Genomic DNA, 72,089 nt, shown 5'->3' with positions numbered 1-72,089 from the left:
AGCATTTTTACACCAGTACACATCCCGAGGACATGAAACACACTGGCTCCAAAGGAATGTCCATTTGGACATGTATCCAGGGCCAAGTGTGTAATGTCTGGGAGCCTTGTAATGTCTTCCATCAAGTACTGCTCGTTCGTAATATCCTGTTGTAGATTCACGTGCAGACACAAAAATGGAGCATTTCTGATGGTTAGTACTTTCTAGGTGTAGATACATGCGAAGTCACAAAAAAGGATAACTTCTAACATATGGAAAGAAAATGAGGATCTTGTTTAGAAAGTAAATAACACATAATAAATGATTCTTTTATGCTAGCAAGTCCAAGCTCATGTGCTCCCTTGAATAATGAATATACTAGCACAGTCAGTGTAGTAGTTTGTAACATCATCCTAAGTTGATAACTACTCAAAGGCAGAAAAACTGAAAAAGGCACAGCCATCTCATAGGATAAAAAGCTACTATGAAAGGCAAATGAATGGGTGAATTACTGCTTCAGGGACTTTAGCTAAGAAAACAAAGTGAGAATTCCGTTGTCTGCATATGGCACATTCCTTAATTTGAACTCCAAGTTTACACAATAATGGCATAACTGACATAGAAATGAACTCACCGGCACATAGAAGAGCATGAATCTGAGACATCGGATGAGCTCGAAGCGCCGTATTAGCCTCAAACAAAAGCTATTTCGTGATCTATGGACATCTTTTCCATATACAGAAAAAGGGTATGTTGCCACACACTTCAGATTTTCCATGTTGCAAAACTGGGTGGAGCTATCATCATAGGCATCACTCCATGTGAGGATCTTCAGGTGAGGGGCGCAGATGTTTGCAACCGGTTGAATCACGCCATTAGCAAAGCAATGGATCACATTTAACATTTGGAGGGCCGGCGCAAAAACAGTGAGCTCTTGGATGCCCTGCAGATTCCTCAACTCAATTTGCAAGAGAGATGCGGAGTGAATGGTGAATTTGCCCAGACCAAGGGCGCCGTCTGCCTGCAGATGTTTTAGATCAATTTCTAGGAGAGAATCCGAGTGGATTGCAAAGTTGGCTAGACGACCCCTGGCATGGTGGACGGTGAGTTTCCGTAAGGCCGGGCAGCGTAGCGACGAGGCAGCATCACCGAGCATGCACGGACCACGCAGATCGACGCCAGCCAGGAAGAGATCGGTGAGCCCGGCGAATACGCCGAGAGGTGGCATGGCGAGGGCAAGATACCCTAGGTCGAGGCGGATCGTGGTGGCGTTCTCGAAGCAGGGAAGCTCGAGGGCGCCATTTTCCGCTTCCGCTTCCGCGGCCTCGTCCTCCGTCTGCTTCTGCCCCACCTCGTTGATGAGTTGTAGATCGCCCGAGAGGCGGGGCGCGGCGACGAGAAGCAAGGCCGTCAGGGACTCGGGGGTGGCGTCGATGACCTCGACGGCGAGGCGGCGGGTGATGAGCGCTTCATGGGACTCGAGGGCGGCGCGGATGCCTTGAGGACCAGTGGCCGGGTGGAAGCAGAGCTCCGGGAGCAGCGCCCAGAGGCGGCGCCAGTGGCGGGAGAGGACGCTGGTCTTGGCGGCGGCGGCGGCGTCGCGGAGCTTGATAAGGATTTGGATAAGAACGTCGTCGGGAAGCGCGCTGAGGCGGTCCTCGCCGGGCGGAAGCCGGGGCGGCGCGGCGATCTCCCCGTCGATGTGCTCCATGTCCATGGGGGGTTCGATTTGGGCCGTCTTACATTTCAGTTCACGCCGGCGAAATGGTAATGGTATGGTCGGAGTCTGGACTCTGGAGTCGCAGTCGATTCGCACATAGTCACAGATGCTGAGGAGCAGATGGGCCGAGATTGCTGAGTTGGCCCGTTTAGCACCAGATAACAGGATCTATTTCACCCACTGGGCCTGTAGATTGGGTTAACACCGGCGACTTGTGTTCTATTTTTTTTAAATTTTCAAAATATATAAATAAACCATCAAGCCGCCTCATTAAAAACGTCTCAGTCCCCTCAGGTGCCCTAGTGAGAAAAAAAGTGCGTCTGGAACTTGCTGGCCCCCAGTTAAATTACCCTGACATCGTTCAGAAGGGAAGGCAGAAGAAAACTAGGGAGCTCATCGACCCAATTACAAGGGAATTTACTAGAAAACCAAAACTAGCTATCTCGTGAGCAACCCTATTCGCATCCCTGGGACAGTATCTAAAGGAAACCTGCCCAATCAAAGTGGCTATATCAACACAGTCAACAAAAACAGCAGCTGATTCATCAAACCACGTTGATTCCCCAGTACAAGCTTCAATGATCTCCATCGAATCAGATTCTGCCACAATGTGGGAACATCCCATACGATTAGCCAAGTCCAGCCCTTCCTTCATTGCCCTTGCTTCAGCATCCTTAGCCGAGGGAATATGGGGAAGAAAAAGGGAGTAAGCCGCGATGAACTTTCCATAATTGTCACGCAGAACAGCTCCCACCAAACCAGTCAGAGAATCATAGTGAAATGACCCATCAACATTAACTTTAATTTGCCGTACATCAGGTTTGGACCACTTCTCTCCTCCTGAGATTTTCTTTTGCACTTTAGCCGAATTTGCCGCAATCGCAAGCATAGACATTTTGCAGTGAGACATGGATGGCACCACGTCCTCATGAGTTTTACGGCGGCGAATCCACCCGATGTACCAGCATGTGATAACAATCGTCTCCTTAAGGCCAAAATCAAAACCAGAATAAGGAACACTTTCCATCTTGAGTAAATGCTCTAGGACAGCAGACCTAGCGCGATCGATCACCAAAGCTTCCTCAATAATATCAGATAGTCCCAAATCAAACCACATGGCGCAAGCCGGCTGGCACTTAAAGAGGAGATGCATAATGTCTTCTGGGGATTGGGAGCAGATCGTACATTTCCCACTAGTACCGACATGTCTATTAACCTGGATGGATTTGAGGGGCATAATCCATGCAATGCCCGCCATGCAAAGATCTTGTTGCTTGGAATTTGAGATTCCATAGAATCTTCCAAACAGGGTTATGAATAGATGAACCAGGGAGAGCAAGTTTCCCTTGACGAGGACCAAACAAATGACGCCAATGCGGATGGTATGCAGACCTAACACAGAATCGGCCACTTTTATTAAAATTCCAGGCAACGAAGTCATCGAACCCATGAACATTGATAGGGATTTGGAGGTTCACATCAATGGATAAGAAGTGAGTCCGTAAAAGGTCCTCATTCCAAAATCCCATCATTGGATCAATTATTTCAACAACCTTAGAGAAAGGTATCTGACCTCTCGGAGAAATAATTCTTCTATCAGGGCTCGAAGGGAATCCGAGGATCAAGGAAAATATCAACCTTCTCGCCTGTTCCAATTCTCCAAATATATCCTCGTTTGAAAGTGGTAAGACCAGCAATAATATTTTGCCAAGTAAAGGATGAGCCCGCCTTAGGCCCTGCCTTGAGGATATCCCCACGGGGATAGTATTTTGCCTGGAGCACTCCTACGCATAAGTGAAGGAGATATGCCCTAGAGGCAATAATAAAGTGGTTATTATTTATATCTTTATGTTTATGATAAATGTTTATATATCATGCTAGAATTGTATTAACCGAAACATTAGTACATGTGTGATATGTAGACAAACAAGAAGTCCCTAGTATGCCTCTTAAACTAGCTTGTTGATTAATGGATGATTAGTTTCATAATCATGAACATTGGATGTTATTAATAACAAGGTTATGTCATTGTGTGAATGATATAATGGACACACCCAATTAAGCGTAGCATAAGATCTCGTCATTAAGTTATTTGCTATAAGCTTTCGATACATAGTTACCTAGTCCTTATGACCATGAGATCATGTAAATCACTTATACCGGAAAGGTACTTTGATTACACCAAACACCACTGCGTAAATGGGTGGCTATAAAGGTGGGATTAAGTATCCGGAAAGTATGAGTTGAGGCATATGGATCAACAGTGGGATTTGTCCATCCCGATGACGGATAGATATACTCTGGGCCCTCTCGGTGGAATGTCGTCTAATGTCTTGCAAGCATATGAATGAGTTCATAAGAGACCATGTAACATCCCAAGTTTCAACAAAATGAACAAGAGAGAGATTTCAAGAATCCAAAAATTGGGGCAAACAAAAACTTTTTCTCATCATATAGGTCTATGCATATAGATCACCTTGTGAATTATTTTGAGTGTGCAATTGCCATGATGTTTGCTCATGTGTTCTCTCTCACTCTAAAACCCTAGCAATGATCACTTGATCACCCAAAGTCAAATAAAAAGAAAATAGAAAAGAAATAATAAAACCAACTTTACACACACATAAGGCCTATGCCATTTTTGCAAATACCTAACCTAGACCACTTTGGCTTGCACCATTGGTTGAAGATGGTTACTAAACACTTTTAAATACTTTTGGAAGTGAAGAAACTCAACTCAAACCAAAATCAAACTCAAATTCCAATTCACATGCAATATGGTCACTTGTGCCATTTTTAACCTGATGGCCACTTTGAGCCCCTGGTTCTCCTCTTTCCACTTCTAAACTTTGTCAAACCTTTTCACCTCATCCAAGACAACATCAAGCACTACAACTTTTCCCAAAACCACCCCCTCAAATTCATCACCAATTTCAAATGGGAAGCAAGCAAAGTTGGAACTTTCTCACAAAAACAAGATCTTATGCAAAATGTGATTTTGCATATCAACTCCATTTTGACCACCACCACCACCAAAATGCTCCACTTGATATTTGTTTACAACCCACCAAAAAGAATTTCAAATTTCGAAAATATTTTTCTTGCGGGCATTCTGTCGAGCACTTGGCAGGCAGGGTATCAATTTGAGCCCATACCTCAATTTTTACCATGGACTTGGTCCAACCTTGCTTCTCTGCACCCTGGAGTCTCCCTCTCACTTCACCACACCATCAACACCACTTGCATTTGGACATAGTTTGTTTAAATCACCTCAAACATGCCATGCCGTGGCATGGCATGGCCTCACCATGCCATCTCCCTCACCCTTCACTTCTGGACTGCACCACCATGCCCACTGGATCCCTCTCACCTCCCTGGACGCGCTCGTGCCTTCCCTTGACCGAGACCAGGCTCACACGCGTCAGAACGAGAGCGCCCAGACGCGCCCCGGACTTGCCCATGCCGCGCCATAGCGCGCATGGCACTCCCTCTGGACGCGCCAGAGCGTGACGAGCCCCGCGTCATCGCATCGCCTCAGCCCTCACGCTCACCACCCGTCGACGCCTCACCTCACCGTGACACGCCGGACACGCTCGCTGCCCGCGGGAACGCCGCAGACGACGTGAGCTTCCACGCCTTCCGCCATGACCCGCAAGCTCCCATCACGATCACCGCCGCCGTAGTGCCTCGTTTTCCCCACAATCAAGCGCGTCGGCCACCGCATGGACGTCGCCAACACTCGGCGCCCACGCCTTGGCTCTTCGCGCCCCGGGACCGACGGCGACCATGGCGAACCTAGCCGGCGCCCCAGCCTCCCTCGCCGCTATAAAAGGAGGACTCCTCCGTCCAAACCGAGCACACCAATCGACTCCACACCTCCTCGTAACTCCCCTGCCACCTCAATTTCATAGTTACGCCGCCGGTGACCGCCAATCGCAAGATCGAAGCCGCCGCCCGTACACGGAGACCGCCGAGCAGAGGCCGCCATTGGAGACGCCGCCGCTTCCCTCTCGCTTCACCGTCGACGACAACGTTGCTGTGCACCTCGCCCTCGACCGCCGGAGCTCCGACGAGCTCGCCGACCCCCTGCCACCGTCGCGGTGAGTTCCGTCTCGCCGTCGACGACGACGCTCCCCAACCGTCCGATCCTCGCCTAATCCTACGGCGCCAGCCCGCGCGTACCGCTTCGGGATTTAAGTCCCACCGACGCGTGGCCCCCACACGGTCAGACGGCTCGCTGCGCTAGATGCGATCGGGCCGGCCCAAGTTCGTTTCCCGCGCAAGCCCACCTATTTGAATTCAAAATTGGAAATTAGATAAAATACACAATCTGTTGCAAACTTTGAAATTTAATTGTGATAAATCTACTGGGCCAAATTTTGCAAACTTTATATTTCTGGAAACCTTATGAAATGGTCTACACTTTGCCACTGACTAGAACCCTAGATCTTTTGTAGAAATGAAATGACAAAATAAACAAGGCAGGGACTTTTCTGCCTTATAATAATTCTTAAAAATCAACCATAAATGCTTTTCAGTAAATTCCACCTCCAATAATTCACTTTTCACTTATACTAATTGTTTCTACAAGAAAATGCTATGCTTACTTTGAATGATCAAGGTTTAGTTGTTTTAAATGCCTTTATGGCTATTTTTCTAGTCAAAAATATTGTCCAAAACTATTACTAAATCTTATGTGGGATTTTCCCTCATTTAAATCTTGTCACCACAATTTCCAAATGAAGTGGAGACTCTGGTTATTTAAGTCCCATAGGAATTGTGGTGATATTAAATCTTTGTTATGCTAGAATTAAATAGTATGAGGTGCTCACCTCATTTAAATCTTTTTCTCCAAATGCTAAGTGTGAAGAGGTTGACTTGGGTCAACCTAGGTCACACATTATGCATAAGAGAAATTAAATCTTAATAAGATAAGGAGAGGAAATTATTTCTCTAATTAATTCAAAGTAACATTTAAGTTAGTATGAGAGGAAATTATTTTTCTTAAATAATAAGAAAAACACATCCACCAACTTAATAGTAAATAGTGATGCTAGTTTAAATGTGTGAACCATGCTTGTGCATTAGTTTAGTAGATTAGTTTGGTGTGATGATTGTGTACCCCGTACTCGTATTTTAGACGCTAGTACCGAGGAGTACCAGGAGGAGGAGGAGGTCTACTTCCAGGAAGAAGAAGACCACTTTGACCAGTTTTCCAACCAAGGCAAGATAATACTCTTGCAAAGTGCAAAGCTCACCTTGAGCAAGGCATTGCCCCATTTATTTCATGCTTATGATCCCATTTCCCAGTTTTTACTTTACAAGCTTTAATTACTTTTGTTTTATCAAAGTACTTTGTGATTTATATTCTACTAGATTAGTATGGAGTTAGTACAAGAGTATCAAACTTAGCCTAGAAGCAAATACTTAGCACCCCTCACACATAGTGGCTAGTGCTAATTTTAAAATGACTACTCTAGATGGGAACATGTGTTGATGAAATGATGATGGTGAAAACCTTGGAATGATTAGTCATTTCCATTGAAAGTTTTTGAAGGTGAATATGACACTGAAGTTTGACTTGGTGACTTTGGTTAAAAACTGATGATTGAGTTGGATGCGATACCTTCCCAATATTAAGTACCCCCACAATACCTGATTATGGGTAGGGCTTAACTGGAAGTTTATGTGTCTTAGTATGGGTTCCCTCTAAACAAGCGTCATCGGGGTTATGCCGAAAGCTGCCTCTACAACAAAAGAGATGATATGATATGACGTGAATATGAGGTGAATGTCCGGCCCAAGCCCTGTGCAGTTCCCGGGTTAACAGTTGGTTTTCACCGGGAGGCCAAGCTCATGGGGAGAGGTGCCTATACTAGGGTGTGTAAGTGAAAGGTTAATGGTTGATGATCCGCGTACTGAGTTACGATTATTCAGGGTTTTACCCCTGACGGATGTAATCAAATGTTGTGGCACAAGTGTGCGACCTCTGCAGAGTGTAGAACTATTCGAATAGCCGCGTCCGCGGATATGGACAACTGGAAAGGCCATTCTGTTTCCATCATCAGAATTTATATCTTTGTGACTGGTGTTTTTGAACTTGAACTGGAAAGGTGACTTTGACTTTGAATCACAACTGAGTTGTGGGAATGACACTAATGTTCCCACTTGAGTTAGTTAGCACCTGAGGAGTTGTTTACAAAAGTGTTTAGGAAATAAAATTGGCTTTATGCAAATAAACTTAGAGCTTAGAACCCCTTTATGTCAATGCTAGTACTTACTTTAGTATTAGTTTGCGAGTACTTAAAGTACTCACGGCTTTGTCCCTGGCTATTCAAATGGCCAGAATATGAAGCCGAGCAGCAGTACGAGGAGGACGATCAGCAGGACGTCTACCACAACTAGGAGCTTCTAACGTCAAGCGTTGGCCTGTGGACTAGAGAGTCCTTGTATCTTACGCTTCCGCTATGAACTTGTGTTTGTTCGTTGATCAATAGATCAACTATTTGTGTAATATGGATCATGTGATTCCAAGTTGTAAGACATTATGGTTTGTAATGAATGATGACTGTGATACTTAACTATTATGCCTCGCAACAACAATTTCCTGGGATTGCGATGTATGACATAATAGGCATCCGGACTTAAAAATCCGGGTGTTGACAAGTTGGTATCAGAGCCATTGTTTGACCTTAGGAGACCCTAGTTAGAAATGGACGTTCTGAAAAATTAAGTTTCAAAAAGGAATGAAGTATTTCTGAAAAATGTAAGTCCTTGTCTTCTCCTTGAGCTCTTTGGAAAAACAAAAAAATTCATGCTCTTCCTTAGAAAGATAACTAAAATTTTGCCACACTTGTTCACTTCTCTAACTTAATCCTTTACTTCACTTTCAGATGGAGCCCGTGAACACGAAGTTTTACCAGCTTGGGAACGGGGGTAGCTTGATCTTCGAGCACGACCTCAACGCCCTGTCCGACCACCTTGGTCGCCCGCACCCCGAGTTCCACGGTTCGCAGATCGCGAACCAGCCAGGAGGCGAGCTGCAGTGGATCATCACCGCTGACTTGAGGGGCAAGATGGAGCCTCCCACTTCTGAGAGGATCCTCTTCTCCTTCATGGAGAGCAACTGGCTGGACGGTCTGGCCCGCGGCCTTCAGGAGGGACTCGCACGCCTGTGCGGGATGAGCGGGGAGGCACTCCAGCACCCTCGCTTTTCCCACCTCGCGAGGCGTAACTCTGCTGGAGAACCCATGGACATGTCATCGCACCCGCAGCTGAAGCACCACGTGGAGCATCTCGACTTCATGCTGTACCACACACAGCAGGATCTCGACCACTCCCGTGAGTACGCCAACCAGACTCACGCCCGCATCATCGAGCAAGGCGACTGCATCAAGATGCTCGCCAAGGACCGCAGGACTCTCCGCCAGCAGCGCGCAAAGAAGGATGCCACTATCGACCGCCTCCGCGCGAAGATCGCAGCACTTGAGGCCACTGTCAAGGCCCAAGAAGAGCAGATGAAGAAGATGGAGGAAGATGGAGAAGACATTCAGGGAGGAAGCAACTACCTGAGTGACGACGACGACTTCGAGGAGGATGAGAACACCGAGGGGGAAGACTACGACTTCCTGGACGACGAGGATGATGACCACACCCCCATCGATGTTGATGAGGAGGAGGAGTAGTTCACTTATGCACTATCGTAGGTGTGAGTTGTATCCCGCCCCATGTATCGTAGTTTGGAGAAGAAGGGTTCTTAAAACCCTTAGTGTGTTAGCTTGTAATGTGTATTGTTTGCTATGAATGAATGTATGTTTGTGTCATCATGAAAAGACTTCAAGTTTTAAACTTGTGAACTCAACCACAAAACAAGCCATAGAAATTTCCCTCTTTTCTCATGATCAATCTCAATACTCAGATGGCCCCTCCAAATCGCAACACGAACCAAGACGCTATGATGCAGATGTTGCAAGTTATGCTGGAAGATAGAGAAGCAGAAAGAGCTGAAAGGCAAGCCAACATTGCAGCACTTCAACAGCTTGTCAACAACAATCAAGGCCACCATGATCATCCAGGATCTAAGCTCAAGAACTTCCGAATACCAACCCGCCAGTTTTCAGCAAGACCGAGGAACCACTTGATGCAGATGATTGGCTCCAAACTATGGAGAACAATCTAGAAGTAGCTGGAGTGGAAGAGAATGAGAAAGTGCTGTTTGCCACGCACTACTTAGCAGGACCCGCAAGAGCTTGGTGGACAAGCACCCGTGCCATGAACGCGGGACAGTTCATGACTTGGACTGATTTCAAGCTCAAGTTCAGCAAGTACCATGTACCCCCGGGTCTGATAAAGAAGATGAGAGATGAATTCCGTGAACTGAAGCAAGGCCGGATGTCCGTGGTAGAATACCGCGACAAGTTTCTCACACTGTCAAGGTACGCCCCGGATGAGACCGACACTACTGAGAAGAGGAAGGAAAGGTTCCTGAACGGACTGCATGATGAGATGCGGTTGTGTTGATCAACATCCCCTTTACCGACCTCGAAGCCCTCGTTGACTCCGCCATCCAGATGGAAGGCAAACTGCACCAAGCCAGCGAGAACCGCAAGCGCCGCATGATGAATCAGAGTGGGCCCAGCAATGCCCCAAGGTACCGCCCCAACTCAGGCGGAGGTTTCAGAACCAACAAGCCCAATGCACAGATGTCACGTCCGGTTTATCAGAACCGGAGTGGAGGAAACCCCAGGCCAGGAGGCCATCACAACAACAGCAACTACAACACCAACAACAACTTCAACCGCGCTCCGCCGAGAGCCCCCAACAACAACAATAGCAACAACAACTCCAACACCGCACCAAGGACCGGGAGCAATGCAATCCCCGTCGCGAACAAGCAGGACAAGACCACCATCACTTGTTATGAGTGTGGTGTAGTGGGGCACTACTCCAATGAGTGTCCCAAGAGGCTCGCCAAGCTCGCAGGCAACCCCGCACCACCAGCTCAGCAGCAACGCCGTGTCTCCACCGGCAAGAAGTTCGCCCCCAACAACCCGAACAACCGCGGAGGTCGCCTCTACCACATGAATGCTGAGGAAGCCCAGGAAGCACCTGACGTGGTGCTGGGTATGTTCTCTGTTAACTCAATACCAGCAAGAGTGTTGTTTGATTCTGGAGCATCGCATTCGTTAGATTCTGAGAAGATTTTGTATGCACTAGTAAGATTCAACCAGTCAGCTTGAAACATGTCATGGTAGTTCAAATACCTGGATCAACAACTAAAGCTAGAAAATTTTGCAAAGATGTACCCATCAGAATCCATGAAATAGACTTTTATGCAAACTTGATTGTTCTGGGAACAAAAGGATTGGAAGTAGTCCTGGGTATGGACTGGATGGCGAAACATCATGGATTGATAGACTGCGCCAAGAAGGCCATCACCATGACAAGTAGCACCGGAATAATAATAGAACACTTATCTGAAAAACTACCCAGAAAATTCACCTGCAATCAAAGTGTAGCAAAGCCAACTCTGGATCAAATCAGGGTCGTTTGTCGATACCCTGATGTGTTTCCGGATGATCTACCCGGTATGCCCCCGGACCGGGATATCGAGTTTATCATCGAGTTAATCCCTGGAACAGGACCCATAGCCCAGAGAGCCTACAGCATGAACCCCGCAGAACTGATAGAACTGAAGAAGCAACTGGATGATATGCTGTACAAAGGTCTGATTCGACCAAGTGCGTCGCCTTGGAGATCACCAGTTTTGTTTGTGGATAAAAAGGACGGTGCCACTCGTTTGGTTACGGATTATCGTAAGCTTAACGATGTCACCATCAAGAACAAATATCCCTTGCCAAAGATAGAAGATCTGTTTGACCAGCTAACCGGTGCCCAAGTTTTCTCAAAGATTGATCTGAGGACAGGTTACCATCAACTAAAGATTCGAGCAACAGATATTCCAAAGACCGCCTTTACCACCGAGATATGGACTGTATGAGTACAATGTCATGTCCTTTGGGTGACCAATGCCCCCGCTTACTTCATGAATCTCATGAATAAGATCTTTATGGAATTCCTGGATAAGTTTGTCGTTGTCTTCATCGACGACATCCTTATCTACTCCAAATCAGAAGAAGAACATGAGCAACATTTGGAAGTGGTTCTAGAAACCCTTAGGCAACATCAGTTGTACGCCAAGTTTAGCAAATGTGAGTTTTGGTTAAGAGAAGTGGGATTCCTGGGACACATCTTGTCCGCAGGAGGAATTGCTGTAGATCCCGCAAAAATCAAAACTGTTGAGGAATGGAAGGCCCCAACCACCCAGACGGAAGTCCGAGCATTTCTAGGATTGGCGGGATATTACCGCCGATTCGTTGAAGGATTTTCAAGCATCGCAAGGCCAATGACTCAACTGCTGAAGAAGGACCGGAAATTTGATTGGAATGACAAATGTGAAGAAAGCTTTCAGCTACTCAAGCTCAGATTAACCACAGCCCCAATTTTGATCATGCCCGATGTCACCAAGCCATTTGATGTCTATTGTGATGCATCCAAGACTGGACTTGGATGTGTGTTGATGCAAGAAGGCAAAGTGATATCTTACCTATCAAGGCAACTGAAGCAACATGAACAGAACTATCCAACCCATGACTTGGAGTTAGCAGCCGTAGTGTTAGCCCTGAAGGTTTGGCGTCATTACCTTATGGGTAATCGATGCGAGATATATTCAGATCACAAGAGCCTGAAGTACATTTTCACCCAGAAAGAGCTGAACATGAGACAGCGCAGATGGATAGAACTAATCAAGGATTACGACATGGAAATTCACTACCACCCGGCAAGGCCAATGTGGTAGCGGATGCCTTGAGCAGATCGGCCGTGTCGATTAAACTCCATGATCGCAATAGAGCAACCAAGCCTGTACCAAGAGTTTGAACATTTCAGACTAGAGCTAGTGAGCGAAGGATTCCTCGCCAGCATTGAACTCCAACCCACTTTGATGAGCCAGATAAAGGAAGCCCAGAAGGGAAATGCCAGCATTGACGGAATAAAGAGTCAAATAGCTGCAGGAAAGGCACCAGGATTCACCATAGACGAAGCCGGAGTTCTTTGGTACAAAGAACGTCTCTGCGTACCATCGGACTCTGACTTGAAGCAAGTCATTCTGCAAGAAGCCCATGACACCCTTTACTCAATCCACCCTGGAGGTACCAAGATGTACCAAGACCTGAAGGAACAATTCTGGTGGCACGGAATGAAGCGAGAGATAGGAAGCTACATCGCCAAGTGTGATATCTGTCAGCGAGTCAAAGCAGAACATCAACGACCCGCAGGACTGTTGCAACCTTTACAGATTCCTGAGTGGAAATGGGATTCTGTCGGTATGGACTTTATCACAGGATTGCCCAAATCTAGCCGAGGAAATGACTCCATTTGGGTAGTCATTGATAGGTTGACCAAGGTTGCACATTTCATCCCTGTCAAGACCACATACCAAGGCCCAAAGCTAGCTGAGTTATACATATCCAGAATAGTCAGCCTGCACGGAACCCCGAAGTCAATTGTGTCAGATAGAGGATCACAATTCACCTCAAGATTCTCGCGTAAAGTACATGAAGGACTAGGAACCCGACTGAATTTCAGCACAGCATACCACCCACAGACTGACGGACAGACTGAGAGAGTCAACCAGATCCTAGAAGATATGTTGAGAGCCTGTGTGCTAGAGTATGGATCCAAATGGGAAGACTGCCTACCATATGCAGAATTCTCCTACAACAATAGCTATCAAGCCAGCTTACAGATGGCCCCCTTTGAAGCCCTGTACGGAAGGAAATGCCGTACCCCTCTGAACTGGTCGGAAGTCGGAGATAGTCAAGTCTTCGGCCCCGATGTTCTCCGCGAAGCCGAAGAGAAGGTGCACAAGATCCGTGAGTACCTCAAGACCGCCCAATCCAGACAGAAGAGCTACGCCGACAAGAGACGCCGAGAGATGACCTTCGAGATCGGAGATTTTGTGTATCTCAAAGTCTCACCCCTCAAAGGAATGCAGAGATTCCAACTCAAAGGAAAACTCGCCCCCAGATATGTCGGACCATTCAAGATTCTGGATCGCCGAGGAGAAGTCTCATATCAGTTGGAACTGCCAGAAGAGATGTCCGCCGTACACAATGTGTTTCACATCTCACTGCTTCGGAAGTGTCTAGAAGTACCTGAGAAGACCGAAGTATTCAAGAACATCGACCACAGAGCCATTGATATCAACAAGGACCTAACCTATCGCGAAGTGCCTATTCGCATCCTTGAAGAAGCATTCAGGACCACCCGCACTAGAAGTATCAAGTTCCTGAAAATACAATGGAGTAATCACACCGAAGAAGAAGCAACCTGGGAACGCGAGGAAGATATGAAGAAGGAATACCCAAATCTCTTTAGTACCTAGTTTTCTCTAGATCTCGGGACGAGATCTTTTGTAAGGGGGAAGGGTTTGTAACATCCCAAGTTTCAACAAAATGAACAAGAGAGAGATTTCAAGAATCCAAAAATTGGGGCAAACAAAAACTTTTTCTCATCATATAGGTCTATGCATATAGATCACCTTGTGAATTATTTTGAGTGTGCAATTGCCATGATGTTTGCTCATGTGTTCTCTCTCACTCTAAAACCCTAGCAATGATCACTTGATCACCCAAAGTCAAATAAAAAGAAAATAGAAAAGAAATAATAAAACCAACTTTACACACACATAAGGCCTATGCCATTTTTGCAAATACCTAACCTAGACCACTTTGGCTTGCACCATTGGTTGAAGATGGTTACTAAACACTTTTAAATACTTTTGGAAGTGAAGAAACTCAACTCAAACCAAAATCAAACTCAAATTCCAATTCACATGCAATATGGTCACTTGTGCCATTTTTAACCTGATGGCCACTTTGAGCCCCTGGTTCTCCTCTTTCCACTTCTAAACTTTGTCAAACCTTTTCACCTCATCCAAGACAACATCAAGCACTACAACTTTTCCCAAAACCACCCCCTCAAATTCATCACCAATTTCAAATGGGAAGCAAGCAAAGTTGGAACTTTCTCACAAAAACAAGATCTTATGCAAAATGTGATTTTGCATATCAACTCCATTTTGACCACCACCACCACCAAAATGCTCCACTTGATATTTGTTTACAACCCACCAAAAAGAATTTCAAATTTCGAAAATATTTTTCTTGCGGGCATTCTGTCGAGCACTTGGCAGGCAGGGTATCAATTTGAGCCCATACCTCAATTTTTACCATGGACTTGGTCCAACCTTGCGTCTCTCTGCACCACAGGTCTCCCTCTCACTTCACCACTCCATCAACACCACTTGCATTTGGACATAGTTTGTTTAAATCACCGCAAACATGCCATGCCGTGGCATGGCATGGCCTCACCATGCCATCTCCCTCACCCTTCACTTCTGGACTGCACCACCATGCCCACTGGATCCCTCTCACCTCCCTGGACGCGCTCGTGCCTTCCCTTGACCGAGACCAGGCTCACACGCGTCAGAACGCGAGCGCCCAGACGCGCCCAGGACTTGCCCATGCCGCGCCAGAGCGCGCATGGCACTCCCTCTGGACGCGCCAGAGCGTGACGAGCCCCGCGTCATCGCATCGCCTCAGCCCTCACGCTCACCACCAGTCGACGCCTCACCTCACCGTGACACGCCTGGACACGCTCGCTGGCCCGCGGGAACGCCGCAGACGACGTGAGCTTCCACGCCCTTCCGCCATGACCCGCAAGCTCCCATCACGATCACCGCCGCTGTAGTGCCTCGTTTTCCCCACAATCAAGCGCGTCAGCACCGCATGGACGTCGCCAACACTCAGCGCCCACGCCTTGGCTCTTCGCGCCCCTGGACCGACGGCGACCATGGCGAACCTAGCCGGCGCCCCGACCTCCCTCGCCGCTATAAAAGGAGGACTCCTCCGTCCAAACCGAGCACACCAATCGACTCCACACCTCCTCAGAACTCCCCCTGCCACCTCAATTTCATAGTTACGCCGCCGGTGACCGCCAATCGCAAGATCGAAGCCGCCGCCCGTACACGGAGACCGCCGGAGCAGGAGGCCGCCATTGGAGACGCCGCTGCTTCCCTCTGCTTCACCGTCGACGACAACGTTGCTGTGCACCTCGCCCTCGACCGCCGGAGCTCCGACGAGCTCGCCGACCCCCTGCCACCGTCGCGGTGAGTTCCCGTCTCGCCGTCGACGACGACGCTCCCCAACCGTCCGATCCTCGCCTAATCCTACGGCGCCAGCCCGCGCGTACCGCTTCGGGATTTAAGTCCCACTGACGCGTGGCCCCCACACGGTCAGACGGCCCGCTGCGCTAGATGCGATCTTCGGGCCGGCCCAAGTTCGTTTCAGCAAGCCCACCTATTTGAATTCAAAATTGGAAATTAGATAAAATACACAATCTGTTGCAAACTTTGAAATTTAATTGTGATAAATCTACTGGGCCAAATTTTGCAAACTTTATATTTCTGGAAACCTTATGAAATGGTCTACACTTTGCCACTGACTAGAACCCTAGATCTTTTGTAGAAATGAAATGACAAAATAAACAAGGCAGGGACTTTTCTGCCTTATAATAATTCTTAAAAATCAACCATAAATGCTTTTCAGTAAATTCCACCTCCAATAATTCACTTTTCACTTATACTAATTGTTTCTACAAGAAAATGCTATGCTTACTTTGAATGATCAAGGTTTAGTTGTTTTAAATGCCTTTATGGCTATTTTTCTAGTCAAAAATATTGTCCAAAACTATTACTAAATCTTATGTGGGATTTTCCCTCATTTAAATCTTGTCACCACAATTTCCAAATGAAGTGGAGACTCTGGTTATTTAAGTCCCATAGGAATTGTGGTGATATTAAATCTTTGTTATGCTAGAATTAAATAGTATGAGGTGCTCACCTCATTTAAATCTTTGTCTCCAAATGCTAAGTGTGAAGAGGTTGACTTGGGTCAACCTAGGTCACACATTATGCATAAGAGAAATTAAATCTTAATAAGATAAGGAGAGGAAATTATTTCTCTAATTAATTCAAAGTAACATTTAAGTTAGTATGAGAGGAAATTATTTTTCTTAAATAATAAGAAAAACACATCCACCAACTTAATAGTAAATAGTGATGCTAGTTTAAATGTGTGAACCATGCTTGTGCATTAGTTTAGTAGATTAGTTTGGTGTGATGATTGTGTACCCCGTACTCGTATTTTAGACGCTAGTACCGAGGAGTACCAGGAGGAGGAGGTCTACTTCCAGGAAGAAGAAGACCACTTTGACCAGTTTTCCAACCAAGGCAAGATAATACTCTTGCAAAGTGCAAAGCTCACCTTGAGCAAGGCATTGCCCCATTTATTTCATGCTTATGATCCCATTTCCCAGTTTTTACTTTACAAGCTTTAATTACTTTTGTTTTATCAAAGTACTTTGTGATTTATATTCTACTAGATTAGTATGGAGTTAGTACAAGAGTATCAAACTTAGCCTAGAAGCAAATACTTAGCACCCCTCACACATAGTGGCTAGTGCTAATTTTAAAATGACTACTCTAGATGGGAACATGTGTTGATGAAATGATGATGGTGAAAACCTTGGAATGATTAGTCATTTCCATTGAAAGTTTTTGAAGGTGAATATGACACTGAAGTTTGACTTGGTGACTTTGGTTAAAAACTGATGATTGAGTTGGATGCGATACCTTCCCAATATTAAGTACCCCCACAATACCTGATTATGGGTAGGGCTTAACTGGAAGTTTATGTGTCTTAGTATGGGTTCCCTCTAAACAAGCGTCATCGGGGTTATGCCGAAAGCTGCCTCTACAACAAAAGAGATGATATGATATGACGTGAATATGAGGTGAATGTCCGGCCCAAGCCCTGTGCAGTTCCCGGGTTAACAGTTGGTTTTCACCGGGAGGCCAAGCTCATGGGGAGAGGTGCCTATACTAGGGTGTGTAAGTGAAAGGTTAATGGTTGATGATCCGCGTCTTGAGTTACGATTATTCAGGGTTTTACCCACGGATGTAATCAAATGTTGTGGCACAAGTGTGCGACCTCTGCAGAGTGTAGAACTATTCGAATAGCCGCGTCCGCATGATATGGACAATCTGAAAGGCCATTCTGTTTCCATCATCAGAATTTATATCTTTGTGACTGGTGTTTTTGAACTTGAACTGGAAAGGTGACTTTGACTTTGAATCACAACTGAGTTGTGGGAATGACACTAATGTTCCCACTTGAGTTAGTTAGCACCTGAGGAGTTGTTTACAAAAGTGTTTAGGAAATAAAATTGGCTTTATGCAAATAAACTTAGAGCTTAGAACCCCTTTATGTCAATGCTAGTACTTACTTTAGTATTAGTTTGCGAGTACTTAAAGTACTCACGGCTTTGTCCCTGGCTATTCAAATGGCCAGAATATGAAGCCGAGCAGCAGTACGAGGAGGACGATCAGCAGGACGTCTACCACAACTAGGAGCTTCTAACGTCAAGCGTTGGCCTGTGGACTAGAGAGTCCTTGTATCTTACGCTCCGCTATGAACTTGTGTTTGTTCGTTGATCAATAGATCAACTATTTGTGTAATATGGATCATGTGATTCCAAGTTGTAAGACATTATGGTTTGTAATGAATGATGACTGTGATACTTAACTATTATGCCTCGCAACAACAATTTCCTGGGATTGCGATGTATGACATAATAGGCATCCGGACTTAAAAATCCGGGTGTTGACAGACCACATACCACGGTACGAGTAAAGAGTACTTGTCAGGAGACGAGGTTGAACAAGGTATAGAGTGATACCGAAGATCAAACCTCGGACAAGTAAAATATCGCGAGACAAAGGGAATTGGTAATATATGTGAATGGTTCATTCGATCACTAAAGTCATCGTTGAATATGTGGGAGCCATTATGGATCTCCAGATCCCGCTATTGGTTATTGGTCGGAGTGAGTACTCAACCATGTCCGCATAGTTCTCGAACCGTAGGGTGACACACTTAAAGTTGGATGTTGAAATGGTAGCACTTGAATTATGGAATGGAGTTCGAATATTTGTTCGGAGTCCCGGATGAGATCCCGGACATCACGAGGAGTTCCGGAATGGTCCGGAGAATAAGATTCATATATAGGATGTCATTTTATGTGAAATAAAATGTCGCGGAAGGTTCTATGGAAGGTTCTAGAAGGTTCTAGAAAAGTCCGGAAGAAACCACCAAGGAAGGTGGAGTCCACAAGGGACTCCACCTCCATGGCCGGCCAGCCCTAGATGGGGTGGAGTCCCAAGTGGACTCCACCATAGGGGGCCGGCCACCCCCCACATGGGAGGTGGGAATCCCACCTTTGGGTGGGAGTCCTAGTTGGGCTAGGTTTCCCCCTCCTATGGAAGGTTTTGGTTTCGGGTCTTATTCGAAGACTTGGACACCAACACTTGGGATCCACCTATATAATGAGGGGCCAAGGGAGGGGGCCGGCCACCCCAAGACCATAAGCTGGCCGCCCCCCCTTGAGTGGCCGGCCACCCCCTCCCAAACCCTAGCTTTGCTCCTCCACTCCATATTGCCCGCATAGCTTAGCGAAGCTCCGCCGGACTTCTACACCGCCACCGACACCACGCCGTCGTGCTGTCGGATTCAAGAGGAGCTACTACTTCCGCTGCCCGCTGGAACGGGGAGGTGGACGTCGTCTTCATCAACAACCGAACGTGTGACCAAGTACGGAGGTGCTGCCCGTTTGTGGCGCCGGAACCGATCGTGATCAAGATCTTCTACGCGCTTTTGCAAGCGGCAAGTGATCGTCTACCGCAGCAACAAGAGCCTCCTCTTGTAGGCTTTGGAATCTCTTCAAGGGTGAGACTCGATACCCCCTCGTTGCTACCGTCTTCTAGATTGCATCTTGGCTTGGATTGCGTGTTCGCGGTAGGAAAATTTTTGTTTTCTATGCAACGTTATCCTACAGTGGTATCAGAGCCAGGTCTATGCATAGATGGTTGCACGAGTAGAACACAATGGTTTGTGGGCGTTGATGCTCTTGTTATCTTTAGTTTGAGTACTTTGCATCTTTATGGCATAGTGGGATGAAGCGGCTCGGACTAACTTTACATGACCGCGTTCATGAGACTTGTTCCTCGTTCGACATGCAACTTGTATTGCATAAGAGGCTTTGCGGGTGTCTGTCTCTCCTACTATAGTAAAGATTCAATTTACTCTTCTATTGAAAACATTAGTATCAACGTTGTGGTTCATGTTCGTAGGTAGATTAGATCTCTCTCGAAAACCCTAAACCACGTAAAATATGCAAACCAAATTAGAGACGTCTAACTTGTTTTTGCAGGGTTTGGTGATGTGATATGGCCATTATGTGATGATGAATATGTATGAGATGATCATTATTGTATTGTGGCAACCGGCAGGAGCCTTATGGTTGTCTTTAAATTTCATGTTGAGTAGTATTTCAAAGTAGTTGTAATAGTTGCTACATGGAGGACAATCATGAAGACGGCGCCATTGACCTTGACGCTACGCCGACGATGATGGAGATCATGCCCGAAGATGATGGAGATCATATCCGTGCTTTGGAGATGAAGATCAAAGGTGCAAGAACAAAAGGGCCATATCATATCACATATGAACTGCATGTGATGTTAATCCTTTTATGCATCTTATTTTGCTTAGATCGCGACGGTAGCATTATAAGATGATCCCTCACTAAAATCTCAAGATAATAAAGTGTTCATCCTTAGTAGCACCGTTGCCAAGTCTTGTCGTTTGACGCACCTCGTGATGATCGGGTGTGATAGATTCAATAAGTACATATGACGGGTGCAAGACAGTTTTGCACATGCGGATACTAAGGTGGCCTTGACGAGCCTAGCATGTACAGACATGGTCTCGGAACACGTGATACCGAAAGGTAGAGCATGAATCATATGGTTGATATGATGAACACTTTGAGTGTTCGCCATTGAAATCACACCTTTTCTCGTGATGATCGGGTTTAGGTGCGGTGGATTTGGTTCGTGTGATCACTAAGACAATGCGAGGGATATTGTTTTGAGTGGGAGTTCACTTAGGTTTTTAATTATGTTGAATTAAAATTTGAACTCAATTTGTCATAAACTTAGTCTAAACTATTGCAAATATATGTTGTAGAGATGGCGTCCCCAATCAATTTTAATCAGTTCCTAGAGAAAGAGAAACTTAAGAGCAACGGTAGCAACTTCACCGACTGGTTCCGTCATGTGAGGATCTTCCTCTCTGGCGGAAATCTGCAATTTGTGCTTGATGCACCGCTAGGTGACCCTCCTGCAGAAGATGAATCCGATGAAGTAAAAGCTGTTTACGCGACTCGGAAAACTCGGTACTCTCAAGTTCAGTGTGCCATCCTGTGCGATGCTGGAATCCGATCTTCAAAAACGTTTTGAGCACCATGATCCTCATGAGTTGATGAATGAGCTGAAAGCTATATTCGAGACTCATGCGGCGATGGAATGCTATGAAGCATCGAAACATTTCTTCAAATTGTATGATGGAAGAAGGCAGCTCCGTTAGTGAGCACATGCTCGCCATGACCGGGCATGCGAAGAAACTCAGTGACTTGGGAATAGTGATTCCTAACAGACTGGGGATTAATCGTGTCCTTCAATCACTGCCACCAAGTTACAAGAACTTTGTGATGAACTACAATATGCGAGAACATGAACAAGGAGTTACCTGAACTTTTTGGCATGCTAAAAGCTGCTGAGATTGAGATCAAGAAAGAGCACCAAGTGTTGATGGTCAACAAGACCACCAGTTTCAAGAAACAGGGCAAGTCTAAGGGAAAATTCAAGAAGGGTGGCAAGAAAGCTGCCACGCCTCCTATGAAACCTAAGAACGGCCCTAAGCCTGATGCTGAGTGCTATTACTGCAAGGAGAAGGGACACTGGAAGCGTAATTGCTCCAAGTATCTGGCTGATCTGAAGAGCGGCCTTATCAAGAAGAAGAAAGAAGGTATATTTGATATACATGTTATAGATGTTCATTTCACTGGTTCTCGTTCTAGTACCTAGGTATTTGATACTGGTTCGGTTGCTCATATTTGTAACTCGAAACAGGAACTAAAGAATAAACGACAACTGCTGAAAGATGAAGTGACGATGCGCGTTGGAAACGGATCCAAGGTCAATGTGATCGCAGTCGGCACACTTCCTCTACATCTACCTTCGGGATTAGTTTTAAGCCTAAATAATTGCTATTATGTACCTGCGTTGAGCATGAACATTATATCTGGATCTTGTTTAATGCAAGACGGTTATTCATTCAAGTCTGAGAATAATGGTTGTTCTATTTTTATGAATAATATCTTTTATGGTCGAGCACCACAAAAGAATGGCTTATTTCTATTAGATCTCGATAGTAGTGATACGCATATACATAACATTGATGCTAAGCGAATTAAACTTAATGATAATTCTACTTATATGTGGCACTGTCGTCTTGGTCATATTGGAGTGAAACGCATGAAGAAACTCCATACTGATGGATTACTTGAATCACTTGACTTTGAGTCACTTGATAGATGCGAAGCATGTCTAATGGGTAAAATGACAAAGACTCCATTTTCTGGTATGATGGAGCGAGCCATCTGACTTATTGGAAATCATACATACAGATGTATGTGGACCAATGAGCGTAGCATCGCGCGGTGGTTATCGTTATGTTCTAACCTTCACAGATGATCTGAGTAGATATGGGTATATCTATTTCATGAAACATAAATCCGAAACTTTCGAGAAGTTTAAGGAATTTCAAAGTGAAGTAGAAAATCAACGTAACAAGAAGATCAAATTTCTACGATCTGATCGTGGAGGTGAATATCTGAGTTATGAGTTTGGCATGCATTTAAAGAAATGCGGAATACTTTCACAATTGACACCGCCGGGAACACCTCAACGAAACGGTGTGTCCGAACGTCGTAATCGAACTCTCTTAGATATGGTTCGTAGTATGATGTCTCTTACTGATTTGCCGTTATCATTTTGGAGTTATGCATTAGAGACAGCCGCATTCACTTTAAATAGAGCACCATCAAAATCCGTAGAAACGACACCGTATGAATTATGGTTTAATAAGAAACCTAAGCTGTCGTTCCTGAAAGTTTGGGGTTGCGAAGCATATGTAAAGAAGTTACAACCGGACAAGCTAGAACCCAAAGCGGAGAAATGCGTCTTCATAGGATACCCTAAGGAAACTATAGGGTACACTTTCTATCACAGATCCGAAGGCAAAATCTTTGTTGCTAAGAACGGAACCTTTCTTGAGAAAGAATTTCTCACTAAAGAAGTGACTGGAAGAAAAGTAGAACTCGATGAGATTGATGAATCTATACTCGTTGATCGAGTAGCGCGATCGGAAGTTGTACCTGCAGCCTACACTGCAACGAGAGGAAGCTAATGATAATGATCATGAAACTTCGAACGAGGAAACTCATCGAACCTCGCAGATCGACAAGGGAACGTGCCACTCCTGATTGGTATGATCCTTGTCTAAATGTCATGATTGTGGATAACAATGATGAGGACCTGCGACGTATGAAGAAGCGATGATGAGCCCGTATTCGAACAAATGGCAAGAAGCCATGAAATCCGAAATGGGATCCATGTATGATAACAAAGTATGGACTTTGGTAGACTTACCTGATAGCCGTAAGGCTGTCGAGAATAAATGGATCTTCAAGAGAAAAACAGATGCTGATGGTAATATTACTGTCTATAAAGCTCGACTTGTCGCAAAGGGTTTCCGACAAATTCAAGGAGTTGACTACGATGAGACATTCTCACCTGTAGCGAAGCTAAAATCTGTGAGGATTTTGTTAGCAATAGCTGCATTTTTCGATTATGAGATTTGGCAGATGGATGTCAAAACGGCGTTCCTTAATGGAGACATTGAGGAAGAGTTGTATATGGTACAACCCAAAGGTTTTGTCGATCCTAAAAATGCTGACAAAGTATGCAAACTTCAGCGTTCAATCTATGGACTGAAGCAAGCATCAAGAAGTTGGAACCGACGCTTTGATAAGGTGATCAAAGACTTCGGGTTTATACAGTGTCATGGAGAGGCCTGTATTTACAAGAAAGTGAGTGGGAGCTCTGTAGCATTCCTGATATTATATGTAGATGACATATTATTGATCGGGAATGATATAGAACTATTAAGCGATGTTAAGGGTTATTTGAATAATAGTTTTTCAATGAAAGACCTTGGTGAAGCATCGTATATATTAGGCATCAAGATTTATAGAGATAGATCAAGACGCCTAATAGGGCTATCACAGAGTACATATCTGGACAAGATTCTAAAGAAGTTTAGAATGGACGAAAGTAAGAAAGGGTTCTTACCTATGTTACCAGGCAAGGTATTGAGTAAAACTCAAGGACCGGCTACGGCAGAAGAAAGAGAAAGGATGTGTAACATCCCCTATGCCTCGGCAGAGGATCTATCATGTATGCCATGCTATGTACTAGACCGGATATAGCACATGCCGTTAGTTTGACTAGCAGATATCAAAGTGATCCAGGAATGGAACATCGGACAGCGGTCAAGAATATCCTGAAGTACTTGAAAAGAACTAAGGATATGTTTCTTTGTTATGGAGGTGACCAAGAGCTCGTTGTAAACGGTTACACCGATGCAAGTTGGAACACTGATCCCGATGACTCTAAGTCACAATGCAGGTACGTGTTTATATTGAATGGTGCTGCGATAAGCTGGGCAAGCTCGAAGCGATGCACGGTGGCGAAGTCTTCAACAGAATCGTAGTACATAGCGGCTTCCAGAGGCTTCATCGAAGCGGTATGGATGAAGAGGTTCATTGTAGAGCTCGGTGTGGTTCCTAGTGCATTGGACCCATTAATCATTTACATGTGATAACATGGGTGCCATCGCCAATGCACAAGAGCCAAGGTCACACAAGAGGCTGAAGCATATCAAGCTGCGTTACCACTCGATTCGCGAGTACATCGAAGATGGAGAAGTAAAGATTTGCAAAGTACACACCGATCCGAATGTAGCAGATCCGTTGACTAAAGCTCTCCCTAGGGCAAAGCATGACCAACACCGTAATGCCATGGGTGTTAGGTATATTACAATGTTATCTAGATTATTGACTCTAGTGCAAGTGGGAGACTCGAAGGAGATATGCCCTAGAGGCAATAATAAAGTGGTTATTATTTATATCTTTATGTTTATGATAAATGTTTATATATCATGCTAGAATTGTATTAACCGAAACATTAGTACATGTGTGATATGTAGACAAACAAGAAGTCCCTAGTATGCCTCTTAAACTAGCTTGTTGATTAATGGATGATTAGTTTCATAATCATGAACATTGGATGTTATTAATAACAAGGTTATGTCATTGTGTGAATGATATAATGGACACACCCAATTAAGCGTAGCATAAGATCTCGTCATTAAGTTATTTGCTATAAGCTTTCGATACATAGTTACCTAGTCCTTATGACCATGAGATCATGTAAATCACTTATACCGGAAAGGTACTTTGATTACACCAAACACCACCGCGTAAATGGGTGGCTATAAAGGTGGGATTAAGTATCCGGAAAGTATGAGTTGAGGCATATGGATCAACGGTGGGATTTGTCCATCCCGATGACGGATAGATATACTCTGGGCCCTCTCGGTGGAATGTCGTCTAATGTCTTGCAAGCATATGAATGAGTTCATAAGAGACCACATACCACGGTACGAGTAAAGAGTACTTGTCGAGACGAGGTTGAACAAGGTATAGAGTGATACCGAAGATCAAACCTCGGACAAGTAAAATATCGCGAGACAAAGGGAATTGGTAATATATGTGAATGGTTCATTCGATCACTAAAGTCATCGTTGAATATGTGGGAGCCATTATGGATCTCCAGATCCCGCTATTGGTTATTGGTCGGAGTGAGTACTCAACCATGTCCGCATAGTTCTCGAACCGTAGGGTGACACACTTAAAGTTGGATGTTGAAATGGTAGCACTTGAATTATGGAATGGAGTTCGAATATTTGTTCGGAGTCCCGGATGAGATCCCGGACATCACGAGGAGTTCCGGAATGGTCCGGAGAATAAGATTCATATATAGGATGTCATTTTATGTGAAATAAAATGTCGCGGAAGGTTCTATGGAAGGTTCTAGAAGGTTCTAGAAAAGTCCGGAAGAAACCACCAAGGAAGGTGGAGTCCACAAGGGACTCCACCTCCATGGCCGGCCAGCCCTAGATGGGGTGGAGTCCCAAGTGGACTCCACCATAGGGGGCCGGCCACCCCCCACATGGGAGGTGGGAATCCCACCTTTGGGTGGGAGTCCTAGTTGGGCTAGGTTTCCCCCTCCTATGGAAGGTTTTGGTTTCGGGTCTTATTCGAAGACTTGGACACCAACACTTGGGATCCACCTATATAATGAGGGGCCAAGGGAGGGGGCCGGCCACCCCAAGACCATAAGCTGGCCGCCCCCCTTGAGTGGCCGGCCACCCCCTCCCAAACCCTAGCTTTGCTCCTCCACTCCATATTGCCCGCATAGCTTAGCGAAGCTCCGCCGGACTTCTACACCGCCACCGACACCACGCCGTCGTGCTGTCGGATTCAAGAGGAGCTACTACTTCCGCTGCCCGCTGGAACGGGGAGGTGGACGTCGTCTTCATCAACAACCGAACGTGTGACCAAGTACGGAGGTGCTGCCCGTTCGTGGCGCCGGAACCGATCGTGATCAAGATCTTCTACGCGCTTTTGCAAGCGGCAAGTGATCGTCTACCGCAGCAACAAGAGCCTCCTCTTGTAGGCTTTGGAATCTCTTCAAGGGTGAGACTCGATACCTCCTCGTTGCTACCGTCTTCTAGATTGCATCTTGGCTTGGATTGCGTGTTCGCGGTAGGAAAATTTTTGTTTTCTATGCAACGTTATCCTACAATAAGGATTCAGGTTCACAGATTAAGCGCCAAACCTGTTTACTAAGCATAGCCAAGTTGAAAGAGTGGAAATCGCGGAAACCCATACCCCCATCACGTTTTGGGTAACACATTTTTCACCACGCTAGCCAGTGCATCTTCTTTCATTTTCATCATCACCCCACCAAAATTGAGCAATAGCATCAGTCGTTTTTTTGCAGATCCCTTTTGGGATTTGGAAGACGGACATAGCATACACTAGGATAGCTTGAGCTACAGCCTTTAGAAGAATTTCTTTGTCACCAATCAATATATATTTCTCTTTCCATCTATTAATCCTCTGGATAATTCGTTCAATGAAATGTTCAAACCAATCACTTCTATCTGCTTCCACTAGCATGGGTAGCCCCAAATATTTATCTGAGAGGGCCTCCGTATCAATATGAAGAGCCTCACAGATTTTAGCTCGCAATAAAGCATTGGTATTAGGAGAAAAAAATATGCTTGACTTTGCCAAACTCACCAACTGACCTGAATTAGCACATTAGGTCTCTAGAACTTGTTGTAAAGAGGTTGCATTATCCATGTCCGCCTTCATGAGAATAAGGGAATCATCAGCAAATAAAGGGTGAGAAACTGACGGTGCATTTCTGCACACCCTAACCCCATCGATGCCACCAACTTCTTCTTCATACAAAAACAGACTAGTTAAGCCTCCAGCGCAAATAAGGAACAAATATGGAGAGAGAGGATCTCCCTGCCTGAGACCACACGTAGGAACAAACATCTCAGTCTCTTCAGAATTAAATCTAACTTGATACCTCACGGATCTAACACATGCCATCATCAGAGTAATCCATCTTTCAGCAAATCCTAATTTTCTCATCATATTTTCCAGAAAAATCCATTCAACATGATCATAGGCCTTACGCATATCCAATTTAACTGCACAAGCCCCATTTGCACCAACTCTCCTGTTTTTTTATCATGTGCATACTTTCATAGGTCCTCAGGACATTATCAGTAATAAGATGTCCTGGTACAAATGCACTTAGCATAGGAGAGATGACAACATGAAGAATAACCTTGAGCCGAAGAGCCAACATTTTAGATATAATCTTGTGAATCACATTGCATAAGCTAATCGGCCTGAATTGCGTCACCAACCTTGGAGCTTCAACTTTAGGGATTAAAACAATAGTGGTGTCATTCCAACCTTCTGGTAGGTACCTGTATTCAGAGCTTAAAGAATTTCTTGAGAAATTTCCTCACCGAATAATTCCCAGAATCTCTTATAAGAAATTGTGTGAAGACCATCGGGGCCGGGAGCTTTTAAATCCCCAATACTAAACACAGCCTTCTTGACATCCTCGTGAGAAAAGGGTGCCAACAAACTTTCATTCATCGCTTGATCAAGTCTAGGGACAACCTTCTCTAAAACAGCTGGGTCAGTGACCTGCACCTCAGAAGAAAAAAAGAGTAGAAAAATATAGTAGGATAAAAGGTTTGAGAGTTTTGGCCCCTTCCAACCAATTGTTCTGATCATCTTTCAATTTCCCTATCCGATTCTTTTTCCTGCGAGCAGAAGCAAACTGATGAAAAAAAGAAGTATTTCTACCCCCTTGCATAAGACAATTTGCTCTCGAACGTTGAGCCCAATGAACCTCCTCCTGTTCAAGAAGAAGCTCAATCAATGTCGCCCTGTCTTTAGCTATTAGTTCGTTCTCATCATTCATAGGGCCAGTAACAAGGGATCAACTTGTCAATGCCTACGGATTGTAGACTAGGGTTTTTAGGGAAGTAGAGGGCAAGTAGATCTCGAGGGTTCAGCCGGAAAAGTACTCAACTGCTAGAAAACTAGGGTTGTGTTGAAAATGAAATCGATCCCCTCTTTCTCCCTCGACTCCCCCTTATATAGGAGGCGGAGCCGAGGGTTTCGTGATGTACAAGTTACAAAGACCGGGAGACTCTTTGAGTTCGTCCTGTAATTGGTACAAGTCTTTATTCCTAATACAACTCCATCTTTCCAAACTATCTCTTAACTGGACTTCCAGGCTTCATAAACTTCGGGTCGTGGGCCTCCAGTAGACCCCGGGTACCATCTTCGGCAGGCCCATTCGGGATGCCTATGTTAGCCAGCAACAACCCATTCAAGCTCGCGCTGCTCCTGGCGGAGACGCTTCTTTGGTTTCTTCAGGTATGAGCTGTCCCATGCATGCAGATCGACGTGCATGGCGTTTAGCTTGGCCAGGACGCCAGCCGAAGGATCTGCCGCCTTCGCTTTTCCCCATGCATGCAAGACTATGTCGTGGAAACCCGACTCTTGAAGCCATTCTCCTTTCGAACTTGAGAACTGCTGAGCCTCAGTATCGAGTAGAATCGGATGATGATTAAATTTAGCATAATCCAGATTTTGGAGAGTTGCACCAGGATGCATTTCAGACCATCCGTTATTAGCAACCGCTCGGTCTAGCCGTTCACGAATCCTGCCCCTCCTCCAGGTAAACGCATCACCAGAGAAACCAATATCTTCGAGATCACAATCTGACAAACATCTCAGAAAGCTTGCATAAGGCGCTGCGGTCTCTGATTACCTCCTTCTTTTTCATGAGAAAAGACAATCTCATTGAAATATCCTAAGACAACCCAAGGGAAGTTATGCTGAGAGTGCAGATTTCTAATTCTGTCCCAAGAAAGATGTCTATCCTCCCACCGTGGTTCTCCATACATACCAGTTAGTCTCCAGACTTTATCCGGCCCCTCCATAACCTTAACATTTAAATAGTTTGGGTGAGAAAAGATCTGCTGAATTGTAATTTCTCTCTTCCAAAACATCAAAACTCCACCACTTCTATTAGTACTAGGATTGACAATTTTGAAGTTCATTTTTAGCCTCCTTCTGAGACAATCTGCCGGGTAGGAATCTAAGTGAGTTTCAGACAAAAACTTATAATATCAGGAACATATCGCCTTTGGACATCCGAAAGCGAACGAACTGTCGGGTCGTTCCCTGCACCCTGACAGTTCAGAGATAAGATCCTCATTGCGACCGGACAGACCCGTCAAACGAGCCCTCCGATCCGAGTGGAGGGGAGTCAGCTCCATCCTTCTTAGGTCTTTTATTTCTATCCTTATCCTCGTTACCGGCTAGACCTTCAGCCGAGGGAATCCCATCCGTTACCATAGCCAAAGCAAGATCATTCTTTTCATGTTGTACTCCTTCAGAAGGGCTGATCAACTCATCATTATCCATGTCCAGAGCATGTTTGGCAAGCAGAGGAACATGATTAGTCTTGTCCAGATCCATGGCATTAGTTTTCCCTGGGCTGGTTGTCGTATCCTTTAGGTCCGGATCATCAGACAAGGCCCCGGAATTAGTTGCGTTATGCCTCCAGGGCATCATCGATACACCACGCCCTCTTTGGTCTCTACTTCTTCCTCCAAAGGAATCACCACCACGACCAAATCTGCCACCAATGCGACCACCCCCTCTTGAGAAATTCACACCTCGACCGTGCCAAGTATCCCAGTCAGCCTTCAAGAAATCGCCCCATTTTAGGGATGTCTCATCATGTTCATCTGAGCCACACTCGAGGTGAGAGTGACCAAAAAACCCACAGGCTCCACAAAATTTTGGGATCTTCTCATACTGCGATTGAAAGGGTTCTCTGACTCCAGCCCTCGAGATGGAAACAAACCTAGATAATACCTTCCTGACATCAAGTTTAACCCTAACTCGGACAAAATTTCCCATTCCCATAGAAACCAGCTCAATTTTAGACACTGCCCCAATCTTTTTCTCAATCAGATGCCGATGGTTAACTTATGAATTTGAACCCTATGTTTCAAAGAAGTTCATATCAATCAGATCAGGATCTCTTAGTCCATCATATTCTTCAATACATACTGCGTTCTGTCTGAATAACCACGGACCCCTTTCTTTTACTTTTAACCAATCTCCCAAACAGAAACACTGAATTACCCTCAAGATGATTGAATTTGACTCGCTGGACGGGAGACCATGCGTTGCGCATATGTTGTTCAAAGGTAATCGGGCTAAACGAATTGGTGGTATGTATATTGACAAGAGCCAACCACTTCAACCCTTGTTTGGGCGCCTCCTCTTCATCCTCAATAATCAGATCATCATTCATAATCCTCTATCCCCAGACGTTGCATCAGATCGCCGATCCTCTCCTCTTTTTTACCCCCAAAGAACTAGCCTTGTTTGATGAGTTTGCCGGACTCGCCCTGATCCCGGCGTAGAAGATAACTCCTCACGAGCTTGCACGTCCAACGCAATGCGATCACCTGGATCCTCGACGACAGCCACGAACATCCCTCCTCCGACCAGAAACGGCGGCGACAGAGTCTAAAACCCTAATCGCCCTGTCTCCAGAGCGTTAGGTCACAGCTGAAGATAAATAATGTTAATTCCACCGATCACTGTTTAATAGTAAAGATAATATTTTTTTGGCGACTCGTGTTCTAACTTATAAACACGTACAAATACTTTTTTTTTTGAGAGGGAGAGTTTCCTTTAGATTGTTCATCTAAAAGTCATTTTTGTCTAAGCATATGTGCATAAAATTTTGGGTATGCATATACATACATGCATCCTCTACATAAAAATTTTATTTGAAAATTTTGAAAGTCTAAAAATACGAATTTTTGGCCCGCACAATAAACAAGGTTTTGTTGGACCTAGGTGTTGCTCCGTATTTTCGCCTTTTTTTTAGCGTAGCCATTGGCGATGAGCGTCAGCTGTACTGGTTAGAACATCTCCAGCCGTTGGGTCTCCCCAGGCTGTAAATCTTGGTCTGGGTAAGCCCATTTTCCCAGCGGCGAGCCAGGGGAAAGACTGAATTTGAATTCAAACAGAAATAGACGAAAAAACGTTGAAACTTAGGCGAAATTTAGAGATATTTAATATATAGGCCGAGTTTTTTCATATATAGGTCAAATTCGTAATGTATTTGGCCAGTGGGAAACATAAACTAAAATAAAAAAAAGGCGTTCTACATGCCGAAATGGCGGTAGAACACCGTGTAGTCGACATCGTCGCCGTTGTCGTTGCTGGAGTCGCCACCGTCCTACGTTGGTGGGGCTTGCTGGCTGCTCTCGCCGGGAGCCCAACGGTTGGACCCCTGCCCAGGGTCGCCGAGGCGTGGTGGCAACAGCGTCGACTTGTACCACTCATCCTCGCTGAAGTCCTCCAGCTTGATGAGCGGCGCGCCTCTTGCGGGTTGTGCGGCCGCGGCGGCGCGGCGCCTCGCGGCGGCCAGGTCCAGCAGCCGCCGCTGCTGCTCCGCCTCGTCCCTCTCCCAGTCTTGCCTGGACTAGGCGAGGGCCGCGTCCATGGGGAGGGCATTGTCGGCGGGCACGAGGTCTTGGAGGGACCTCGCGATTGCTTCGACCACCGCCACCTTCTCGGCCCGCGCGGCCTCCTCCGCGGCGAGGTCAGACGCAGCAGCAGCTGCCGCTGCGCCCTCCTTCTTCGCCTTCCTCTTCCTCCCGCGCGCCGGTGATGACGAGGCGCGTGCCCCCTCGCGAATGACGAGGACGCCGCTACTGCACCCTCTGGTCGGCGGAGGCGACGCCGGCTCCGCCTTCACCTATGTCTTCACCGTCGTCCTCGGTGTCGCTGGATACACGGATCCGTAGTTGCGCGTCGCGGACCTTTCCGCCGACCTCGACGAGGACGACAACGCCATGCGGCGTGGCATCCAGGAGCTTCTGTGTCGGCGCGACACGGAAGGCACCGCCGGAGGCGGCAGCATCCCTAGTACGGGGTAGTTGCTGCCCTCGATGTGCGCGAGCACATTCTCGAGGGTGCGGCCCGGCGCGCTCCACCAGCGGCGGCGGCCGCCGGCGTTGTTGCGCTGTGGAGGAGGGGAGGACCATTGATGACCCACAAGTATAGAGGATCGCAACAGTCTTCGAGGGAAGTAAAACCCAATTTATTGATTTGACACAAGGGGAGCCAAAGAATATTTGTAAGCCTTAACAGCGGAGTTGTCAATTCAGCTGCACCTGGAAACAGACTTGCTCGCAAGAGTTTATCAGTAGCAACAATTTTATAGCAGTAGCAGTAGTGAAATATAAGCAGCAGTGTAATAAAGACAGCAGTAGTGATTATAGTAAACAACAGGATTAAAATACTGTAGGCATAGAGATGGATGAACGGGCGCTGCATGGATAAGATAACTCATGTAATAATCAAGACAAGGCATTTACAGATAATAATAAAACATTATCCAAGTACTAAATAACCATAGGCATGTGTTCCGTATATAGTCGTACGTGCTCGCAATGAGAAACTTGCACAACATCTTTTGTCCTACCAGCCGGTGGCAGCCGGGCCTCTAGGGAAACTACTGGTAATTAAGGTACTCCTTTTGATAGAGTACCGGAGCAAAGCATTAACACTCCGTGAACACATGTGATCCTCATATCACAGCCTTCCCCTCCGGTTGTCCCAATTTCTGTCACTTTGGGGCCTCGGGTTCCGGACAACAATATGTGTATACAACTTGCAGGTAAGATCATAAAACAATGAATATCATCATGAATCAATAACATGTTCAGATCTGAAATCATGGCACTCAGGCCCTAGTGACAAGCATTAAGCATAACAAGTTGCAACAATATCATAAAAGTACCAACAACGGATACTAGGCACCATGCCCTAACAATCTTATGGCTATTACATGAACAATCTCATCCAATCCCTACCATCCCCTTCAGCCTACAGCGGGGATTTACTCACATATGGATGGGGGAAGCATGGATGGTTGATGGAGAGGCGTCGGTGGCGATGATGGCGATGATCTCCTCCAATTCCCCGTCCCGGCAGGGTGCCAGAACGGAGTTTTTGATCCCGAAAGTAGAGTTTTCGATGGCGGCGGAGTTCTAGATGTCTTCTGGCAAATTGGTCGAACCCCTGTGCGTTTTTAGGTCAAGGGCTTTAAGTAGTCCAGAGGGGAGCGCCAGGGGCTGGCCGAGGCGGCGTCCCCATATGGCGGCGCGGCCCAGGGCCCCACCGCGCCGCCATGTGGTGTGCGCACCTCGTGGCCCCCCTCCATCTCGTCTTCTGGCTCCGTAGGTCTTCTGTGAAAATAGGCCCATTGCAATTATTTCCGGGGATTTTCCTGAAAGTTGATTTTCTGCACAAAAATAAGACACCAGGTCAATTCTGCTGAAAACATCGTTAGTCCGTGTTAGTTGTATCCAAAATACACAAATTAGAGGCAAAACAATAGCAAAAGTGTTCGGGAAAGTAGATACGGTTTGGACGTATCAACCATCGTACGCCGCGAGTTCTCGTTCATACCTTCGTCGGAAGAACTCATTCCAGGCGGCGCAGTTGTCCGGGAAGAAGCGCTCCTCCGCGCGCTGCTCGTCGCTGAGGGTGACGAGCACGACGTCAATCTCGGCATCGAGCACGTCGCCTCCCACCGGAGGAGGCGGGATTGGGATGCCCCCCCCTCCCCGCGCTCAGGCGCCATCATCCGAGCGCGCGGAAGTCCGGCGGCGCCGGGCAGCCCGCCATGGGCAGCAGTCCAGCCTCCCATTAGTGCAGCGACCGCCGGCCGAAGCCGTTGTTCGCCGCGCCATCATCGTAGCCCGCCATTGCTCGCTCGAGGAGATTGGGGAGAGAAGTTTGGGTTGGGGAGAGTCGGGAGACGGCGGTGGTGAATGCGGCCAGACGCGGCAGTTCCGCGATAAATAGAGGAAACCGCGCGTGAATTCGAGGCGATGACATTAACTCTCCGCGTGGAAGCGACGCGTCTGGCGAAGACTAACCGGCGGCAGGCTTTTACAACGTGCGAAAGACGATGCGATGTGGACGACGATCGGCCTTTCTCGCCGACAAGTCGAGGCCACCAGGCACACGGGAAGTTTTTTCTCGACGTTTCCCGCGCTTTCGTTTCCTCCGGACTCTCCGAACCGGGCGAAAACTGGAAACCGGGGACGCGGCAGGGCTATTTTTCGCCATCCGAATAAAAAAAGGGCTGTCGGGGGCTCATCAGGAGACGGCTGGAGATGCTCTTAGACAATGGAGCTGTGGTATCTTCCCATGTCTATTGGCCAACTATTCGAATCGCTGAGCTTCGCTGTGGCGTCTGCCCATGTCAGCTGTACACGACGCTCTTACTGGATGATTTAATGAGTTTCACTTGCTTCACGCTTACATGTGGAGTTTTGGATATGATTACACTATTTTCAGGTAACGTAATTTGGTTCTCTAAGTACGATGGAGCATCAAGTGTGTACGTGTATGAGTTCGGTCGCTCTTCGAGCTTCAGTTGCAAGTATACAACACGCTGTGTCACTGTGGCTACCTGCTACCGCAACAACAATCAGAACCACCTCAGGAACACTTTGTCCCTGAACACTACCAAAACACTAAAAGCTGGCTACGTGTGAGTAACAAAGAGTGTTATATACACTGTTTAGGCCTGAAATTGTCAGGTTCCAACAGTTTCAACAACAACTTCTCTAGCTTCCCCGAGCCTTTCATTGGCCGGAGAACAAACGACCTTCCGAAGAAGCTACAAGGGTCTTTGCCACCGACCGGGCTACCCAAGCACCATCCACCTGGCGTGAAGTGGTCGGGCCCTCGCTTCAGCAGCTCGGCGTCTATCATATCCAAGACTGGATCGCCGTATGTGAAAGAGTGTGCAAACGGCATCCCGCTGTCCCTCATCGCGGCGAAGTGCTCGGTTGTCAGATTAAGAGGGTGTGTCCGAGGGGGGTTATCCCATGCCATGAAACGGAGATCGCTGTTGACGGTGGTGTTCTGGTAGTACTTCGAGTTGCAGATCACTGTGTGGAAGTACCCCTCTGAGGACGACAGGAAGTTGGTGAAGTACATGAGTAGCGTGCGAGGAAGGTTGTCCCATCCTAGTATGCAAAACTCCAGGAATGGCCGGCTCAATATTACCCACGACGAACCTGCATCGGGAGAATAAGGTCATTGGTTAGAGATCACATTAACACTGTAACAAAGAGTCTGCATTTGGCTCTAAACATATAGACCTATGTGTCAGTTTCATCTTCAAGAGAATGGCGGGTTCATCAAGAAAATAAACATAATTCTGTAAAGGGATTTCCAATTTATGGTGAATTAACACTTGTAAGTTCTTCTTTCAGGTTAAGCCATTAGCGGACCTTTATGCATTGTCTTGCTTTAAAATGTTGATGCCTAAAGGACTACGCGGAAGTGGAAATATCAAATATTGTGCTGCCACACATTCCCTTTTTTTCTTGAAGATTTTTTTTTGAAGATGCTAGCACTTAAGGAACAATGCAGTCCATGAGAAGGGTAGAGCCACCATTGCAGATTCGGTGTTGTTTCTGACTAAATTAAGAGTGGTCACTATTGCCCGTCCGACAACAGAGTGATGCATTCTTAAGATCCTGGCTAGCATAGATCTTCGTAACACACAACAAAATATATATATAAACCCCCAGATGTATTCAATCTAATAGGTCAACTGGTTGTTGCGTGTCTTAGTTGATGATCAAAAAGGCATATGGCTGATGAATTTTCTAGCCCAATCTCTGTGTATAAAATAGTTTGCATAAGCATTATTTATATCTCTTGTACTACAATACTTCATATGCAGAACTACTTCACGTCCATTGAATAAGTTTTATCAACAACCTCCAGAGTATTATGATGACAATCGTGAATATAGCAATGTCATAATTCTACAGTCATACATAGCAATTTGTATGAGAATCTAGTTGTAGTTAAGAGAGTATTGTGAACACGAGGTAGATAGGCAGCAGCATAGTGTTCTATGCTTATACTATTGAACTAGTGCAGAAATATTTGGACTGTGTTAAGTACAAAACAAGCATGAGACAATACCTACAAATATTTTGAAAGCTGAAGGCAAGCTTCTTTTCTCCTTTGTTGTTATGACCTCTGTTTTGTTCGAGATCTGCAACGCTGGATCTACAATGATTGGTCTTGCCATTTGATGCCTGCACACGCAACCAAGGAATCATGATAAAGAACATATCATCAGATATTAAGAAACACAAGGAAAAAAATCCCTTACTCCTTCCAACCGATACTGCTTGTGTGCTCAATGAAGTTCAGATCTCTTGGAAGATATGAGAAGATATGAAGGAGGTCTGTCAAGTATGAGGGGAAGAACATGGATGTTAATTTCAGAAGTGACACCAACTAGTTTGATAGAACGCTGCAATCCATAAATGTGCTACCAATCAACATATAGGTCCACGCCAATATTTTGTTCTAACAACTAGGGAAAAATGGAAACCTCAAGAACTACAAGTGAGACCAGAAGCACAAGATAGGCTCTTTGCTTTGACATGGATTCCTTAAAATTATAATAGTATTATAAATAGACACCCAACACTGCCGCCTTGTGTTGATGTAACATCCAGAATACTCCAGATGAGTTGCATACAAGATGATGAAATTCACGCTCTTTTTACCTCAGCGCAACATTTTCTGTGGAAGGAACAGCAATACTGGGTAGCCCAACAAGCACCTTATTTATTAAATCCTTATAGTTAACAAAAATCCCAAGTGATACAATGGATGGCTGCAGTATTTACTGCAATTTTACCGAGACATTTATAATAGCTGATGTACCATATATGATGAACTTGGAAAATTTTGCGTTTCTCGGTGAATGTGCAAATCGTGGATGCCAACTGTGAGACAGCAAGAGAGGCCGTAACACCTGGCAGTGTAGAGTGCAGGGCTATTTGGTCATCCATTTTGACAGTATAAACACTACAGGCTATGGGCAGTTCTGACTAGATGTATGGAGAGAAAAAAGGTAACTGAAAACACTCAAGCTACGGCTAGACAGATAGCTTTGCCAGTGATACTGTTACAGATAGCATTCCTTTTAGTAGGTAACTGGGGCAGATGTTCAGGCTATGTGAAATTTTAAACATAGGATGAAGGAATGAAATTGCCAGTCCCCTTCTGGATTTACTAATCAGCTCGTCTGCTTGATGCAGTTTTGAATGCCGTTGCGCAGTTGGGAAGCACAAGAGTTGATGATGTGAAGATGTGACTGGGATCCCTGGTGTGTTGGACTAAGTGATGAATCTGAACTCTGAAGCGCTGATGCTTATGTTTTGGTTTATGTTGCTCATCCCACCCCCTTTTTTTTACTTCCCAGCCAGCTTTATCTATATTATGTCCCCTTCCTTTTGTAGCCTGAACTTATCGTTCAACAGAACTGGCCTACTACACCAGAGTGCAGCAAGAATAGCACTGTTCTAACAGAAAAGCTGATTTTGGGGAGTTATAGCAAATGAATACTACCTTACAGAGCAGCAGCAGCATAATAAGGTCCTAAATGAGCAGAAGCTACAACCAAGCTACAAGCACTATGGCACACAATCTATAGTTTTGGCAAGTGTAATGAATGCTCTAAAACTATAAAACGCATTTAAAACTGCAGTTAACTAGTAGTAGAGGCAATGGAATCATCAAGAAGGAGGTAGCTGAAATTAGTTAGTACCATCCTGGGGCATGAGAGGGTAGTCGGAGGCGCTGAGATTGATGAACCAGCTCCACCCCTGGAACTCCTTGAGCATGAGCGCGGCGCCGTGGAGCGTGGCGGCGAGCTCGGTGGGTCCCCGGCGCGAGACCGCGGCCCACTCGCCGGGCGCGGCGACCCGCACGTTGCCGTAGCGGCGCGGCGCCTCCTCGCCGCGGACGAAGGCCTCGAGATCCGCGCGGTCCTCGTCGCCCGCGACCCCGACGAGGTAGTAGTTCCAGGGGTGGTAGAGCGCCGTGAGCAGCCTCCGGATCCGCGGGCCGTCCCCGGGGCCGCCCGAGATGAGGTAGGCGAGCCTCGGCGGCGGCAGCGGGGGCTGCTGCCTGGCCCCCAGCCGCGGCGGCTGCGGCTGCGAGCGCGCGGAGCCGAGCGCGGCGTAGAGGATGGGGAGCGAGAGGAGCGGGAGCGCCAGCAGCAGCCAGCGCGGCCACCGCTGGCGGTGGTGGTGCGCCTGCGGCGGCGGGTGGTGCTTCCTCGTCATGGCCGGCCGTCGGCGGGGCGCCGCGGGCGGGGGTGGGGAGGCGGCGCTAGAGCTCCGGCATTCGGTGCCCGGTGGGTGGGTCGGGTCGCCGGTGACGCGTACGGACGGTGACCTATCGGACGGAATGGAAGCGCTCGGTCGCTGGCTTAGCTTAGCTGGCTGGTAGCAGCGTAGGTGGAGACGGTGGCAGCGGCGTTTCGTGCAAGCAAGTCGGGGGCAGTGTACGGTGCAAAGCGTGTTGCCTTGCCTACGCTGACGCGGAGTGCAGAGCGCTTCTGCCCTTTACTTAGCGATTCAATTAGTAGTACGGTAGTACGTTTTATAATGCTTGAGAGTTGAGAATCAAACAAGCTACAGATCATGAGTCTACGCAAGCCTGTAAACTTTCTTATCACATGAGATAAATAAATCTCCGAATCAACTTACTTCCTCCGCACCAGTTTAACAAAAGGTGTATCTAGTTTAAAAAATTACTTTGATCAGTATTTTAGTTAATAAAATATAAATTATACGATATACAAAATTATAATATTGGCAACTATTTTTAAATACAAACCTAATGGTACATTTTTTATATACATATAATTCATATTTTGTTTACCGAACTCATGGTTAAAATTTATCTTAAATTGCGTGTAAACAGTACCAAAGGGAGTGTAGTTTTTTACATGCACTGCAGATTGACCTCTGCATTAATTAATGCATAGGTCATTTATTGCAATACATACAATTATTTATTGCATTATTAACTTACTAGTTTTTAGTTATGTGATGTTATTAGATTTCAGTTGCAACCAACACTGTAACTCACGAGTAGTATGAATCACAAAATAAAACTAACAGTTTGAGATATTTTGTTGCAATTGAAAATCTTAGTTGCAACCAAAATTGCGATCTTAAGTGCTCCGTATAGAAATCAAGAGATAAATTCGATGATGTAGCACTCGACCGAGAGCTAAGAAAGGTTGTCAAGACACCAGAGCACGAGACAAGATGTATTAAATGTAGAGGTCTAACCTTCTTTAAAAAAAAACGCAAGGGTCTAACGATGCGCCACGCGTAAGCACATGTTTAAGCATCTCTCCCTCCCAGATCAATCTGTAAGATTTTCTATTATACACGGACAAAACCCTATACATAGTTTTTTAATAAAGATAATATATTAGGGACATGGTGTTTCACCTCATAGGTCCAAATGCATCTATTATGAAAAATACATTCTAAATGTCTTTTAAAATGTTTAAAAAATCTATTTTTGGATGTACACATAATTTTGTGGGAGAAAGACATCTTTTGGGCTATGTAGAAAGACAAAACAAATCCTGTGAAAAGCTATTTTGGAGCACCGAAAATAAAAAAATTTACACATCGCGTAAATATTATTTTTTGTATAAGACTCTTTGCGTGGACATAGAATGTCCGGATGTAGGCTAGAATATTTTTATTTTTTTTACATTTTAAAATCTGTTTTATTTGGCAATAGATCATCTACATCTACCAGCTAAAATAGATTTTCGATACATGAATACCAAGATAATAAACAGATAGTATAGGCTATAGCAGTAACTTCGAAGCACGGAACTAACCTTAATGCTATCACCGAGAGAGTACACTGGTCGATTGGCAACATTGTAGGCGACAAATTTAAGCTCGATGACTACTAGAAGCACCAGCAGCACGTATTCGCCGACCAGTTTGATGGTGAAAAAGTTAGTACGCACGGACATACCAAAGTTCACCATGTCCTACGGAGAAATTGTCGCCAAATAGTGTAAGTGGGACAATATAATCAACGGTAGTTTCTATGAGAACTCCTGAAAAAACAAATTGGCATACGCTTCGTGGAGGGTACTACGGAGTATTTTTTTTATGCGTATACTCCAGCCAGATTACCAGGCACGACTGGCAGTGACAGGATACGTTCCGTGCAAGCAAAATGCTACTCTCCTTATAGCTCGCCGGGTCAAAATGCATAGCAAACAACGCTCCATACAGATTCAGTTTCTGACGCTACGACATCGCACAAACGACAGTTGATCACTCGGTTCAGTACTATAGTACTATACTCGCTTGGTGTGTCTGCTAATCGTAATCAAAGCCTCTAGATAGCCTGTTTTCTTTTCTTTAATCACCAAGCTTTTCATCACCTAACCTATGAATGAAAGGTAGTAGTAGCAATTTGTGCTGCCGCTTTTCTGACCCTAGTAGATTGGCTCCAACAGAAAGGGATCCTAGTCCTACCAGGATATGTGCGCCGTTCTAGTACCCAGCCTGAGGATGGTGAAAACTGGAATGATTTGGTCCAAGATGGTGCTGTACGACTAGCAGCAAGATAAAGGTTGTTAGATTTTGATGATCCTTTGCTTTCTTTCTTTCAATGTATATATGTGGATCTCACACCATTTTCTGTCTGGCCTGGATAGAGTTGTTTATTACAAAAGTTCTTCAGTTAGGTTCTACTATGTGAATTATTAGGCCAACGACCAGAAGTCTGAAATATATATTTCAAACTATATATATTATTCCTCCAGATTAATCCCTTGTACTATCATTTTACCTCTGTTGTGTACCCTTATCTCCACTGTGCAAATTGTTTTTGGTTCTGCTGCATGCTCCTGGAAAAGTTGGAAGCGTGCAGAGACAGCAACGCCGTGCTGCACTTGATTTATCCTACTGTCCAGTACAAGAGGTAGATGAGCACAAACCCCATTTTTATATATCACAGAGCCGTGCCCTCCTTCTCTTTATTATCCTGGGGGCACAGCTCTGGGCATGTTCAGTAATACATGAGATACATGTTCAGAAAGAGCATAGACGGACAAGGAAAAAATTCTGCTCACACTCTCACTAGTCACTAGTGAAGGCATGTGAAAATTATTAGATGTATATAAAAATCCATCATACTGTACTTTCTTACAGGAAGGACAAAAATGGAACCCCAAGAAACGGATTGAACACAAAAGATCCATCTATGAAGAATGAATGAGGAAAGAAAGAAAAAAAATTAAACAAGTATCTAAGAGTAACAGGTGTTCAAGCAGCATCAGGTTCACCAGCACTGGCAGCATTCAGATCCACAGAGAGATCAAGCTCCTGCATTACAACGGTGCAAATTATTAGATTTCTGTCCAGATGTTTCTATGTTCTTATAGTAAATACCCTGCTCTACTTCAGTATTTAAAAGTTTGACGCTTTAAGAGGAAAAGAAATCTAGTACAGTTACCTTTCCAGTGATCTGGCTGTACAAGGCGAGCACATCCTTCACAGTAGTCTCAAAATGGGTGGTCGCGTCGTAGCTCTGTAAAAACCAAGGACTTAAGAACACTCCTTCAAGTGAAGAAACTATGGTTTGCCTGAAGATCTGAACTTACATTTGTCACGAAACAGTTGTCTTCCTCAGGAGTATTAGCAGGTTCATAACGGTCGTAGATGTCGAAGAACGTCTCCTCCACAGGGCCAAGCAGATCAATCCCGGGCTTCAGCTCGATCTCAGGCTTGTCGGTTTCAGCTTCGGTCGACACGAAGGCGATGAACTTGCCTTTCGGTGCGACGTTGTGAGCATAAGAGCAACAGAACACGTACCTGCAAAATAACTGTATGAGGTATTGCTATGATGCTTTAACTAAGACCGCTACATATTTTAAGAAAATCATGAATCATCACACCAAGAACCAGCTGAATAGTAATGGTTATCTAATCAACACTCTCTTAAATGTCACTTTTTTTTTCAAAATTACTTACATGTCTGACTTGCGCTTCAGCTGTTTCTTTGGGAGGATAATTTGCACAGAGTGAGAATCCTTGGTGTCAGGAATCGGATGCTTCATTATGCATATCGCACGTGCCACCCTTCCAACCTTCTTCACCTGTTCATTGTTTAGAAGATACCAAGGTCATATTCTACCACACACCTTAATCTGAAATGTGGTGCTTGGAAGTCACAAACGTATGTCTACCTTGTCAGGCAAGTAGGAGGGGTCACAGACAACCTTCTTGCATTTCGCGGTCTCCCCTTCGGAAGTCACACCAAATGCTTTACCACTCTCATCAAACTCAACCTGCAAATAGTTGCCCAATTTAAGCATGTTTGACTGAAGAACTAGAAGCTAGCCTTGGTGCATTAATTGACGAGTGCTGCACTGTCTGAAAAAAATCAGTTACCTTGCATTCTGGTTTGTTGAGCATGTATGTGCCACCGTAAACAGCGCTCAGACGAGCAAAGGCCTAATACAACATTCTCGATATCAGCTGTAGTAAAGATGAAACGTGTATATCATTTCTAAGTAAAATAACATGGCCATATGCCCATACCTGAGGGAGCTCTCCTAGTCCATACAAAGGGTAGATGTAAGGTGATCCACCTTGGAAACGTGCCAATGATTCCGCGTAAAGCTATTGAAAAACAATAGCAAGAATCAGATTTTGATTATCTATTTCCCTACAGATATCGCGTTTCTGTATTTGTTTGTCAAATTATCTGTCATGTCTTCTGTTTCACACTAGTTGTAAGTCTTTAGCTCGGCAGATTATTATTTTTACATATGGAAATTATCTGTCGTTTTCAATGCAACGTTGGTATGCATATTATGACTTTATTTGAACAATAGGCCTCCCCATTGATCCTCTACATACAGTGTGTACGCGAAGAAACATTAGGACACAACAGTTTGACAGTTCAGAAACAGTGACAGCAGAATAGAAAGAACAACACACATATATCTTAAGCTGACCAGATTATCCATGTTTGGTACAGGAAAATAAATCCTGAAGGCTAGAAGTACATCGCAATATAGAGAAATGAGATATCATTTATATAGTTAAAGCAAAAGTACATTGGTGTGGTGACAAGGTCAAGATTCAAGAAAACTAGGTAGGAATTAAAAGTAGCATAATTAATGTTCCATTTTGAGGGTCGCTTTAATGCACATGTGCCTAACCTAATGATTTTATTCTTAATCGTACTGAATGAAAAATGAGGACCACTGAAATGAGACGATGCAAAAGACAGTAACATGGGAAGGAAAACTACCAAGCAGGTACAGTTGTTTCATTGTTAAGTCCTCAATTGCCCAGCTGGCCCCTAACAGCAACTTCAATCATGCTCTTATTTAGGTGTACAGTATATGCCCTTTTTGTAATCTATCTTTCAATAATAGTGTTTTAAACAAAACACAAATATAGTTTGCTCAAGATCTTGGACCACTACTTCCTAGATAGTTTTCAGAAGACAGCAAGCATGGTCATTCGCTACTAATCAAAATGAATGCTGACTCCAACAAACTTGTTTGTTTAGTTGGTGGAAATATAGCACCTTCATTCTCTTGACAGTGTCAATTGCAGGCTCATCCAGATAGTTATCATCCCGGTGAAGTGCTAATGCATGACCGATGAAGTCAACCGTGTCATCCTCCAGTCCATACTTGCTGATCCAAGCAAACATTAGTCTCTTAGTGTTAGGAAACGGTGGCAAAGTATGACTTGGTTTTCTCCTTTTTAGTTCATTACAACCGAACTGCAAGACAAGCGAAATCAACTTACGAGATGACTTGCTTCGTAGTGACCTTGTGCAGGTCCAGGCCTTCGTGTGACTTTGGGTCATCCTCCTCGTAATCCTGAACATAGATGAAGAACTTCCTGGCGCGGCGCTTCTCAAACAGGCCCATCAGGTTAGATTTCAAGGCTTCGACGTCTGTTGCGGGGACTTTGTGGATCTAGCAGCATGAACAAAGGGGGAAATGTGAATCCGAACATGATATATACAGATTTAACAGTTGCCATGTATGAATTATTTTTTTGCTGATATTCATGTCTGAATGTCAGATCCATACCTTCCCATTGTTGTACACGAAGCTGCCATCGACGGCCTTGAAGTTCAGATACTTTGTCACGCTGGTACGGATCAAGACACGGACCAATGCACCATTGGCCATCATGAACTGCAAACTCACAATTTACAACGAATCTGCATTCATAATACAGAAGGATAGGAGAAGAAAGGAGTGTATTTTTCAGGCGCCAACAGACCTTGGGCACCATGTCGACATTGTACTCCTTGCTGACGCCGAGATGATCCGGAGTGGTTTCGCTGCCTTTGAATCTCTTCCAGATCTATAAAGCAAATGAAATGAAACGTTACACATAACTTCCAGATTCAGGATCAGGAGAACTTAAGATCTTATTCTGTACAATGGAGAGCATGATGATCAGAAAACATGGGTGCAAGTATCACGTTACCACACCTTAGTCAGATTCAGGGATGTAGATTCTCCTCCGTAGTAGTCATTCCTGTCCATGTGGAGAACCTGCAGCACGTACACACGGAAGAAAGAAAAATAAAGACTTGGAGACTTCAGAGTTATGCATTGTGCCTTTGTCAAAGGCAATGTTAGCCTGCATTGTTACAGATTAATCAATTCGAGGTCACCACATTCCCAAGATTTTCCTTCTTGAAACAATGATATACTGCATCCTAAGATCTCATCTGACACATGCGCTTTGTGAACAATGATGATGTGATCAGCCACATTTCCAGTTTGACACCAACAGAATCAGTAGGCTGGAAGCCTGGAACCAACGTCAAGGCGCTACGCATGAACAGATTAGAAAGGGAAGAGAATGTGACCTTGAGGCCATCGACGGAGAGGAGGCCGCTGAGGATGCACTCCTTGAGCCCCGTCCCCAGAACGATCACGTCATACTCCTCATCCATCGCTCCCACGCCGATCTACCAGATCTCCCTCTCCCTTTCCCCTCGCTCTCCTCCTCTTATCCTCCTCTTGCCGGTGATCTCTCCTCTCTCGACTCGTCGTGCGTATATATGGAAGGAGCCCGACAAACGCGCGCGCACGCACGTACATACAGGCATCGGATCGATCAGTCGCTCCTTCCGTTCATCTCCTTGCTTTCCGCGGAGATGTCGTCGAGGTTCGCGGTTGCAGGTCGCAGCGCCCGGCGAGCGCGACGCGTGGCGCGCCATGCACCGGGGTAGGCCACCGGATGAGATGCAAAAAGCTTATTAAAGTCATCTTTGTACTTGGTGGGCTGTACTATATGGATGGTATCAAATCCGTTTCATATGATGCTTGGGCCCGGTGGTACGAGTACCACATGCGGTCCAGTTCAGTTCAGAAACAGATCAAATCACGTACGCTACCGATCGATCGAAGGGTATATATATGTGCAGAGGAAGTTGCCGGATTGATTCGATCGACATACTATTAATCCGAGAGCGAGCGATGGCCGACGTCGAGAGCGGCATGGCAGAGGTGGTGGCGGAGCCCGACAACTGCGGTCGGCTCGTGGTGACCATCGTCGTGGGCGTAGCGATGTTGTCGTTCTTCGTACTGGGTTACTAGCTACCTTATAGGTCCGGAGAATTTAGAACTCGAGGTTGAGCGAAAACCCGTCAACACGTTCCCCTTCGCCGCCGGGATCATATGCTTCGCCGTCGGTGTCTGTTTCTACATCCTCTTCGGAGGTCTCTTGCAGGAGTGGGAGGTTGGCCATCCCGAGGGGCGCAGACTAGTAGATAAGTTGTTGGCGTAATTAAGGAATATATGTACTGTTGGTTCCTGCTCTGCTGGCTACTTTTTTTTTTTGCGAATTTTTGCTGGCTACTTGATGTACATCTTTATTATTTACAGGATGGGTTATTTAGATGGGATATCTAGTACTCATCCGTACTAAGTGTTGAAACTTTATTAACAGTGAAAATTTGCTACACGACACTGTTATTTTCTGGTATTTGCTGAAACACACCGCTCGATTGTGTCTTTGCCAGGTACCATTATAATTTTGTGACACATTTGCCAGAACACACCACCTGGCTGAAAACGAAAAGTTTTGCCATTTATCTTCAAAACCAGTCATCCCACGTAAAAGTGCAAAACTTTCCCTTTTTAGTTAGGTGGTGTGTTCTGACAAATATGTCACAAAATTGTAATGGTACCTAGCAAAGATACAATCGGACGATGTGTTTGAGCAAATGCTAAAAAATAACGGTGTGGTACAGCAAATTAGAGACAGTAACTGTTTTGTGAGAAATATGGTTTGGGTGGCAGCGGCCGAAGAGTGACAGCCGGTGGCCAGACATGCGGGTCTGTGACCTTCTTGTGTCCAGGATCAGGATAGGGACTTCTTGGTGCTCGTACATGCTACTCAGGCCTGTAGCTCTTTATGTTCTGTGTTGCTACGCTTTCAGCTGCGGCCTGTAATCTTTTCCCCGTCTCTATTTTTGTAAATTGTTTTCCGCACAATTGTAACCTTTGTCGTATGTGGTTTTATTAATTCAAAACTAGGCTCTTTGAGCCTTCTGTCTAAAAACCTTTGGTCCTTTGTCTTGGGCATAGTAATGTTATCGATCACCGAAAGCCTATAACACCTTCGTTCTTCATCGTCACTAGGATTAAATGTTGGATATATGAGTAATTTTACAATTTTAATCTAAAAACAAAGTGATGTTTTGTGCTGCTACACTCTCAGCGCGGCCTGTAATCTTTGCCCTGCCCCGTCTCTGTTTTTGTAAACTGTTTTCTGCACCATTGTAATCTTTCTCGTATGTGGCTTCATTAGTCAAAACCGAGCTCTTTAAGCCTTCCGTCTAAAACCTTCGGTCCTTTGCCTTGGACATAGTGATGTTATCGATCACCGAAACCCTACAACACCTTTGTTCTTCATTGTCGCAGGCCTAAATGTTGGATATATAATCAATTTTACAATAGTTTTAATCTAGAAACAGAGTAGATAAAGTAATCAGTTCCATGTTTGTGCAATTTCTCTTTATTTTTTGAACTAGAAGAGCCCCGGAGGACCTGTAAGCTTATATTAATATCTTTCTATTCTTAATAGGTGATCCCATTTCTCTTCACATGCAGCCTATCCACCTCATCAACCTTGACCAATCCCAGCCTCCCATGTCAGCAACCTGCCATGTCATTAATTGTATAACTAAATAGATCATCCCCACTAACCTATTTCTCTACACATGCAGATATGCCACATCAGCAGTAGGCCCACCATTAACCTATTTCAATCATCTAACAAAAAGAGCCCCAATATGGAGACGAGAGGTTTTTGTTTTGGGTTCCATCCATCGCTCTACCTGTGTGATGTCTCTCAGTGGCTCAGTGCTCTATTGTTTCGTCTCCTCCAAGATCTCCTCCACCATAATTGAACAAGAAACGGCTGTAATTATTACAGGAAGAAACTGATGGATGATGGATGGCGCTGCAGCCCTTTTAAATACATAGGTTCTGGTACGAGCTGATTCATTCCCAGCATCCTCCGCACGAACAACATGGCAGCATCGTTCAGATTATCACAATGGCGACTCCTAGGCTGAGGATCCATGACTTATCCATTGCCTCTCTGAACCTTCTGCTTATTTTGGTCCGACTTTCCTCATATACCACCCGTAATGGCTTCAGGGTCTTCAATCTTCAAAGTATTGCTTATTGAGACTTGGTCTCCAGATAAGTCATGGACTGATAATTTGATGGTTCATTGATATTTATATTATTGCTTCCGGTCAAATTATCGTACAAGTATTCTGTAAAAAATTGGTACGCTTTCTCTCTCACTCTCTCCCTGCTGAAGTTCTTTTTTCTGATTGGGGATTTTAGGTATCAGGATCTTTTACCTGCATATTATGGTTTGGATAAGAAGCTTTAGATGATATTGGGATCTCAAGTAACGATGGATTGGATTTCAAGATGTGGGGGTACTTGGGACTAGCTAGCGGCCGATTCTTTCCATTTTAAAACTTCTATTTGATTTGTGGTACTGGCCAGGCTAATGACAGATACATTTATATTCGCATTTTAGATTTTCTGGAGAAACCATTGATGGAGCATTGGGTTGTTCAGAGTAGATAGAATTATTGAACTCTATATGGACGCCAGGCATGAGCCGTAACTTTTGTGGATGCCAAATACAATACAAAGATGCAGGCAACAGCCGTGCATAGTTATATGTTAATTGGGCTAATTTGTAGAATTTTTATTCCTATAATAATCATGTTTATTCCATCTCATTGCTGATTTTTTAGTGTAGTTAACTGTGGAAGGACGTAATTCATCATAAACCTCAATTATCCAAACAAATCAATGATTTGTTGTATATCTTCCGAAAAGAGTGGTTGCATATCCTCAACTAGGAAGTAGGAAAATGTGTTGATCTCTCTACTTAACATGCAAAATCATGCCTTTACATGATCTCTTGAGCTTATTATTAGTCATAAAGACTAATAATGCTTCTTCGTAAAAGCCTTGAAATTTAGAATTGGGTCATGTTGTTTCATTTTAATTGAGTGCAACGCAAAAAAACCAGTTTGAACTTCACATAAACTATCCACTTTATCCACACTCCCTTTTGTCATTTTGCTAAGAATTAACCATCTTTTTGCAGAACTTGCAAGCTGGGACTACTTAATGATTTTGGCAGAAGGAATTGTGAATTCGAACGACATTTGTATCATGCAGAAATTTAAAATGAATCATGATTTTATCTCCATTTTCCTTTTGTGAGTCCATATGGGAAGTGTTTCATTGTTTTGTATGCACTTATGCCGGACACCATATGAAAACCTGTTTATTTCAACTCTTATCCTCTACTAGGCCATATTATGTTAATTATATGCAGCAACCATTATTTACAACATATATGTAGCCAACATATCCGCAGCAACGTGCGGGGAATCATCTAGTTCAAACAGTGGAGGTGTACATTATAACAGAGGGTCCCAAAAGGAAGAGAAAATAAAACATGAGTCACCAGTATATGTGGAGGAGACCTCACTGAAAGATGTAAAAGCAATCAGGTCCCTCCCTATCTCCTCTGCCGAGCCCGAGCCAGAGGTCAGCTGCACCGCCGTCAAGCATCGCCGTGGGGACAAAACCACTTGCTGCAATGTCGATGTTGGACGCGGTCGCTGACCTAAAAGAAGGCATCCGATGGAGGTTGAAAGGATGCCGGAGCTCACCGGCGTTAACAAACGGCATGGAGCCGTCGAGATGATGCTCGCCGAAAATGCTTCCAATGTTCGGAAAACCCAGGTACAACAATTCTCACAAGCTCCTTAAATGTCGAGTGGCCCGCCCTCCATCACAGTCCTGCCACGGGTGGGAGAAGGCAGGGAAAGATGGTCGGAGCTGCGAGGATTCGGCATAAATTGGTCGTAGAAGTCAACACCGTCAACGCCGTCTTATCGCCGCCACGGTCAGCCAGGTCGATGTTGAGGATGTCGAGGACGCTGGTCTGTGGCCAACAGTGCTTATTGCGGAGGGCCTCGGCAAGAGGAGTAAACGAGTTCCACCCCCACCTGAGGGGCTTGACCTCGCCGCTCCTCGGCCGCTCGCCGCTGTCGCACCAAAACACAGGGAGGAGGAGGCCCCTGCTCCTCTCTGGTTCCCACCTGCCCGATATCCTCCTTCCCCACTCCTCACCACCACGGCCGGCCGGCGAGAGAAGGACGGAAAGGGCAGATGCGAAAACCAGAGGAAAGAAGCAGACCTTGGGCTTATTGATGGAGATCCGTGGGGAAGAAGCCAGCGCCGCTGTCTCCGACCGCCGGAGCACCTAGCCGCGCCACCACCACCGCCAAACGCACCAGATCTTGCCCAGAAAAGATGGTGCTCCACTCCAAAACCACGACATCTCACCGAAAGACCTACATCTATACCTACCAACTACTCCGGCGCGTCCCCCTCCCCATCTCCGGCCGGCTGAGCCACCGGAGAAGGGTTGGGTTCGGTCCGGTCTACAGTGGTCAGCGAGCAAAGGAAGGGGAGCGGAGAGAGAGAGGGGTGGGGGGGGGGGGGGGGGGTCGAAGTGCAATTTCTCTTTGAGCAGTGTGATTTCATAGTGCTTGTTCCTCTAGTTCTTTCTGGCAGAATTATGTCCCAACATTCTTGAGCGAAAGTACAGTCCCAAAAAAGATGCATCTGAGCTTCTGAAACCTCTTCTGAGAAAAGTACACAATCGTAGTTTGGAAAATGAACTTTTTTTATTCCATTGCAACTTGCTTCTGGTATACCCTGTTATGCATCAGTAGCCATATGAACACTTTCTGTTTTATCTGACAAGCACTGTTCCATATTGGCTTGAATATATCATGGATTGGAGGGTTTGCCGTCAGAGTGTTGTACATTTTCATTGAAGAGTACTTCTTGCCCCATGTATACGTCCATATATCAGGGTTATCAGAAAGTTGAATGGTGTTTAGGCTCATCCGCAGTTGAATAAATTGGCTATATGCTTGTACAGAGAATGGCCTATGAAAATGTTCTTCCAAATCCGTCAAGTGAATGAAGCTGCTGGCTGAAATTTTGCTGTTGACTGCATAGCAGAAAATAATTCTGGATATTTCTGTTCCAGAGTTGTTTGGTCCAAAAAAAGAGTTGATTTACCATACACAATGCTACAAGTAGCCTGTTGCTTGTATGTGTTCAACAATTTTAAATGAGCTCTCCACCAAGGAGAACCTTTTAATTTACCAGTAGGAGATCCATTTTGATAATAAGTTTCCCAAATCAGATTGACCCATGGGAGTTTTTCTTTATTGAAGAATTCGTGGAAATTCTTCATTAGCAGAGCTTTATTGTGAACATTGATGTTTAAAACTCTCAGTCCACCTTATTCCTTCGGAATGCAAAACTTGTCCCACGCAATTAGTGCAGTGCCCTTATCTTCCATGCCATATTTTCTCCAAAAGCAATGTTTCAGATATTTATTTATTTGCTCAAGAGTGCACATAAAGAAAGTTAGCACTTGGCAGTGATGTGAATACAAACTTTACTAGTTGTAACATTTCTCCATATATCAGGAAAGTATAGCAGCCTGATAATCTTTTTTTCGATTCTTTACTAGTTCTAGAATTCTTAACAATCAGTCCATTAGATTAAATAAGTTATGTCACATATATGCTCAGGTGCACCTCCATTACCGAAGACTGGAAAGGCAATCAGCAGATGAAAGTACACTCTTAAGCATCATGATTTGGATCATATGCAGCTCTCTTGTGTCTAGCACTTTTTAAAAAACATGAAACATGCAAGCCACGTAAAACTTGTGAGGTCCTAGTTCTGTCCAAAATGCGTACGAGATGCTTCACTGTTTAAGCCGTCATCTTGAAAGGCTATATGACAGACCTTGATCTTAGCTCCATTTCGGGAAAAAAAGGCAAAATGTAGTACTGAAATGCTGAACTGAAGAGTTAGAACATGTTACTCAAGAACTTGAGCTGTTGAGCTAACTTAAAAATTATAACAACACAACATGGCGGAGGTGTTGAAACGCCGGAACACTCGAGCTGCCTTCAAACAGTGTGTTTTCTGCATTTCCCCACTGTACATTCAACAATCCCATTCCAACTATGTTAATTTTACACCTTAGCTCCACGCACAACATGTTATTAATTATCAAACAATTAATTAGCTCGTAGCATTAATCTTGTCATTGCTATGTAGCTCAATCAGTCAATATTATATCACACAAGCAATGTCCATGTTCTCAGTCTTCTTCTCAACAGCTTAGTGCTACCTTCGTATTACATGAGAGTATGAAAATCAATGAGGATATCGCCGTATTGAACACGATGAGCAGCAAACTTGAGGGATCCTAAACATGAAGAGAAGACACGCACTTGAGGCGCAATAGGAATAAGCTGGAGAACAAGCAACTAGAATATACTAGCAAAAGAGCCCGTGCGTTGCACCGGAAAAATAAATATTCAAAAACTTCCAGCAACTTATCTGTTAATTACATGTGTCCCTAATAACACATCGGTTTTGCCACTTCGCTTCTTTACCAACATCATCGATGTGGTTAGTTGTTCACCTATTCACAATGAACATCATCACATTCTAACACGCCGCTTCGCGAGTTCACATAAGCCCTTGTACTTACTTCGATTTTCTAAATTTTAGGTGAGTTGCTACATTATAAATATAGATATTTGTTAGGAGCCATTCGATGGCTATCTCAAGCTCTGTAAATTTGCAAGTTCCTTCCCCCGCCGCTCGAAGGCATAAGACGACCCTTTGTCGAAGCCCTGCTGCTATTTCGGACGGCGACAGGTCCTGGACCTTGCCAGCAAGCTTAGGCTAGAGCGCCTACGTGTCCATCATGTGTTGTGGTCGGGCTCCCACGACTCCACCAACAACAAGAACACCGAGCAGCATCAACAGCCTCGATGCTAGCCAGATCCCACGGTTGGGATCTTGCTAGGCTAGATGGATTTTTCTAAGTGGCCGGACACCTTGCTAGGTGGATCCGAGGAAGCAGGCAGCCGTTGTGCGCGATGTGGAGCTGGGGTCGACTCGGTGGGAAAATGTGCCGGGGGTGGCGTGGTTGGGGAAGGAAGGCCAAGCGGCGCGGTTGAGGAAGGAGCTGTGGGGAGAGGCAGTCGATTTTTCTTTTCGGGGTCGACCATTAGCTATGAAAATGTATTTTGCATCGATGAACCGTAGAATTAGGAATATCATGACTGTCTTTTTCAGTTTTTCCCCCCGAAACAATTAGAGTTTCTATGTTAAAGAATTTCTCATATTCGAGTGAGGTTTCAATGGACCATCCCTATTTGTAATCAAACATGTGTTTACGAATTATTTGAAGTACGTACAAGCAGTCCATATTTTTCATGTCAAGGGAGTATCTAGATCCCATCCAACTGAAACAAATCGCTTGAGCCCTCAAGCAAGCAGGAAAGACCTCGCCCTGGATAAATCCGAGACATCATAATCCAGAACTTGATTCACTTCAAGGATATTAAATATATATAAATAGTTTATTACTACAGCGATTAAAGCAATATCATTTTTTGTTGAAAATAATATTATGTTTGGAAATAGTTGATGAAAGATGAGAAAAAACAAATGTGTACACGTTTTTTGTTCGATTTCTCTAGTGTGATTGAACTTGTAAATTACAGGAAGAACGTCCCACGTGTCAGTGAAAGGTGCTAGGAAAAATGAAAAGAGATGGTGTATTGTGTTGTTAAAGTACACAAGCCCTCCACGTGTGTGGTATAGAGAAAAGGATATAAGGTTCCAGAGGGGATCTCTTCAATGACGCGACCCATCTTCTATCTTGCTTGGGCAGGAGCCTTCCCCATCTCTGTCGTGTTCAACCTTGGACCGACGCCACCGATTCCTATCAGATCCGACCTTCCAACCTTGCCTTCTCCCTTCTCTGAGCTCCCCCTTCTGAATTACTCTGAATTTCAATCAGTTCCGCCTATTTCCAGATCATATCTGAGCTTTCCTCTTCTCCCTCCTTTGAGCTTCCCCTCCGAATTCCTCTGAATTTCTATTCATGCCGGCTTCGCAAGCGGTCAATCTTGGCTCTTGTCTCTCTAGGCTATTGATCCATTAGCTCATGTAGTAATTGCTTGCTGATGGTTGGAATTTTCGAGCGTATATAAACCGGATGAACTCGCTATAAAGAATCGATATGGGACTATTTAAGAGAGAATATCAATACACCCTCGCTTTTCGTAGGCAGGGAACCATCCTGGCTATTTTAAAAGCCCATATCTACCAGCCAAATCAAAGCCCAAGATCGCTTCCTCGTATGTCTGCATCGGGCGTGCGCTAGGCGGACAAAAATCGCAAGGGAATTATGGAGCTTCAGGCCGGACGACGCGCCTGATTCTTCTTCTGCTCGCGGACGAATCGGTGTCTCCAGGTTGTGGGGCATTGGCAGAGCGAAGCCCACGTGGGCGGCGGGCGGCGTTGACCTACGGCGAGCGACGCTGGTGCGCCGGGATGTGGCCGCGGCGAGTTCCGTGCGCCCGCGCACCTGCAGACGCTCGACGGCGTCGCGCACGGCATGGAGCTTCCGTGAGCCTCCAACGCGAGTAAGTCACCGCCGCACTCCAATTGGTCGGCCACGTCCGCCTCCGGCCGTTGTTCTGCATCACTCTTTCCCGTGACCTTGCTCGCGAATGGAGGTCTCGACTACCGTGGCGCGCTGGCGCGTGGCCGGCGAGGTCGCCGCGAGAGAGAGCGACGGGGCGGCCTATAGCGGGCGGGGCAAGGGCAGGTGGCGCGCGCGGAAGGGCTCCCGGGTGGAGCGCGGGCGGGCAGGGGCGAGCTCGAGCGGGGTGGTGCTGTGCGTGCGAATCAAGCAGAGCGGGAGCGCAGCGCGTGGTTGGAGATGCAGCGGGCGAGGCGCGGTGATGTGGGCACGAAACGGTATGTAATGGCATGGTGCATATTATGCGATTTTGTGGGAGGGCAAAACGGTCCAAAAAAAGCGTTGACGAAACTTTTTGGCAGAAACCTTAGCTCCTTTATTATTAGGTATAGATATGGTAATCTGTAAATAAAAAAAGTGTTTCATGTTTTTAGATGTAGATCACCAGTTGGTGGTCATGGCCTCTCTCGGTTCAGGGTGATTTCAAATAGATTTCTTGAAACGTTTTACCTTTAGATTTTCTGACGTACCGTCCAGACCTATGTGCGCATTCACTTCTCAGTAATTTGCAAAAGCTTTCTCGTAATAGATAGTTTTAAAGAAGTCAAACGCAAGCCCGTCTAGCTCAGTTGGTAGAGCGCAAGGCTCTTAACCTTGTGGTCGTGGGTTCGAGCCCCACGGTGGGCGATTGCCTTTTTGCTGATTTTCTCAATAATGCGAAAGGATGCTTTTTTATTTCACAAAATTCAGCAAGGATTGAGGATCTACTATAATAATTTAGTACATGCTTTATCCTCTGCCATATGCAATTACTCAATGTGCGATCTCTACTTTAAAGATCTAAGCATACATCTTACTGTTTATGTATAGCTTCAGGTACATCAGGTTGGTACTGGTATTGGTGACCCCATTTAAAACGCAAACACCTTTCCTATACTATGCAGATGCAGATGACACTCTTTGTCATCCTACAGGCTACCGTGCAGCAGCTTAGTCATCTTCACGAACTGCTTTAAGTTTTTGTGATATCTATAGCTTTTGAGTTAATTACTCAAAGTCTAACCTCAATCTTATCAATATTGTTGAGGACATAATTGCACTCTTTACTGATGTTTCACACTGTCAGAGAGGGAGTCTGCCTTTCACTTACTTAGGGCTGCCTTTAAGCACAACCAAACTAAGGAAAGAATTTTTTCTGCCTTTAATTCAAATTGTGTAGAGAAGATTGCCAGCTTGTGCTATGTACCTAAATTATGGTACCAAGCTTAAAATGGCCAACTCAGTCTTTTCTTCTGTGCAAATTCTATCTTTGCTCCATGAAGGTTTATCAATGGATAATAACTGAGGTGGATAAATAAATAGAAGAAGTTTTTGGAGAGACAAATATTTACACAAGAAAAACCCTCCTCTAGCAGCATGGGATCTAGTTTGCAGACCAAAGGATCAAGGAGGGTTGAGTATTTTGAATCTCTTGTCTACTAATGGAGCACCTACATAAATTCTTCAATAAAGCTAATTTGCTTTGGGTCAAGATGTCATGGGAATTATACCATTCCACCTCCTTACCTCCTCCTAGATCAAGAGAGGTCTCATTTTTGTGGACAGACTGCTTAAAGATGCTACCATATTTCAATAATGTGGCCACTGTGATGCCATCCAAGGAAATTCCATTTTATTATGTGAAGATAAATGGCCAGCTTTACCACTCAAGGACACTTGGCCACATCTTTATTCCTTTTGCAAGGATGAAGGAATTTATATCAAGCACTACTTGTGCCAGAGGCTTTTGTTCTCTTTTATTTGCCCCTCTCCGAGGAAGTATTGCCGCAATTCCATCGTTTTCAAGCTTTAATTCTTGATCTTGAGCCAGCTATGGGAGACCCGGGTGGATCTGCGTTGGTCTTCCATCGCTTTTTCCTGCTCGGAGGCGGATTGGGTGAGTTTTGAAATTTTCAGATCTAAGACGGAATCTTCCTTGGAAAGCTCCAGCAGCTCAGATCAGACTCGTGCAATTGCGTCCAGCTCAGCGGCGCTCTTAGATGCACTACTTACATGGTCTCTAGATCTTTATAACGTTGCAATATCTAAAACCATGTAAATGATTATTTAGTAACCATGTGCTAATCATCATCTGCTAATTGCAACTGGTGCAATAAAAAATTTCCCATTCAAAATGTAGCAGCATGAAGCCCTCATCGGGAAAAGAATCAAACTTAACAATCGATGCTATATGTCAACACGAGGTGGATGATACCTTCGATCCGGATTGTAGTATGGTAAGTTTTTTCCCTAGAAGATCTAGGTTTAATCGAACCTTGGAAAGCACTGCTAAATGGTTATGAAGGAAACGTCTAAAAGATTTGCTAGTGTATTTTATCTTTAGTTTACCGGACCTATCTAGTTTACTTTTAAGGGGTTGTGTTCAATGATGGAAATAGGCTAGAGTTAAGGTTTTACCTGCAGCTATGCATACATATATAAATAAATATTATATGTGTAACAAATAAAATAGAGATAAGAGATTTGTGAGTAGTACATCCGTAAATAGCCTTGTCCCTAAAGCCAGAGGTGACAAGAGCCTAATGGTCCAACCATTGTCCACACAGCTGCAAGAAACAACAATTTTTAAGTAAATACAGACCAAAGCCTTAAGCTAGATGGTTGTGCTATGATCCCGAATGAATCACTAAACATGTACCGTTACTTTCTCCTTTCTGTCACTGAGGTTTCGTGGTAGAACACCGTTCTCCACTTATCCCACCACTTTCCTTGATTGACACGAATGATATGGGTACCTGCAGATCATCAAGACGAGGCAAAGAGATAAGGATACAAGATCGCAAAACTCATATTCAATCCTTACACATAACATAAGATTAGATGCACACCAATGCTGCGAGGATTCACCCCAACCCGCAGCCCGTGAGGACTACTCACACATAATATCAAGATCAAATACAAATATAGAAATTATTGTGCAAAATACTTAGATTGAAATCACAATATTCTTACAATGGCCATCAATTCTCAAGGAGATCTCTATTGCAATGGTGATGGTTATGGCTATGGAGGAGATGGGAGATGAAATGGATGAACTATGGTGATGGATCTCCTTCGGTGTGTTGTAGATGGATCTGGTGGACGGCGGCTCTGTTTGGCGACGAATGACTCTCCTTTTAGCATCGGTCTCTTCACGACTTTTATAGTGTTTGACCTCGGGAACGCAGCTGCAGGTGGTACGGGATGGTACGATCGGGGGTTGCCCATACCGATGCCCGTTAAAGCCCCTGGAACCACCTTTCCGAGCGTAGTCAACTTTGCCATGCTTCTGACGTGATTTTCTACAGTAATTGCAGGTCCATTTGCCACTATGACGTGATATCACGTACATCATCCAAAAGTTAAAGAGATTGCATATCTTTGCATTGATTAGGCATTAGTGGCAAGTTGAGAGGTAACTTAGTCAATTTTTTGACTTAGCTAGGGGTTTAAACGCGAGAAAATATGGTGTATTTCACAACCATCAGTAAGATTCCACGTGTATGTGTGTGTTCTCCCTTGCCGCAACACTATTAAGTAGCGCACCTTTGCTACTTAGATTTTTCTCAATTATTTTGTAAAATACAGAAAAACAATAATAGATGGTTATGGGAATTACTAAACTGTCGTGGCATTAATTCTTAGGGGAGAGGTAGTGTGTCAATAGGTGCCCCTATGACCTATTTAACCTCGCTCTCGTTCCTCCCCCACCTCCTTCCGCTAGGTTTCCCCAAATCAAGGTCCGGTCGGCCCCTCTCCTCCCCGGCGGTCGTCAGCGACGAGTAGGGCGAGGGTCCCCTCTTTGTACAAATGTAGCAGTAGTTAGGTTGTTTTTCTGTGAGTTTGGGCTCTATGATCGTAGTCTGGAGTGCTCTGCCGGCTCCTCTGAGCCAAGTCCGGCGACCTAGGGCTGTGGTCTTCCTACTCGTGTTGCTCCTCTGGATGGAGACGGAGGCGGGGATGGATTGCACCATCGGCATCTTTGTTATCAATAAGGTTCTCGGGTTATAATCTCAGGGATTTAGCCCTACCTCTTTGCTCATCTGCAGGTCCCCATGGTGGAGGAAGGAAGATGGGAAAGGCACTGCGTGTGGGAGCTCACCATCGGCGGCCTCGGGCTGCTATTCCGTTGATTATCATAGCCGAAGGGCTGCTACTCCGAGTTGGCATTTGTCAACTCTTCTTCAACCTCCAGGCCAGAGCGCCATTAGTGATGCCCTCCTGCAGCTTCAGTGCGACGGTCCACATCAACTGTGACCCAAGTGGTTCCGTCCCCGGCATCGGAGATGATGGTCACGCTTTGAGGTTAAGATCTGAGGTCGGTGGAGGAGGACCGAATGACGTTTTACTTTTTAGATCTAGCTTTTTTTTTTTTGCAATTCTGAAGGACTTGTTTGTAATTTATTTGTACTGTGAGATCCTTTTTATATGTAATCCCACTGGTATAATATAAGCAGTGTCGCCAGGTCCTTCGGGACCTCTCTCTGTTCAAAAAAATAAATAGGTGCCCCCTAGATGTGCTTATAGAGATAGAATGTGCGTGCTTGCGTACATAGAGTTTAGTTTATATGTGTATTTGTGAACGCTGTGCTTTTTAAAACATAGGAAGAAAACTAAAAGAAGTTGCACCGTAATTTGTGAGAATCACGGTTGTTTAACACTGAGGTTGTGTTTGGTGGTTTGTCTCCGTGAACAATAATGTGACAAAAATAGCACTCCCTCTGTCCTATTATTATTACTATCGTATAGTTTTATTTTAAATTGAAACTATAACCAGACTCAGGAATTATGAAACGGGGGAGTAAGTATGTGTCTTTGACAAAAAAAAAATATAGCGATAACTTTGGTACGGACCAAGGACGATAATCTATATATCGCGGAAGAGGTGGTCAACTTTTCAGGGCTGTTGGCTGGGTCTGGTCCTGTAAAACGGCGAAGGACTCTGAGAATGGTGTAGGTCACGCGCGCGGTCCTGGTGATTGGCGCGCTTGCTTCTCGATCGGCCGGCTAGTTTCCCTCGCTCCCCAGGTTTCGCTCCAAGCGCAGATCGAGCACTCCCTCCCGTGTAGTAGACGGCAGACCGCCCCTCTGATCACCCCACCGGCCACGGCCAGCTAGTTCCGCCGTCGCGGCAAACTAATGGTTACCTCCTGGCGAGTCCGTAGTGGCACCGGCCGATAGTATATTCCGCCGCGTCGTCAGCAACCTGGATCATCCACTTTTACCATATGACGAGTCGAGGAAGCACACCGCGTTAACGATGCCGTCGAGCAACCGATGATCACTTGCGCCCTCTCTCAGATACGACCTCCACCGTCGCCGTGGACTTTGGAGAGGTGAGCACTCTTCCCAAATTTAGTTTGGACGACGTCGTCTTATCATCAGGGAATAAAATACATGGGCGTCGCGGATCCCACCCGTTCTCGCTTCTCGTCCCCCACCACGTCGCTCACGCAAGCCAGCAAAGCCCGGCCGCTAGAAATCCGTCGTACGCCGTGGAGAAGAGAGGAAGACAAGGACGAGGAGAAGGAGAAATGCCGCTGCTCCTGCTGCACGCACGCGCGGCCACTGCCAGCTGGGTCGTCGTGCGCAACGTACTTGTGCTTCCCAAAGACTCCACACCCAGGGGACAAGCAGCGCGGCCGGCCTGCAACTGGCGCGCGCGCGGCGGCGAGACGTACGTGAATGGCAAACTGATCCCCCCATCAGACTCGAGCGCGCGCGGCACGACGTTTTGGGCAACCGTGAGATATTGTGACGGCCAGACGGGACGCGCGCGCCATATGTATGCGTCAACACAACAGTCGACGAACAGCGGTGGCCATGCAGCACTAGCCGTGCGCGTGGGCTGCCGCCGGGCGAGATGGCGCCGCGCGCATGTACGTATCTATCATGGTATGTATATCATCGCGACGTCGACGTCTCACGCGCCCAAGGCCACTGCATTCCATCGGTGTGGCCTGGGTGTGGCAGCGGCAATGCGTGTCACCGAGCGAGTGAGCGATCATTTTTCAAGCGTCCACGTGGATCCGTACGCGCATGGCTGCGCTTAGTGAGAAGCCTTGTCCACTTCTTCTCGCGCTACATGCGGTCATGGACCTAACTCATACTCGGGTGCCACACCGGCTAGTCCGGCGCAGACCAGCTCAGACACCGGTGCATACCGAGCTGATTCCAGGGAGCCAACACCGTTCACCCGGTACCAGTGTCCGGTTGCTGCCGGCTGGCCCGGTGCCCTGCCGGCGGCACCGGCTAGTTCGGCGTAGACCGGCCCAGGCACCGGCGCACACCGAGCTGATTCCAGGAAGCCAACACCGTTCACCCGGTACCAGTGTCCGGTTGCTGCCGGCTGGCCCGGTGCCCTGCCCGGCGGCACCGGCTCCAGAACCGAACCAACCGGCGTACACTGGCTCCTACACTGATGACTACCGAAGCAGATGTACTGTAAGCCCGGAAGGTCGTCCAGCACTGGCCCGACGCCTGGCCCGGCGGCTGCCGGCCGGTCCGGCCTATGACCCGGTGGCACCGGGTGTGGCACCGGCCAGACCGGTGGCAGGGCCGGCACACCGGTCTCTTCGACGAAATGCTGAGCTGGACAAGTTGTCAGCGGTCTGCAACGGCTGGATTTCAAGTGGACCTATAAATATCCCTTCTCCTACCTTAAAATAGTTAGGCACTACATTACAACTGTTCTTGAGAGCTCTCTCTATCTCTATCTCTCTCTCTCATATTCCATTGATAGAAACACCAAAAGCCTCAGATCTCCCTCCTCCTCCACCCAAACTTGAATTCCTCCGGGGGAAAGATAGAGGAGGTCTTGATCTATAGTTCCACCGAGCCAAACCATGTTCCCTCGTGTATTCATCAAGATACATGCTCTCTAGGGTTTCTTGGTGGGCAAAAGCGTCTGGAAGCATCCGAGCTGTGGATTTGCTCCCGACAAAGATTGTGAAGGTTTGGAGGCTGCCTGAAAGTCTACCACAAGTGAAAAGAGATATTCCTTCGTGGGATAGGCTCAGGAGAAGAAGGTGATCCTTCGTGGGACCCCCACCTCTCCAACGTGACGTACCTTCTTGCAAAGGAAGGGAACACGAAAATAAACCTTCGTCTCCGCGTGCTATCGGTTATCTCTAACCGAACTCTTTACTTGTGATATATGTGCCTATGATAGCCTTCATGCTCGAGTTACTTGTATCATCATATAGGATGCCTCACCTAGTTTGCATTACGCTCACCTTTTATATTCCGCAAAGCCTAACTTGCAAAGAAATAATTAAAACTTGTATAAACCTATTCACCCCCTCTAGGTTTACCATCTCTGAAGTTTTAATTGGTATCAGAGCCTGGACTCTTTTTAAGGGCCTTACAACCTTAAGAGTGAGATGGATGAACTATTCGAGGGTCTGGATGAAGATTCTAACCTTTCAGTTAAGGAGATGAAATCCATATTCTTAGCATATGAGGCCGAGAAAAAGAAGAAGGAGGATGAAGTCCAAAGACAAATGACACAAATGAGTGCCATGCTTAAAAACCTGACTAGTGATGTAAAGTTTATGAAATAATTAAGTACAAGTGTGATAAATGTTTTTGTATTTCCCAATTAATTAAGTGTTGAAAATATAAAGGTATATAAATGCAAGTAAAAGAGGGTTTCTTATGATTAAAACTGGAACAAGATTCATGGTTTCACTTAAATCAAAACAGCTTGAAAGAATGCATAATACTAATGTAACTACATAATTTTTGATAAATATTTATATGGCATCACGTTCTAAGCTTGAGATGATACAACACATCTTACTTCATAATTTGTTTGATAAATATTTGCCCCGGCTGCTATGTCCTCGCCAATGGTGATTTGTACTCTCGGCTCCCCTGTGATGTTGACAAGACTGTTTGGATATTTTTTAACAACATACTGGTGTTGGTACTCTTGCCGATGTTGATTGACTATGTTAATAGCTGCGCACGTGCTTAAATTAAAATTACGGGAGAACCTCTGTTGCTATTTACAGGTCTATGATTTGATTTATATCTTTGACTGCCTTCATAAAAGTACAAAATTGTGTTGCAGAAGAAAAAAGAGTTTGAAGATCTAAAACTTTTGCTCGTTTCTTTTAGATTTTCTCTATAATCATTGTAGATAGCTGATGTATCTCTATCATATACTATTTATTCTTATGATATAAGTTGTATTGATTGTCAAAGAAAACCATTGATACCGCGGCCATCAAATAGTCAAACAACAAGTCACAATGTTAATTTTCTTTTTCTAGAAAATCAGCAATATTCTTGTGAAACAACTTTCTTATTTGTTTGTCCAGCAACTATTATTTTACATACTATTTTATTTACATGCAGGGCATTGTTATTTATTTCAAAAACAACGCATGCTTTAAAAATACACTAGTTGCACCCAGCCACACCGATGCTCGGTTTTTGAAAATACTGAAATCCGTAATTTTAAATTTCAAAAAATATAATTTTTTGTTTAAGTAGGTATACATGGTATTCGTATTTCCGCAAAGTTTTGGTAAGAAAATTTGTTTTATCTTATAGAAAAGACAATTTTTATGGTTGTATATAAGGATAGAAAACTCTGATTTTTTTTCGAGATTTTCTCTGTAATTTCTGTTGTACATCCAAAATGTGTATATGTATGGGTGTATTTGTTTTCAAATATTTTTGGAGTCCTAGAAATATCGTTTTAATTTTTTTAAAGGAGCACTAGGGTGATAGAGTGTTGCTGGGTAGGGTTGCAAAGCAGACATTCCATATACCCACATATAGGAATATATCAAAATTTAAAAACGTGTTAACCTAAAAAAAACTACACTATGTTAACTTTTTAAATACACATGCGAGACTGTTGGCAACCCTGCTGCTAGGGTGGTATATGTGGCATCTGTAAGGGTACATTGCCCCTATGTGTGGTTTTGGTAATTAATGATAACCCCTATGGACTAATGTTTTCATTGAGTTTATATGAAGGAATATTTCATAGGTTCTACTTGTATTCCATGTGTTGGATTCAAGTATGGATGCCATGTAAATAAAGATACATCTTGTGTATTGGCATCAAGATCATCGATTTGAAGACATATATGTGATATGATCAAGAAAAAGAAATGAAGATGGAGTTCTTATGTGGAACTCAATATTAGCCATGCTCTATGAGAGTATGAGAAGATACAAGGTTGAGTTGGGCAAGTTCAAGATGAGCATCTCAAGTGGATCACATGCTTGAAACTTGTCGTCCATTTGGTGATAATGGACATGTGAAGATATGCATCAATGGAGCTTTCCCATCATAGTGTATGGGGGAGCATTTGTGAGCCTTCACGAAGCAACATTGATCAAGTGAGGCATTCCGGCTTGAGTGAAGCTTGAAGAGTTATCATCAAGATCAAGCGGAATGCGCAAGTCAAAGGTATGGTCTTGCTAGGTTTTCCTTTTACCAGTCTCAAGGTGGAAGTTGGGAGACCGGATTATAGGATAGATAGCCGCACTATTAAGAGGGGCTTTCGGTTGAGTAACTTGATCACATCGTCTTAGGGAGCTCAATCTTTTGCATACTTTGCATATCCTTATTGCTTCTTGGTGTTTCTCTGTGTGAGGTTCTTGAGCTTGTTTCTAGCTTTACAACAAGCCCAAGTTCATTGAAAACGGAATCCGCATGCATCTTCTATTGCGTTTTCGAGTTTGGACGTCTTCACTGTTTCTTGACGGTGGGAGACTCCCTCTCTAAAATCATCTAAAAATGTTCTGTGAGGAGTCTCCATATTTTCAACAAAATTGGTTTCATGCGAATCGGAGTTCGGGAGCATTAGTTATTAAAGAAAAAGAAAAAGAGGAAAAAGAAAAAGGGAGGGGCAGCCGGCCGGCCGACCGGCCTGCCGGGCGGCACGCCGGCCCACCCGGCCGAAACCGGCCCGGCGCTCGTGCCGACCGGGCGGCATACCGAGGCGACCCCGTCCTGGTCCGGCCCAGAGCCGGCCGCCGACCGGCCCACCGGCGCCACCCCCGGCCCAGCCGGATGCCCCGCCGGCCCGCTCACTGTCGCTTGCCCACGCGGCTGCTACCGCCCGCGGTTGGCTGGGCCACTTTGCTGCCCAGTGCGGCGCGCTGCCCCCGCCCGGTTGCTGGGCTGGCCCGACCGGGACCCCTGCTGGGCTCCTCAGCGACCAGTCCGGTCAGCCGGCCTGGTAGCCGGCTGGGCCATCTTTTCTACCCGTTTTTCTTGCATTTTCTCTGTCTTTTTCTCCCCAACGGTTATTTCTTCCTCCTAACTATAAATAGCCTTCTTCCACCTTGAGGTAGGTTAGTTCTTCCCCTTTCTTCACCTCCATTGTTGCTCTTGGAAGAACTTTCTCTCCCCTTTGATTCCTCCCATGATTCTTGCTCATTCTTGAGGGATCTAAGAGAGGAGATCTAGATCTACACTTCCACCAATCCATTTCTTCTCTAAGTAAGGGGAACTCTTGGGATCTAGATCTTGGAGTCTTTTGTTGACTTTCCCCATTGTTCTTCCTCTCCAATGTCATCTTATCATTTGTTGCTTGGGTGGGATTTGAGAGTGAAGGATTTGAACACATCTAGTGTTCTTGCTTTGCATCATTGCATAGTGTAGAGAGGGATGCAACTCACAATATATTGATTGGGTGCATATGGCGTTACATATATAGGCCACGTCCTCGACTATACAGGAAGGAGGCGGGTCCAATAATCAATACAAAGATATATATCGCTATACATAACTACAGAAGATACACATCCGGATATACAAGGATATGTATCTCAACACCCCCCCCCCCCCCCCGCAGTCGAAGCGTCGCCTGGTCGAACGCATAGACTGGACCGGAACTCCTCAAATGATGTCGTAGGGAGACCCTTGGTCATGATATCCGCAAATTGTTGGGAGGTGGGCACATGAAGTACTCGAATGTGTCCAAGGGCCACCTGTTCCCGAACAAAGTGGATGTCCAGCTCAATATGCTTGGTGCGGCGATGGTGGACCGGGTTGGCGGAGAGGTAGACGGCGGAGACATTGTCGCAATAGACCACGGTGGCTTTGGCAACAGGACATGAGAGCTCAACGAGGAGTTGCCGCAGCCAAGAGACCTCGGCAACTGATACGTCTCCGACGTATCGATAATTTCTTATGTTCCATGCCACATTATTGATGATATCTACATGTTTTATGCATACTTTATGTCATATTTATGCATTTTCCGGCACTAACCTATTAACGAGATGCCGAAGAGCCAGTTGTTGTTTTCTGCTGTTTTTGGTTTCAAAAATCCTAGTAAGGAAATATTCTCAGAATTGGACGAAATCAACGCCCAGGGGCCTATTTTGCCACGAAGCTTCCAGAAGTCCGAGGGAGAGACGAAGTGGGGCCACGGGGCGCCGCCACAGTAGGGCGGCGCGGCCTACAAGGGGCCCGCGTGGCCTACAGGGGGCCCGCGCGGCCCTGCTGTATGGGGCCCCCGCGACGCCTCTTGACCTGCCCTTCCGCCTACTTAAGGTCTTCGTCGCGAAACCCCCAGTACCGAGAGCCACGATACGGAAAACCTTCCAGAGAAGCCACCGCCGCCAATCCCATCTCGGGGGATTCAGGAGATCGCCTCCGGCACCCTGCCGGAGAGGGGAATCATCTCCCGGAGGACTCTTCACCGCCATGGTCGCCTCCGGAGTGATGAGTGAGTAGTTCACCCCTGGACTATGGGTCCATAGCAGTAGCTAGATGGTCGTCTTCTCCTAATTGTGCTTCATTGTCGGGTCTTGTGAGCTGCCTAACATGATCAAGATCATCTATCTGTAATGCTATATGTTGTGTTTGTTGGGATCCGATGAATAGAGAATACCATGCTATGTTGATTATCAATCTATTACCTATGTGTTGTTTATGATCTTGCATGCTCTCCGTTATTAGTAGGGGCTCTGGCCAAGTTTTTGCTAGTAACTCCAAGAGGGAGTATTTATGCTCGATAGTGGGTTCATGCCTCCATTAAATCTGGGACAGTGACAGAAAGTTCTAAGGTTGTGGATGTGATGTTGCCACTAGGGATAAAACATCGATGCTATGTCTAAGGATGTAGTTGTTGATTACATTACGCACCATACTTAATGCAATTGTCTGTTGTTTGCAACTTAATACTGGAAGGGGTTCGGGTGATAACCTGAAGGTGGACTTTTTAGGCATAGATGCATGCTGGATAGCGGTCTATGTACTTTTTCGTAATGCCCAATTAAATCTCACAATACTCATCATATCATGTATGTGCATAGTCATGCCCTCTTTATTTGTCAATTGCCCAACTGTAATTTGTTCACCCAACATGCTTATTCTTATCGGAGAGACGCCTCTAGTGAACTGTGGACCCCGGTCCATTCTTTTAATCGAATACAATCTACTACAATACTTGTTCTACTGTTTTCTGCAAACAATCATCATCCACACTATACATCTAATCCTTTGTTACAGCAAGCCAGTGAGATTGACAACCTCACTGTTACGTTGGGACAGAGTACTTTGGTTGTGTTGTGCAGGTTCCACGTTGGCGCCGGAATCCCTGGTGTTGCGCCGCACTACACTCCGCCGCCATCAACCTTCAACATGCTTCTTGGCTCCTACTGGTTCGATAAACCTTGGTTTCTTACTGAGGGAAAACTTGCCGCTGTACGCATCACACCTTCCTCTTGGGGTTCCCAACGGTCGCGTGCTGTACGCGTATCAAGACTGTTTTCTGGCGCCGTTGCCGGGGAGATCAAGACACGCTGCAAGGGGAGTCTCCACCTCCAATCTCTTTACTTTGTTTTTGTCTTGCTTTGCTTTATTTACTTCTTTGTTTGCTGCACTAAAACAAAATACAAAAAATTAGTTGCTAGTTTTACTTTATTTGCTATCTTGTTTGCCATATTGAAAACACAAAAAAAATTAGTTACTTGCATTTTACTTTTGTTACCATGTCTAGTTCTGCACCTGTTACTTCTTCACCTGAGGAATTAGTCTTCACTTTTAAACAAGGGGATGAGGAGAGTTTTAAAGATGCTTGGTCCAGAATTTTTGATTCTTATCGTAAAGCTGAACCTCAAATGACTCTAAGTTTGCTCCTTAGTAACTTTTATTTTGGGCTTATGATTCGCTATAGATATGCCTTGGATGCTGTAGTGGGAGGAGATTTCCTTCATTGCAATGGGGATCAAGCTTTTAAAGCCATAAAGAAATTGGTTGCATCACATGATTCAGCTAATAACTTTGATTCAGCCCTTATTAGCATTTATAATAGATTAAACACTCTTGAGACAAGTGCATCTCGCTTGCACGAAAATTATAGCTATGTTCGTAACCGTCTTGATCAAGTTTTAGTGAACTCTGAACCTTCATTATGGGACCCTACTATTAAAGTTGTTATCGGTGGTCAAACTTTTCATGCCAATTGTGATATTATGTCTGAATTTTGCCTTATGCCTAAGAGTATTTATGAATCTTTGACACTTTGGGGACTCGTTGAATGGGGAGAAGGAATAACTCTTATTGATAACTCTGTTATAATTCCTAAGGGAATAGCCGCGGGTGTGCATACAACCATTCTTGGAAGAACAATATACATTGATTATCTTGTTATTGAATGTGTAGGAACAAGACAAATCACACTCGGAAGATCCCTGCTGAAACTATTGGGAGCAGTCATAGATGTGGGAGAAGGCACCCTAAAAATCACCTCTACACCGGGGGGTAGACATGTATTCCCTAAATCAAAGAGTAAGAAAAATAACAAGAAAGGTAGGTGTAAAACCCAAGGTAATGTTGATGCATCATCTCTTGATAATACTTGATACACACTTTCTGCGCCTAGCTGAAAGGCGTTAAAGAAAAGCGCTTATGGGAGACAATCCATGATTTTACTACTGCACTTTTATTTTATATTTGAGTCTTGGAAGTTGTTACTACTGTAGCAACCTCTCCTTATCTTAGTTTTGTTGCATTGTTGTGCCAAGTAAAGTCGTTGATAGTAAGGTTCATACTAGATTTGGATTACTGCGCAGAAACAGATTTCTTGTTGTCACGAATCTGGGCATAATTCTCTGTAGGTAACTCGGAAAATTATGCCAATTTACGTGAGTGATCCTCAGATATGTACGCAACTTTCATTCAATTTGAGCAAGTCTGGCGCCTCTTAGAAATTCGTCTTTACGGACTGTTCTGTTTTGACAGATTCTGCCTTTTATTTCGCATTGCCTGTTTTGCTATGCTTGATGGATTTTTCGATTCCATTAACTTTCAGTAGCTTTGTGAAATGTCCAGAAGTGTTAAGAATGATTATGTCACCTCTGAACATGTGAATTTTGATTGTGCACTAACCCTCTAATGAGTTGTTTTAAGTTTGGTGTGGAGGAAGTTTTCAAAGATCAAGAGAGGAGGATGATACAATATGAACAAGGAGAGTGAAAGCTCTAAGCTTGGGGATGCCCCAGTGGTTCACCCCTGCATATTTCAAGAAGACTCAAGCGTCTAAAGCTTGGGGATGCCCAAGGCATCCCCTTCTTCATCGACAACATTATCAGGTTCCTCTAGTGAAACTATATTTTTATTCCATCACATCTTATGTACTTTGCTTGGAGTGTCTGTTTGTTTTTGTTTTTGTTTTTGTTTGAATAAAGTTGGATCCTAGCATTCATTGTGTAGGAGAGAGACATGCTCCGCTGTTGCATATGGACAAATATGTCCTTAGGCTTTACTCATAATATTCATGGCGAAGGTTGAATCTTCTTCGTTAAATTGTTATATGGTTGGAAACGGGAAATGCTACATGTAGTAATTGGTAGAATGTCTTGAATAATGTGATACTTGGCAATTGTTGTGCTCATGTTTAAGCTCTTGCATCATATACTTTGCACCTATTAATGAAGAAATACATAGAGCTTGCTAAAATTTGGTTCGCATAATTGGTCTCTCTAAGGTCTAGATAATTTCTAGTAAGAGTTTGAACAACAAGGAAGACGGTGTAGAGTCTTATAATGTTTACAATATGTCTTTTATGTGAGTTTTGCTGTACCGCTTCATACTTGTGTTTGTTTCAAATAACCTTGCTAGCCTAAACCTTGTATCGAGAGGGAATACTTCTCATGCATCCAAAATCCTTGAGCCAACCACTATGCCATTTGTGTCCACCATACCTACCTACTACATGGTATTTCTCCGCCATTCCAAAGTAAATTGCTTGAGTGCTACCTTTAAAATTTCTATCCTCTATCTTTGCAATATATAGCTCATGGGACAAATAGCCTAAAAACTATTGTGGTATTGAATATGTACTTATGCACTTTATCTCTTATTAAGTTGCTTGTTGTGCGATAACCATGTTCCTGGGGACGCCATCAACTACTCTTTGTTGAATATCATGTGAGTTGCTATGCATGTCCGTCTTGTCTGAAGTAAGGAAGATTTACCGTGAGTTGAATGGTTTGAGCATGCATACTGTTAGAGAAGAACATTGGGCCGCTAACTAAAGCCAGGATCCATGGTGGAAGTTTCAGTTTTGGACAAATATCCTCAATCTCATATGAGAAAATTAATTGTTGTTAAATGCTTAAGCATTAAAGAGGAGTCCATTATCTGTTGTCTATGTTGTCCCGGTATGGATGTCTAAGTTGAGAATAATCAAAAGCGAGAAATCCAATGCGAGCTTTCTCCTTAGACCTTTGTACAGACGGCATAGAGGTACCCCTTTGTGACACTTGGTTAAAACATATGTATTGCGGTGATAATCCAGGTAATCCGAACTAATTAGGACAAGGTGCGGGCACTATTAGTATACTATGCATGAGGCTTGCAACTTGTAGGATATAATTTACATAACATATATGCTTTATTACTACCGTTGACAAAATTGTTTCTTGTTTTCAAAACCAAAGCTCTAGCACAAATATAGCAATCGATGCTTCCCTCTGCGAAGGGCCTTTCTTCTACTTTTATGTTGAGTCAGTTCACCTATTTCTCTCCACCTCAAGAAGCAAACACTTGTGTGAACTGTGCATTGATTCCTACATACTTGCATATTGCACTTGTTATATTACTTTACATTGACAATATCCATGAGATATACATGTTACAAGTTGAAAGCAACCGCTGAAACTTAATCTTCCTTTGTGTTGCTTCAATACCTCTACTATGAATTTATTGCTTTATGAGTTAACTCTTATGCAAGACTTATTGATGCTTGTCTTGAAAGTACTATTCATGAAAAGTCTTTGCTATATGATTCATTTGTTTACTCATGTCATTTACCATTGCTTTGATCGCTGCATTCATTACATGTACTTACAATAGTATGATCAAGGTTATGATGGCATGTCACTCCAGAAATTATCTTTGTTATCGTTTACCTACTCGGGACGAGCAGGAACTAAGCTTGGGGATGCTGATACGTCTCCAACGTATCGATAATTTCTTATGTTCCATGCCACATTATTGATGATATCTACATGTTTTATGCATACTTTATGTCATATTTATGCATTTTCCGGCACTAACCTATTAACGAGATGCCGAAGAGCCGATTCTTTGTTTTGCTTTTTGTTTCAGAAATCCTAGTAAGGAAATATTCTCAGAATTAGACGAAATCAACGCCTAGGGGCCTATTTTGCCACGAAGCTTCCAGAAGTCCGAGGGAGAGACGAAGTGGGGCCACGGGGCGCCGCCACAGTAGGGCGGCGCGGCCTACAGGGGGCCGCGCGGCCCTGCTGTGTGGGGCCCTCGTGACGCCTCTTGACCTGCCCTTCCGCCTACTTAAGGTCTTCGTCGCGAAACCCCCAGTACCGAGAGCCACGATACGGAAAACCTTCCAGAGAAGCCACCGCCGCCAATCCCATCTCGGGGGATTCAGGAGATCGCCTCCGGCACCCTGCCGGAGAGGGGAATCATCTCCCGGAGGACTCTTCACCGCCATGGTCGCCTCCGGAGTGATGAGTGAGTAGTTCACCCCTGGACTATGGGTCCATAGCAGTAGCTAGATGGTCGTCTTCTCCTAATTGTGCTTCATTGTCGGGTCTTGTGAGCTGCCTAACATGATCAAGATCATCTATCTGTAATGCTATATGTTGTGTTTGTTGGGATCCGATGAATAGAGAATATTATGCTATGTTGATTATCAATCTATTACCTATGTGTTGTTTATGATCTTGCATGCTCTCCGTTATTAGTAGGGGCTCTAGCCAAGTTTTTGCTAGTAACTCCAAGAGGGAGTATTTATGCTCGATAGTGGGTTCATGCCTCCATTAAATGCAGGACGGTGTGAGAAAGTTCTAAGGTTGTGGATGTGCTGTTGCCACTAGGGATAAAACATCGATGCTATGTCTAAGGATGTAGTTGTTGATTACATTACGCACCATACTTAATGCAA

General features: G+C 45.1%; 3 protein-coding genes and 1 non-coding gene across 4 annotated transcripts in view; 1 reads left to right on the top strand and 3 right to left on the bottom strand.

Annotated features, from left to right (window-relative positions):
- The window catches only part of LOC127295995 (putative F-box/FBD/LRR-repeat protein At4g03220), a 3,321-nt gene extending 1,563 nt beyond the window's left edge, over nt 1-1,758 (bottom strand). Inside the window, exons 1-2 of the mRNA XM_051326017.2 lie at nt 614-1,758; nt 1-146 (exon numbers count right to left, since the gene is read on the bottom strand). The exon at nt 1-146 is cut by the window's left edge and continues 37 nt beyond it. Coding sequence (XP_051181977.1) covers nt 1-146; nt 614-1,696 — 1,229 coding nt within the window. The 5' untranslated portion in view covers nt 1,697-1,758. The remainder of the gene's footprint in view (nt 147-613) is intronic.
- A 33,322-nt stretch (nt 1,759-35,080) lies between these two features.
- LOC127295994 (beta-glucuronosyltransferase GlcAT14A) lies at nt 35,081-38,996 on the bottom strand. The gene is made up of 4 exons (XM_051326016.2): nt 38,211-38,996; nt 36,762-36,837; nt 36,569-36,684; nt 35,081-35,646 (listed from the first exon to the last, which is right to left on the bottom strand). The coding sequence occupies exons 1-4, from the start codon at nt 38,728-38,730 to the stop codon at nt 35,132-35,134; spliced, it is 1,227 nt and encodes a 408-aa protein (XP_051181976.1). The 5' UTR covers nt 38,731-38,996; the 3' UTR covers nt 35,081-35,131.
- A 2,600-nt stretch (nt 38,997-41,596) lies between these two features.
- LOC127295993 (guanosine nucleotide diphosphate dissociation inhibitor At5g09550) lies at nt 41,597-45,529 on the bottom strand. Its single transcript, XM_051326015.2, has 13 exons — nt 45,353-45,529; nt 44,970-45,032; nt 44,755-44,838; nt 44,559-44,666; nt 44,269-44,441; nt 44,042-44,153; nt 43,042-43,122; nt 42,892-42,954; nt 42,687-42,788; nt 42,472-42,596; nt 42,102-42,312; nt 41,954-42,028; nt 41,597-41,823 (listed from the first exon to the last, which is right to left on the bottom strand). The coding sequence occupies exons 1-13, from the start codon at nt 45,437-45,439 to the stop codon at nt 41,764-41,766; spliced, it is 1,344 nt and encodes a 447-aa protein (XP_051181975.1). The 5' UTR covers nt 45,440-45,529; the 3' UTR covers nt 41,597-41,763.
- A 9,727-nt stretch (nt 45,530-55,256) lies between these two features.
- On the top strand, nt 55,257-55,329 carry TRNAK-CUU (transfer RNA lysine (anticodon CUU)). The gene has a single exon. It is a non-coding gene; the product is annotated as a tRNA-Lys (tRNA).
- Nucleotides 55,330-72,089: the final 16,760 nt, after the last annotated feature.

The sequence above is a fragment of the Lolium perenne genome, chromosome 4, assembly GCF_019359855.2.
Source record: "Lolium perenne isolate Kyuss_39 chromosome 4, Kyuss_2.0, whole genome shotgun sequence".
Taxonomy (NCBI): domain Eukaryota; kingdom Viridiplantae; phylum Streptophyta; class Magnoliopsida; order Poales; family Poaceae; genus Lolium; species Lolium perenne.
This window is presented reverse-complemented; position numbering and strand designations above follow the sequence as displayed.

Bases quoted from the DNA above. Each gene is read 5' to 3' on its own strand.
- LOC127295993 (XM_051326015.2), bottom strand. From the start codon at position 45,439: ATGGATGAGGAGTATGACGTGATCGTTCTGGGGACGGGGCTCAAGGAG. The intron at 42,597-42,686 runs GTAGACATACGT...AACAATGAACAG, and splicing joins CCTCCTACTTGCCTGACAAG to GTGAAGAAGGTTGGAAGGGT. The intron at 41,824-41,953 runs GTAACTGTACTA...GTTGTAATGCAG, and splicing joins ACAGCCAGATCACTGGAAAG to GAGCTTGATCTCTCTGTGGA.
- LOC127295994 (XM_051326016.2), bottom strand. From the start codon at position 38,730: ATGACGAGGAAGCACCACCCGCCGCCGCAGGCGCACCACCACCGCCAG. The intron at 36,685-36,761 runs GTAAGGGATTTT...TTGCGTGTGCAG, and splicing joins AGCAGTATCGGTTGGAAGGA to GCATCAAATGGCAAGACCAA. The intron at 35,647-36,568 runs GTATTGTCTCAT...CTCCCGATGCAG, and splicing joins AGCTTTCAAAATATTTGTAG to GTTCGTCGTGGGTAATATTG.